This window comes from Vulpes vulpes, chromosome 4 (genome assembly GCF_048418805.1).
Source record: "Vulpes vulpes isolate BD-2025 chromosome 4, VulVul3, whole genome shotgun sequence".
NCBI classification, from domain to species: Eukaryota; Metazoa; Chordata; class Mammalia; order Carnivora; family Canidae; genus Vulpes; species Vulpes vulpes.
The window spans coordinates 106,683,254-106,755,342 of NC_132783.1; the positions used below are offsets into that span (position 1 = coordinate 106,683,254).

Below are 72,089 nucleotides of genomic sequence, written 5' to 3' on the forward strand. Positions count from 1 at the left end.
TTAGGTTTCTCATACTTCCATACTAGTATATTAGAGATTAACAGAAATTAGTGTTTTAGAAAGATTTACAAATAAAAGACCTGAATTTAATTCTGCTAATTATGCATGTGACAATGGCTTGGAACTTTGCCTTTTTGGTCCCTCTCTGTTCTGTAGAATGGCATTGGAAGAGAGCATGGATCTAATATTTTAGTGAAGCATTATTTGTTGCTAGAAACAAACCGTAACTTAAAGGTGAAAGAAATGATCAGAAAGAATCATAAGTAGGCCTGGAAACTAAGGGCGGAATGTGGAATTAATGGTTTCATGAATTTCTAATAACCTGGAACCAGAAAATAGGATCTGAAGAAGGTATTTTTCCCCCTCTTTTCTCATCCTTCTTTCATTCTACATGTGTTCTCTTCTTAAATTTTCTATTTTCTTTTTCTCCAGTACCATAGACTACTTTTTCTTTGTTGGTATACACATGACCAAAGATGGATTCTCTAGCTTCCAGTTTTAACACCAGAGGCTAATTAGCATGTTTGAGGCCTGAGTCCAGTCTGACTTCCCACCTTGGTTCAGGAATACATACTTTATTAGAGAAGAGTCATTAAATACAAACATGGCTGAAATATCCACTCCAGTGTTTGGTGGGAGTTAATTCTCAGAGAAAAGGGAACAAAAGCTGGGCAGGTTCTGTAGTGTCTAGGTTCTATGGTAGCTAGACAGTCTCTATGGCTCTAAAAATGGATGAGCCATTGCCTTTTTAATGTAATCCAGAACTTTTCTGCTAAAGAATGGTCTTGTTTAGGGATTTCAGGAAGTGAATAGCCTTTAATATTGTCTCATACTGACAATCTTACTGATAACTTATGGACTTTTTTCTTATTTTATAAAAAGGCCTATGTAAATATGGCTGTCTTCCAAACCTGACATAAAGCAAGAAAGGAAAGGACTTAAAAAAAGGCATTATAGGGCACCTGGGTAGCTCAATCAGTTAAGCATCTGCCTTTGACTCAGATCATGATTCCAGGGTCCTGGGATTGAGGGGCTTTCTGCTCAGCAGAGAGTCTGCTTCTCCCTCTTCCTCTGCCCTCCCTGCTGCTGGTTCTCTCTCTTTCTCTCTTTTTCTCTCTTGCATGCACATGCACTGTCAAATAAAGAAATAAAAATCTAAAAAAAATTAAAAACGCATTATAACTTTCATTTTTTTTCAATTGAAATAATTAACTGAAGGATAATTGTCATTGTGAGATATGATTCTATCATCAGAAATATAGAAACACTTTAAGCATCTCTCTATAGAGTTTGTATTTACTGTTTTATTTTCATTGAGTGAAACACTTTAATCTTATTAATGGTTCTATTTGCAGTTGGAACACTCTATATGTGTGTGTATATGTGTGTGACTGAGAGAGGGAGACAGAGAAAAGAGGAGGAGAAGGATGGGGAGGAGAGTGGCTAAAGCAAGGGATTTATTGTTGTCTTTCTACCCACAACAATGTTTCCATTAAATACTTGGGAAACACCATTCTCCAGGCTTATTCTTCTCGAATGGTAAATTTCTCATGTTTGAGGCAAGGGGAGAAACCAAAGTTGCTAAATGTCGAGATCAACTGGGACAACTTTTTACTGTGGAAAAAAATAGCCTAAGAGATCCTAGTTTCCCTAGAATAAAAACTAATACTACTTGTATGTATACATTGTACTAGATTCTTTTTATATAGTAGTTCTAATAATCATAACAGTTTGGTAAGTTATTATTATTCCCAATTCATTGATAGAGAAAAATGAGGGATAGAAATGATGGATAATTTGAGCTAGGTTACACAGCTAGTATGCAGTCATGTCAGGATTTGAATGTGCACATGTCTGATTCCAGAACACGAGCTCTAGTTTCAGTGCATGAGTTCTATTTTCAGCACTTGTGAAGTGGCTCTGAGAGCTGAGGCAAGTCCTTTATCATTTCTGTGCTTCATTTCCATCAGGCATAATGTTTATCGAATAGAAATTGCTCAACAAGTATTTGTTGAATTGGATACTCATCTACATACAAGATTATTTTGAGGATTGTTGGGGGTAATATGTGTATACGGTAGAGGGATTAAGAGTTTGGGATTCTGATCCATCTGTATCACTCTGGGTGATAATTTAATTACTTTAAGACTTGGTTTTCTCAATAATAAAAGAGAGGATGATAAGAAAACAGAGTTTTTGGATCATTACAATGATTAGAAACATTTTAAGAATATTTATCAGGAAGGTAAGCATACAGCAATTGCTCTGAAGATTTCAACTATTGATTATTACAAAAGAAATTTTAGTTGGGCAAGGACTTGGACACTTTAGATTTTGAAAAAAACCACAAGTTTGGACTTGGTTTCAGTCCTTGCTCTGGTGGGTGGTGGTGGGATAATCACATTTCAGGGTTTTGGGGACATCCCATTTCCTCGTGGCAACTTCTGCTTCTAGGCTTATAAACAGTCTAAAGGCAAAAATATATGAATTCCAGGCGTCATTAGAAGGCAGGTAGTAGAAAATTTCTAGGGTATAACAAATTTAATTTCCTCGTTTTCCTTACTTAGACTCCATTCAGTAACTCTGGATGTCTATGACTTCCTTTCGCTGAGACTCAGAAATCTGACAATTTGGTTGATCCAAGAAGAAAACAGGGAGAAAATCAGCAACAAATGTACTCTTATAATCAGATTTTGAAAGATTCAGTGTCTGTGTATGTATTTGCTTATCATTGTCATCTACTGATTTTTTTAATGCAGAAACATGACTAATTCCCTCCTATCTGCCACAATTTGCAAAGAATTGGATATTTTGTTACTTTTCTTTAATAGATCACCACAAAATATGTGATAGAAAAAAGTTTAGTCCACTCTGTATATAATTATATAAACTGCTTTTGAACTCAATTTAGATTTGGGAGTTACATCCTGTGGAAAATTATCTTTTGGTCGTTTGCTTTTTATTTTTGCTTTTATAAACTAATATTACCACTTCCCATTGGTCAACCTCAGTCTTGAAGGCCCAACCAGTGCCCCTTCATAGAGTTGAATTTTACTTCCCTTGTCCAGATGAATTTCCCTCCAAAAAATTGTATTGTATTTAGTGGGATGTTAAAAAAAATTCTGGTAATTTAAGAATAGTCCTGCTGGGCAAGAATTAAACTTTTTCCTTTATTAATAAGACTATAAACCTAATGGAGTGAAACCATAGGAGAATTAGAATGGACGAGCTTATCAGACTCTGCTGTAACTATAAGGAATATGACATTAAGACATGCATCCGGAAGAATGTAAAGAAAATGTAATACATTTTTTATCTTGTCTGTTTAATATCAGCATAACTCACCTTGAGACTCTTACCTTTTATTTTGCCTATGTACAGTGGTAAGTATTCTGGACTGAAATATTTAAAAGTGAAAGGTTGTGTGGTTTAAATTTTGTGAGAAGAGATTAGATTTCAGATGTGCTTTCTGAGGACTTGGAAGCATTTTTGAAAAAGTCCTCCTCAGTCTGAGAGCTGAAGGTGGAGCCCTTGTGCTGTGTCCAAGAGGCATTCTCAGTGTTAGCTCTTTCAAATTTATTTAGGCAGTTCTAGAAAGGACACAGTCTAGAAAAAAAAAAAAAAAAAAAAAAAAGAAGAAGAAGAAGAAGAAGCGTATTTTTTTTTTTTTTTTTTAACTCCTGGACTCCTACCTTGGATAGTTTGTGGAGGAGACTGGATTGCTGGGATTTCGTGGGACATGGAAAAACCAGCCAACAGCCTTATTGAAATTCGGAGTTTGAGGTTTTTGCAGTGACTGTGGTTTTGACAATTTCTGGAGAATAGGAGGAAATTGTCATCGTTCACCTACATCTTTGTAGGATTCCTCTGGAAACATCCCTAAGGGCCTCCGTTTTACCATTTGTAAGATGAATGGGCTCTCTTAGCTATTTTCTCTACTCTTTTCCCCTTCGAACATTGTAGGAGGCTAGGCTGTTTTTAAAATGCTTCCCAATGAGATCAGTTTGCCCTTTGAAGAAAGGTAGTTGCCCCATGTGTGAGGGCAAGGAAAGGAGCGAGTTAAAAAAGGTACCACCTGTCAAATCCCTACTGTGTTCTCAGAACTTCACAGTTTTCTCATTTTCTTTCTAACAAAAACCCCGTGAAGTAGGTATACTAGCACTTGTTCACAGATGGAGATGCTAATGGTTGATAACATGAAGTAAATTATAAGGAGACCTACATTGCAGAAGTAGCAGAGCAGCATTTTGGACCCAGCTCAGTTTGTTTTAAAATTTTTTTTTAAGATTTTATTTATTTTTTTCATGAGAGACACAGAGAGAGAGAGAGAGAGAGGCAGAGACACAGGCAGAGGGAGAAGCAGGCTCCATGCAGGGAGCCCGACGTGGTACTTGATCCTGGAACTCCTGAATCAGGCCCTGAGCCCAAGGCAGGAGCTAAACTGCTGAGCCACCCAGGTGTCCCTGACCTAGCTCAGTTTGACTCCAATTTGGGGTGTGTGTGTGGGGGAATACTGCCAATGTAATCAAAGCTTTATATCCACGTGAAATGGAAAATAGTCTTTTTTTTTCTTTCTTGAAGTGAATACAGAGAGTTTAAATTAAAAATGCATTATGTGTAAATATTATTTTTCATCTATTAATGTGGCAAAGATAATTAGCACATTGTTTTGACAAAGGTGTTAAAGAGGAGAAACTTGTATTATGGCTGGACTTTCCCTCTATTTCACATATTTGAAACATTACTTATAATATTAATTGTAAGTATTTTTGCTTAGTTTGTCTTCTATCAAGCTTTTCTTTTAGATAGGTCACTGTTTGCCATATCTTCCCCGATTTGAGGTCCTGAACGGATTTGCAGATGGTTTCTTCTAACACTTTGATGTTTCATAAAATCTTTCATCTTTTTTGGAATTTGTTTAGGGATAAGATGGATCCAGTGTTCCAAATCGCTCTCTGGTTGTCATTGCAGAAGCCATCTTCCCTTACTGATTTGAGTTCTCCTTAACATATACTGTATGCATTTGGGTCCATTTTGATACTTTTTCTTCTAATGCATTGATTAACTCTTCATGTGCTGCTACCATGCTAGTAATTGTGGCTTTCTATTGTTTTAATGCCTCTTTGGTCCAGTCCCTTTTAACACTCTGATTTTTTTCTTGGCTGTTCTTGCTTTTCTGTTGTTCCCTATAAATTCTGGAGTTAAGATTGCCCTACATTTATAGATTAATGTAAGGAGAAATGACATTTCTATGATCTTTAATCTTCCTATCAGAACATGATATGCTTTTATTCATCTTTTAGGTCCCTCAAGAGCATTTAGAACTTCTTTATTTATATCTTGTGACTTTCTTAAGATGTTTATTCTTATTTTATATTTTTATTGCTATTGATTTTATAGTATGTATCCCATTATTATACATAGTTATTATTTGCAAATGTGAAAGGCATCGATTTTTTGTATATTAAGTTTATTCTATCCTACTTATTTGTATTTTCTTTATTGGGTAGCAGTTATTCAGTTGAAACCTAGTTTTTTTTTTTTTCTGATACACAATTATACCATATCATCTCCAAATATTAAATAGCCTCACATTTTATTTGTACTAAAATACCCAGAACAATGTTAAATAATTGAAGTGAGAATGAACATCCATCTGTTTTTTTCTTTTAATATAAATACTTTTCTGATGTCCACCCACCTCTGCATTTCTGGATCCATCCCAATTGGTTATTATTTTAAGTTATTTTAATATATTGCTGGATTCATTTTGCTAATGATTTTTTATCCTCCCAGTGAAACTGGTTTATAATTTTCTTTTTATTACTCTTTTATTGGGTTTTATATCAAAATGATCATTGCTTCATAAAATGTGAAATTTTAAATTTTTTTCTGTGCCCTGAAACTGTTTATAATAAGGGAATTATCTGTTCCTTGAAGGTTTGGGAAAACGTGTCCCAAAAACATGGGTATTTCATCAATTGCCTTTTCAATTTCTGGTATTCTAATTAGTCTATTAAAGTTTCTTACTGACTCAAGACACAAGTTCCATAATGTGTTCCAGGAATACAGTCTATTTTGTTGAGAGTTGTTGATTTGTCATGAGGGTGCTCAGAATATTTTCTGACAAATTTTTTTGTTGGTAGAATATCACCATTTTTCATCCTTAATTAATTAATTAATTCAGGCAATGATTATCAATGGCTGTTATGTCACAAAAACAGAGAATCAGATCTTGGTGGAAGTACATGATGCCACCTATGAACTAAGTTGTCTTATCAAATAATGGAACCTGAATCTTACAAAGCTGTGGATCTGACTGCTAATTTTCAGCCATTGAAGACTATGGAGGAACATATTAAATGATGCTGCAGGATATAATCAACAAGATCTAGAGTGTGGGCAAACCACAGGACAAAATATACCATTTCAACAAAGAATTATAGGGAGGAAGGGAAAAGGGAGAGATAAAGAGAGAAGGGAAACTATTAAAAGAAACAGACATTTCAATCAATAGCAATGTATGGATCTCATTTGGATTCAAATAAACCAACTAAAAAAAATTATATGATGACTGGGAAATATGAAAACTGAAATATAAAAACTGAGAGTATGATGATGATGATATAGTGGCTGTCTTTAAAAATAGATGCTCCCTTTTAGTGATACATACTGAATATTTACAGATGAAATAATTTGATGTCTGAGATTTGCTTCAAAATTATCTAGGCTGGGGGGAGTGGATGGAGGATAGAGATGAAACAAAATTAGCCATGAGTTAGTAATTACTGAAGCTGGTTGATGGGTACATTCAGATTCATTATTCTATTTTTTCTACTTTTGTACATATTTGAAATTTTCCAAAATAAAAATTAAAAATATCTTTGTATTCTAGTTATGTTCCCTGTTTCATGACTAATACTGGTTATTTGAAAATTTTTCTTTATTTTTTTTGATAAAACTTTCTAAAAGTTTGTCTATTTTAAATTAGTCTTTCCAAGAATGTGTTTTTTTTTGTTTTATGTCAACATCTTTGAAATTTGTTTTATTTTCAAATAATTTCAGATTTTTTTCTAATTAATGCTATCCTATCCTTCCTTCAGTTTTATCCTAGCCATACTATAAGATGCTGCCTGAGAGAGGAGTGAGGTTTGAATTTTTTTCCTGAGGCACTTCAGTCCGTAGCATTAGACCTCATCACTCTGTTTTCCCTGAGATAGGATTAGTCTCATCATGCCAAACATTCTTGTTTACCTCAGTCACCTCTAGAAGATAAAGTCTTTCTGCACATTCGTCATCCCCATTTTGTCATTTATATACTGCCCTATATATCGCCAACCCCTTATTCTTGGACTCCAGAGTCTCTGCTGTGTCCTATGGGACTTGAATTATTGATCTGTAAACCATCCTGTCCTCCTCTCTTTGAATCATGTTCTGCTCTGTTACTGAAACATTGGTGTCTTCTTTGGATTTACCTCTCTTGAAAAGCTGTACTGTTTTCTTCCCTCATGCTCCTTGCACCTCAAGAGCAGATGCTAGAGTCCGTATCCTCCTTGCTGTCTTGCAAGACTTCTAGACCAAGACTCTTTCCTTTTTGGAAAAACTCTGCTTCATAATCCTTTACCAAATCACATTGTTCTTGAGAAATCAATGACTATTATCATTCTTGGCAAATCCAGTTGTCATCCTTCAATATCTAGCTTCTTCATTCTTTGAAATTATTATTTATGATCTTTCCCTTTACTTCACCAACTTTTCAGTTTCATGAACGCACCTAGAACCATTTAAAAAGTTGCACCTCATCTGTAACCTCAAATGTCAACAAATGTGTGACCTTGAACATAATCTGCTGTCTCAGTCTACTTCCACCAGTACAGCTGTTCTCCAGTACTTTTTCCAGTATAGCAGTCATCTGACTACATAATTGCTGGAAACTATTATTACTATAAATGTAACTTTTCCTATAGTTTTTGATAGCATAATTTAATAAATTTCCCTAATTTTTTCTAATATTTTACTATGAACATTCAGCAACTTTGAAATAATTGTAGAGTGAAGATCTGTATACCTACTACCTAGATTCTATGATCACCCTTTTATTCTGCTGCTTGCCATATACTTATTCATCTACCTATTGCTCTGTCTATGCATTAAGCCACTGTATACTTGTGGTTACATTTCAGAGTAAATTGCAGATTTCTGCATATTTCCCCCTACATGTGTCATCATGCATATCTTTAACTAGAGTTCAGTTTTCATTTACAGCTTATTATGTTGGCTTTAAAAATTGCATACAATGAAATGCATAGATCTTAAGTGCATATTGGCAGAATTTTCACAAATGCATATCCCTGTGTAATCCGAACCACTATCAAGATACAGATCATTACCATGAACTTAGAAAATTCCCTTATGTCCTGTTCCACTTCATCTCTGCCCCACAATTCCAGAGGCAACTTCTGTTTTTTTTTTTTCTCTGTTCTGCATTTTCTGGAATTTCATATAAATCAAATGAAATAGGTGTTCCTATGTGTAAGATTTTTTTTTTTCCACACAGCATAATGTTTCTGACCTTCAGCCATGTTTTTTCATGTTTTGGTAATTTATTCATTTTTATTGTTGAATATTATTCTATTGTATGACTATGCTGCAATTTGTTTATCTGGTCTCCTATTGAGGGAACCTGGGCTATTTCCTGTTTGTACTATTATCTTCTCATGTGTTAATTGGCCATTTATATATCTTCCTTGTGAAGTTTCTGCTCAAAACTTTTGCCCAGTTTCTAATTGGGTTATTTGTCTTTTTATTATTGTGTTGGAAGTATTCTTTATATCATCTGGATGACACTTTTGTCAGATGTGTTTTGCAAATTCTGCCTTTCCTACTCATTTTCTTTTTTTTTTTTTAATTTATTTTATTTATTTATTTTTATTTTATTTTATTTTTTTTAATTAACTTTTATTGGTGTTCAATTTACCAACATACAGAAAAACACCCAGTGCTCATCCCGTCAAGTGTCCACCTCAGTGCCCGTCACCCATTCCCCTCCAACACCCGCCCTCCTCCCCTTCCACCACCCCTAGTTCATTTCCCCGAGTTAGGAGTCTTTATGTTCTGTCTCCCTTCCTGATATTTCCCAACATTACTTTTCCCTTCCTTTATATTCCCTTTCACTATTATTCATATTCCCCAAATGAATGAGAACATACACTGTTTGTCCTTCTCCGATTGATTTATTTCACTCAGCATAATACCCTCCAGTTCCATCCACGTTGAAGCAAATGGTGGGTATTTGTCGTTTCTAATTGCTGTCCTACTCATTTTCTAAGTAGTATCTTTGGATGAACAAAAGTTTAAAATTTTGATGAAATTTATCAAATTGTAATGCTTATTATTTTTTGTGACTTGTCCAAGAAACATTTCCCTATCCAAAGTCATGAAGATATTCTCCTATGTTTCCCCTTCATGGTTTTAGCCTTTAACTGTAGGTCTATCTATAATTCATCTTAAATTAATTTTCGAATGGTGCTAGGTAGGGATCATAGTTTATTTTTCCCAGTCAATTGTTCACCACCATTTGTTGAAAGGATTTTCAATTCTCCATTAGATTACTTTGGTGCTTTTGTTAAATATCAGCCATGTCAGTTATGCCAGTACCATCCAACTTGATTACTTAGCTTTGTAGTAAATTTTGAAAGTAGTCAAAGTCCTCTAACTTTGTTTTCTTTATTTTAAAATTGCTAGTAATTGCATTTCTATATAAATTGTATTGGCTTATCAATTACAAAACAACGAAATTTTAACAGAACTTGCTTTATACCTATAGCAATGTGACATCTTAACCATATTGAATCTTCCAATTAATAAAATATATATCTATATTTTGTGTTAAAAAAATTCCCTTAGCAATGCTTTGCAAGTTTTAGCCTGCAGATTTTGATGTTCTTTTGCTAAAAGTATTCATAATTATTTTCTAATTTCTAATTCTTAATTTATTTCTAATGCTATTATAAATAGAATTTAAAAATAATTTCTTAAATCACTGACTGCCAAGTATATACAAATGAAAATTAGTTTTGTATATTACCCTTGAACCCTGCAGATTTTCCAAATTTAATTTTTAGTTTAGAAGCTATTTTTTAGATTCCTTAGAAATTTTCTATATAAACAATTATTTTATCTGCAAGCACAGTTTTACTTCTTCCTTTTTGATCAGTATGCTTTTTTTTCTTTTACTTACCTTATTGTAGTAGCTAGGATCACCACTTGGATAGAAGTAGTGAGAACTGACATCTTGGTCTTATTCTTTATTTAATGAGAAAGTGCTCAATATTTTCCAATTAAGAATGATGTCAGTTATTGGTTTTTCATAGGCTCCCTTTATTAGATGAAGGGAGTTCTTTCCTGTCCTAGCTGACTGGAAGTTTTAGTTATGATTGAGTGTAATGTTGCTTCAAATGCTTATTCTATATCTCTTGAGATTATCATGTGAATTTTGATTTTTAGTCTAAACATGGTAAATTATGTATTTAAGTTTTCAAATGTTAAATCAACCTTGCATACCCTGATAACCCTGCTTACTAATGATGTGTTATTTTTATGTATTGCTGGAAGCAGTTTGACATTTTTTTAAAGTTGTATTTGTATATGTGTTTTTAGGGGATGCTTTTCTTTTTTGTCATATCTTTATCAAGTTTTGCTATGAATATTATGTTGGCTTCATTCAACAACTTGAGAAGTGCTTTCCTCTTTTTAATTTTATGGCAGAGTTAGTGTGAGATTTATGTTACTTTTTCCTTAAATGTGTGACAGACTGTATCAGTGAAACTATCTGGACCTATAGTTTGGGATGATGTTTAATAATGAATTCAATTATTTAATAGGACTATTCATAAGCATGATGAAAAAGAAAATACGAATAGTCCTATTAAATAATTGAATATTGCTTATATTGTTCTTTTATTATCTTTTTAATTTCAGGTTTTTAAAAATTAAGCTCTATATCCAACATGGAGCTTGAACACATGACCCTGAGATCAAAAGTCATATAGTTTACTGACTCAGCCAGCCAGGTGCCCTTTTAATTGGGTTTTAATGTTCATTTTTATCCAGTATTAAAAACATTCTAGCCAGACATATTTTTGCTGTGTTTTTAAATTTTTTTTTTGTTTAAATAAACTTTTAGAGTAGTTTTAGATTTACAGGAAAGTTACAAAGCTATTACAGACTTTCTATACCTCTCACTCAGTTTTTCCTGTTATTTATCTTACATTGCTATGGTACTTTTGTCACCACTAAGGAACCAATATCAGTACATTACTGCTAACTAATCTTCATACTTTATTCAAATTTTAGTAGTTTTTTTATACTATTCTTTTTCTGTTCCAAGATCCCAGTCAGGATACCACATTACATGTCTCCTTAGCTTCCTCTGGTCTATGACATTTTCTTAGACTTTTTTTGTGTGTGTGACTTTAACAATTTTGAGATCAAGGTTTTTCGTTTTTGTTTTGTTTTTAATAAGATGCCTCTCAGTTTGGATTTGTTTGAAGTTTTTTCTCATGATTAACATACAGTTGTGGAAGGAAAATCACAGAGGTGAAATGCCATTCTCATTATATCACACCAAGAGAATATACTATCAACATAATTTATGACTGATGATGTTAACCTTGGTTTTCTGGCCGAGGCAGCACTTACCAGTGTAAGTTCTCTAGTGTAAAGTTACTTTTTCCTCTTTTCATATTCCTAGTTTTTGGAAGCCAGTCACTAAGCACAGCTCACACTCAGGGGTGGAGAGTTAAGATCCACCTCCAGGAGGGGCAGTATCTATAAAGATTATTCAGAATTCTGTAGGGGAGATCAGTCTCTTATGGAAATTTTTTTCTTTACTCTAAAAAATTTTAATTTCTAATTATATTATATTGTTATCAAGTAATGTGGCCAAATGGTCTCCACTTCTTTTTTTCTCTTTCTCTCCCAATTCGGATTAGAGGTTCAGTTACACTGGTGAGCAAACTTTCTTTAATCAGTTTTGTCAGCTGATATAAACGTGGTATTCCTGAGAACTTGTGCCATGTTGTTTCTTCATGTAAGGCTACTAGTTGCTAAAATAATGGACGTGTCTCTGGAGGGACATCAATACTTCTAAATTCCAATATGAACGTTATGAGGATGCGTAGTGGACAATATTATAAAGCCTCTTACTCATAAAACATTCTGAAATGGGGATATCCAGTGTTCATGATGTTTCAAACATTTATTGAGTTTTCAGAGTGTCGTGATCATACTGTTTTTGGTGTGGGTGGAAGAGAGTAATTCTACTTTTGAATCCTAGTATAACAATGAAGGCTTTTAAAGAGAAGGAATGAGAATAGTAGGTGCTATTTTGGTTCTTAACAAAAATATACAGTGAACTCTGTCTGCTGCCATCATAAAGTCACCTGGTGAGAAGCACCTGCTGCTTCTCTTTTCTATCATTAAAGAACTTGATGTCAGGAAATAAAACTCTTTCAGTGACACATTCTGAAAAGAAAGGATACAAAATCTTATGTACTTAGGGAGCTTATATAAATTTTGAGATGATGATTAATTTTAACTGTGTTCTTCCTCAGGATGGTGAGAGGTAATGGTTTAGATATTTTAATGACATTGGTTATGAAGTATACTTTTTATTTCTAAAGAGTGTCAGAGAGTTCCTAGGAAAAATTCTATTAAAAATATTTTCCATGCCTACATACAGTTATATGTATATTTTTACAATGCTGTAAAACATATTATTATTAAACATATTATCATAGGACATATAAATATCATGAATATTTCTTTATGGTTTTAAATATTCTTCTCCAACATCATTTTTAATGGTTACATTGTTCCCATGAATGAGTTATGAGTTTCATATTATTAAACAGTCACAAGCGGACAGTGCAGTGATGAACACTCTAGATAGTCATCTTTGACATATCAATGATTATTCCCCAGAGCAAAGTTCTTCAAACTTGGCACTACAGACATTTTGGGAAAGATAATTATTTTTGTTATAGGGGACTGTCTTGTGGACTTTAGGTTTTTTTTTTTTTTAAGCAAATGAACTTTTTATTTCCACAGCACAACCCCTCTTCCCTTTTCCCCAGGAACATAATAAATTGACCTCTGCCATCACCATTAGAGGACAAAAGCTGACAAGTGACAGAAGGCAAGGGGTTACTAGAAAAATATATTATACCCAAGGCTCTTCTGAGGATCCAAACCCCTGTCCCCAGGCTCCTGGTCAAGGCTCACCAAATAGAGAGAACTAAAGACATGAGGCTGAAAATTGACACAAGGAACTCCACTGAACAAAGGGGAAAGGAGCCTGGCAGTGAATAAGACCTAAAGGAGTTGGGTGGGGTGAGCTTTATTCCTAGTTTGAGTGCTGGAAAAAAGGAAGGGGGAGAAAATAATTTATTGGGTAGTACAATGGTATCTAGTTTCAATCATGTCAGCCAATCTAGATCTCAAGCTAAAATCTGGCCAGTCTATGGAGGTAGAAATTGGGGATGGAAGGAGTTTTGAATCCCTCCTACTTCCCCTAGAGTAGACATTTATTACCCAGCTCTACCCTTTTGCCCAACCTGCCTCCCCCCAAAAAGCTTCCAAATCCCTTAGCTAAAATTTGCATCAGAAAATGGAATTGGAATGGGGACAGACCTGAATCATGCCCAAGTGCCCCAGCCTGGGAACTAAGGTTGAAGAGCAGGGAAAGGGAAGTTAAGTAATGGAGTTAAATCTCCCTTCATCCCCTACTCAAAACTCAGACCCCTGGGTGGACAGAGGGAAGGAAAACCAAGCAGCTGTTCTCATCAGGGACCCATGCAGACCTGTTGGACAGACATTGCAGGTGAGAGAAGGCCAAGCTGCAGGCCGGGAGGGTTCTTTAGGCTCCTAGAGGGAGAAGCGGGCCTGGGTCAAAGGAGCAGGAAGCAACAAAAATTGGAAGGAGCCTTTGAGCCCCCAAACTTATGGGCCACCCTCCACCACCACCTACCCCCCAAGTGCTAATCAGAGGGGCCCCTGCGGGTGGGAGGCTAATCAAGGCAGAGCTTGATGGGGGTGCCCTTGGAGAGCACCCGAAAGAAAGGGAAGACAGGCTTGCCCAGGAAGGCAGCTGAGAAGGTACGCACGTGGGCTAAAGTCTCCGCATTGCAGAAGCCCAGGCGCCCAGCCTCATAGTCCGGGTGTGCGCCCGAGCGCCGTGGTTTCTCACTTGGGATCGGCAGTGTCTGCTCCGTCGAGCTCTGTGCCTCGTAGCGTTTGCCGTCGGTGCCCACACATCACACTTGCCTCTGGAGCAGGGGCTGTTGGGGTAGGTGGAGGCGGCGGTGGCGATGGTGATGGCGCGAGGAGCTGGCGTCCCCACTGCCCACGGAGGACCCCCAGAGCCCACCTGCTCCTTCTGATGGGTCGATTCTCGGGCAGCGCCCACCGCCAGCCCTGCCGCCCGCCCACCTCTGCCTCCCAGGGGCGCAGCCAGAACGGAAGCCCCGGGCCCCCAGGACACAGCGGTCGGCTGAGAAGCGTTTGGGATGGTCAGGAACCTCCTGCCGCCGCTCTGCCAGGCGAGCCCCGGCGGGCAGGGGGCAGCATCAGGGCTGGGTGAGGCTGCCAGGTCCAGCGTCAGGTCCCCTTGGGCAGCCTGACAGAACACAGGGCTCATTTTCCTCACGATGGCATCTGTCAAGAAGTCATGGCTATGGGGTTGACACGGGTCAGGGGGCCAGACCTCCGGAGGCTGCAGCCGGACCTCGTCTCCAGGATGCCCTGGAGCAGCCATAGACCCCACCCCCTGCTGGCTCCGCTCCGCCTCGGCCTGGGCCTGCTGCTCCTGCACGCCCTTGCGCGCTTCCTGCACCTCCTGGAGGCGCCGCTCCAACCCCGCCTGTGCTTGAGCCAGAAACCGTGTCAGCCGTGGAAGTCCGAGGCCACGCGGCCAGCTCTGACTTCATCTGGCTCTTCAGCTCCACCAGCCGCCTCCCCTCCTCGGCCTTCGTCTTCTGCACGGCCTCTAGGTGCTTCCTCGGTGGTTCCACGTGCCCCTGCAGTCTGGCCGTGTGCTCCTGCACCGCCTCCTCCGATGGCACCACGCGGTGCTGTTTGTGGCTCCTGGATTCTCCGCACACCACACAGATGGCCTCTTCATCCACCTTGCAGAAGGGCTTCAGGGCTTCCTGGCGTTTTGGACAAATGCCCTGCTTGCTCCCTCGACCAGGAGTTGGGTGCATCTGCCGAATCCCTCGGACCATGTCGGCCAGCTGCAGGTTGGCGCGGGAGCTCTCCTGGGAGGGCTCCTTCGGCACTGGGGGCGGGTGAAGCACCTCCGCGGGGCTGGAGGCGGGGGCAGTGGTAGCTCCTCTTCCTCGTCCTCCTCCAGTACTTCCTCCTCGTCCTCCTCATCCTCCCCTCTCAGGTCCTCCTCCATGTCCCCCAAGTAGTAGTCCAAATCTTCCTCCTCGTCCTCCTCCTCCCACATGTAGTCCATGTTGTCCCGGTTGCTTATTTTTTTAAAGATTTTATTTATTTATGAGAGACACACACAGAGAGAGAGGCAGAGACATATGCAGAGGAAGAAGCAGGCTCCATGCAGGGAGCCCAATGTGGGACTCGATCCCAGGTCTCCGGGATCACAGCCTGAGCCAAAGGCAGATGCTCAACCTCTGAGCCACCCAGGCGTCCCTACGTTGTTTAACAGAATCCTGGCCCTTACCCACTAGATGCCCATAGTATGCCCACTCTCATTAGTGTAACTAAAACTGTCTCCAGACATTGCCAAATGTTTGCTGAGAGCCAAATTTCTCTCCCTTTGAGACTACTGCCACAGACCACCTTTCTTTGAAGAAGGATTTGTCACATATTCTGTATGCATTATTTAAAGTTTTTAAAAAAATATGTGGTGTTTTGCTTTTAATTTGAAAGAAGTAATATGAGGCTATAAGGAGACAACTCGAAAGTGTGTGGAAAAATTTTCTCATAAACCTTTCTTTTTTTTTTTTGATTTTTATTTACTTCTGATAGTCACAGAGAGAGAGAGAGAGAGGCAGAGACACAGGCAGAGGGAGAAGCAGGCTCCATGCACCGGGAGCCCGATGTGGGATTCGATCCCGGGTCTCCAGGATCGCGCCCTGGGCCAAGGGCAGGCGCCAAACCGCTGCGCCACCCAGGGATCCCCTCATAAACCTTTCTTACTGAAGTTCTTAGAGTTTAACGTGCCTGGTGATAAATATAGTGGGGTCCAGTTTCATCTCCAGGTACAGAAAATCTTTCTGTGTAGCAGTAGAGTGATAAGCTCAGAGACAATAGGAAGAAAAGACCTAACTCTCAGATTGCTTCTCATCTTTTTGACTATGTAATGTTTTATGATTTCACATTCTATAACTACAGTTATACATTTTTGACTTCTAATATTTTCCTTTTCTAAGCAGTAAATAGGACCAATTAAAGGTTTAGATTTTGGAATGAGCCAAACTAGATTCTGATAATATATCTTATCAATTTCTAGTTGGCTGATCTAGGGCCTTTAATCTTTAGTTTCTGATGTGTAAAACGGGACGAGTAAGATCATCTACCACACAGAGTTTTGGGAACATTATGTTTCAGGACTGTTAGCAGTGCTTGATACCTAGAAGGCACTCAGTAAATATTATCTATCTTTCCCCTTCCCTACCAACTGAAAGAAGCATAATCTATCTTCTCAATTTAATTCTATATCCTCAGCCATCAAAGGAGGCATTTCAGTAGCAAGGGTTGTCCTGAAACCTTTCATTGGAAAAATAACTTAAGTTGTAATATTTTAGGGATGTAGATTTTATAATTGTGTATGAGACACTGTCATAGTTACTATTTAATATTTTGGAACAATATCTCATTGGGTGAGTGTGGAAAGAAAATCCTAGAAACTTGATTTTCTATATATTTAAAATTTCCTTCATTTTAATTTCAATTTTTCTATTTGCTAATTAAATATTAACATTACATATACTAATAATATTAATACAGTGTTATGACATATATATATATAATTTATAAATAGATAAAAATCTATGGAGGATGCTTGCTTGAAATTTCTTTACTGCTAGGACGTGAGATCATTTCTTTTAGAGGTCATTCACCTGGAAGGTAGTATTTTTACTGTTTCTCTGATTTGGGATGGAGGAAAGGAGTCATAAATCTCACTGCTTGTCAGAACCCACAATTCCCTGAATGTTATTTCAACATTATTTTACACAAGGTTTCATCATTCTTGTGATTTTCAATAGTAGTATTGGTATATTTGAGTGTTCCCATCCCGATCTTTTTTTCAAGATTGATTGAAATAGGTTGCAAGATGGAGCATTTCTGTATGTCACTGATAGTACCTGGGAAGATTTTTTTTATTCACTGTTTTGGAAACGGAAAATAAAATACAAGATTCTGACTTTCTCTTTTGAAAAACTTAAGCTAAATATCTGGGAACAGCAATGTCCAAATGAACTCTTCTCTCTGTCCCTTCCTTCAATCCTTCCTTAAAATAAGGATATCTAGGAGATAATGGAGATGTCCTGGAAAGTTGGTGGCATGTAAAATGGTATTAGTATTTAGAAGGCATTAGACGGAAGTGGTGATGGTAGTGGTGGTGGTGGTAGTGGTAGTGTGTGTGTGTGTGTGTGTGTGTGTGCTCATGCACACATACATGCTTATGTTTGAATAGGAGAACCAATTTTCATGGGTTCCTGGTGCCTGACATGGTCTTTACAGTGGACATTTATATCATCTATTTTTACTTTCATACAAGCAAGATAAGGGAGAAGAGAATTTCTTGCTCCTCCCATGGTACAAAAATTTTAATAAGAAGATAAAGGGGAAAGTTAAGGTCCTTTGATCCTTCCCCCTCCCCATATATATATATTCTTTTCACAAACTGGAGTCATAATGTGCAAAATAGGAATCATACTATGGATATTATTATCCAAAATGCTTTTCCTCACTTCACAATATAATTAGGATATTTTCCATACTCATGTATATAGATTTACCCAATTCTTTCTATAGTCATCAGAGATTCTATTGCCTGGATTTACTGTAATAAATTTAGATACTTCCTTATTCAACACTGTAATATCTTCTGTATGTATCTTTGAACACTTTTCTAGAGATATATTTATAGAAATGGAATTACTGGTTCAAAATGTATGCATGTTTAAAATTTAGATCCAACAAGAGTGCATCAATTTATCCTCCCACAAGTGAGAAATTTTCCTTTTTTTAAAAAATTCACATTGTTTAAATTTTATGGACAAAAAGGCATTTAATTTTTCTCTTCATTGTGATATTGAGCATCTCCAAGAGGTTGTTTTATAAACAATTACTGAGGTTAGGGCTCTTTATATTGTCTTGGTTTCATCCTAAAATGTTTCTATACTTAGGGTCGCCAAGGAAGCCAGAGTGGAGGCTGTCGGAAGGGTGGGTTTGAATGAACTTTGGCTGCTCCATCAAGCAGGCTGATTACTGAGGAAACATCAAAAGCTTCACCCGAGTGACTCATCACCCAGATCCAACAGAGGTAATAGAATAACTTACAGTGCACAGCCTTTTGGCTATTTAGTCCGCTGTGTGAGATCAATGGTGCCTACATTCTCTGCTGGATTTTGCTTTGGGAAAGAGATTTATTGGTTAAACCTCACATTACAATGCAGTCAGGGACTTTGGGACTGATTGCCAATACTCAGAAGCATAGAGAAAAATTATTTAACATCTTGGCCTCAGGTAACAATATCTACTTCATGGAGTTGGATCAGGCATCAAATTCTATGGGGATATACTACTGTCCACTGCGTTAACTATCTATCCTTCATGTTGTTTCATTATTTTCAGAGGCTTTACTCTGTTTTGTGTGGTGAAAAGCTTGTGGCTAGAGATAAACCAAAGTGGCAGTTTTAAGACGCATGTGAAATAAAAATGTGACTGGTCATGCATGTGGATTATTAAATATAAAATGTACGATATAGCTTTATATATGTAGTGTTAACTGGATTGTGCTCATGTGCTATATTATGATTTTAAAATTTATTACTGTCTTTTCATGAAGTTCAGATGGTCTGACTAATTTATATTCTCTAAACATTTCTTGTTTTACTCTTTCATCAGATTCCACTCTTAAAATTCACTGCATAGTCTCTACAGACAAGAAGCAAAGGTTCTGCACGGCTACAGCCTTTCAGTTAAAAGACAAGGAATCCATATTTTCCTTCATTTTACTTTTAGACAGCCAGTATGTTTTATAGTCTCTCACATGCTTTTCTTCTCTCAAAGACATTTTCAAGTTTAATAATATATTTTTAAAAAGATAATTTTCAGGTAATTCAATTTTGAAATCCTATAGACTTTAAAATAAATGCAAGGAATCAAGAAAAGTCTCACATACAAAGTCATTTACCATATCTATCTAAAAAGTACAGCTACACATTTGCTAGTTGTATTATTATGGAATTGCTAATATTACCTGCTTTTCAGAAGCATTAAAATAAACTTGTTTGGAAATGATGTTATTTACTAAAAAAAAAAATAAGGCAGTGTAAGGTATTATTTCTCTTTATGTTGGTTTAAAATTCAAGTGTATTTTATGGAAAATGGGACATTTTAAAGGTTAATCTTACCAGGGAAGTCTTTTCCTATATAAATATATTATAACTTCACACTGTAATTTTGGAGTTTTTCCTGATAATTTATGGTTTTGAGAACTATAGGTCTTAGTAAAAAATATACTGATTTGAAGATTTTTTAGCTTTCATTGTAAGGGTACACAGACCAAAAACATCATGTGTCTCCTTGTATGTTTTGCAGTGCATCTAGTCTGGTCAAATGGGATCATTTATTTCAAAAGTTATTGTGAAGGAAAATTTGAAAAAGGATAAATTGCATATAATTGTGGTAAAGAATGAACTTTTACTGATCAGTTAGAAAATACCAAAGACACTCTCTGTGCCTGTGTAATCAATGGTGGGTTGGTAATATTATTTTGTATAAGAAAGAACATTATTAAAGTGTATTAAATTGTTCTGTACTGAAGGGCATAAGAGCATAGTGTAATCTCTAATTTCTGCCAGAGAGAGAGACTTTGTCACCGGGTAGAACCATTTTTATAGTCTATTCATGTATTCAACCAGCATTTATTGAAGCTATATTTTTATGTACCCTACCAGGTACAGAATTTGGGGTGGGCCATGCTAGTGGCAAAAAAAATCAATAAAGCACACTGCCTTAAGGATTTTACAAGCTCAAGGACAGGACAGCATAAAGAAGCAATCATGAAAACAATAAATGACAATACAAAAAGAATGAGAAGTAATGATCTAAAGGTAAAAATGGCATAATAATGCTAATATTAGTATAATGTTACTAATTGCCTATTGTTAGCTAAGGACTTGACTCCCCTTCATGGGTGTTAGGTTATCTCTCCAGTATCCATTCTCCTCTTCTCCCCCAGGTCGTACTTACTGTGTAATTTGTGAGTAGAAAGATATTTTCTGGGGTTTATAATTCCCCTCTCCTATGGTACAGTGATTGGTCTATTTGAACAGATTGGTTCACGTGAACCAATTCAGGAAATCCTCTGCTCTGAGCAGTATTAAGGATGGGCTTGTTAGTCATTTCTGGACAATGGGCCATGAGAGGCTTTTTGAGCATGTCTGAAAAAGTTCTCCTTCACTATTCTGGGAGAGCTTTTTGATGTCATCATTTTGTTCACTCCTTTGTTTTGGATGAGGAAGCCTGTGATGTAATGATTGCCTCTCATAACTATAAGGGCAAATAAAGCTTAGGACAAATCTGACACCTTAGAATGAAGAGGAGAGGGAGAGATAAAGAAATTAGATCCTTGATCCTATGATTGAAGCACTAAGTCAAACCGAGCTTGAAGCCTACCTTTCTTCTGGACTTTTTTTATGCCAGTCTGAGTTGGCTTTTCTTTTACTTGAACTGGTCTAAATTATACCCAGCAGTTATCTTTTTCCATCTTCATAACAACCCTCTGAAATAAGTGATATTTTTCATCATTTTGTGGATGAGGGAACTAAGGTCTGGAATGGTTAAATATCTTGCTCTGAATCACAGAAGCAGTACATGGTAAAGCCAGGACCTTCCCTGTGTAGTTTAATCCAGAGACCACATCACCAAGCACTACATCCTGCTGCCCCCATGCTTTGGGGATGCAGAGAGAATGGCAGTCAAGTTGTAGGAAAGTTATCACAATGCTGGAAACATTGGATCTGGGCCTGGAAGTGGAGCTAAAATCAACAAAAGATGGAAGTGAAGCAAGACTTTTGGAATGCAGTAGATTAAGTAACTTCAGGGAGACTTCAGGTGAGGGGTCTAGTTCATGTTTAATCTCTCAGGGGGATAAGAGAGGACAGGACCAACAGGCAAGGTGAGGGGTTTCTAACCTTCTCCAGAGGTTAGAAGACAGTGAGATCAGAACGAGATGGCATAACTAGACAGGGGAAGTTAAAAGGAGGGAGGAGACCTTGAGAAAAATAGTGAAACAGTAGAGGAAGCAGAAATATTGAGACTGATAGTCACCTACGTCTAGTTCTAACATATTGGGATGATGGGAGTAGGGGTGTGATAAGGGAAAGAAAAAAGCTGATGTCACCAGGATCTCTGCACACTTGAGTTCAGTATCATCATTATTAGGGAAAATCTAGGTTTTGGTTTAGAAGAGAACATAAAGGAAGTGTTGCCAGAAGGGTTGAATGAGAATGTGTTTCCAAGGGTTCAAAAGAGCCCAATGAAGGGGAACTAAGGGAGTCAGGGGAGCTGGGGAAGATGATTGTGCTGGAGAGAACACAAGTGAGAGAGGGCTAGTGGGCTGGAAGCAGGTGCATTTTGTTCAATGTATCAAAAATGAGCAAGGCAGGGAATTGTGGGAAGGGAAGAGTCTGTTTCGACTCAACTGCTTCCAGGTTGTAGTTACGTATGTGGGCTCTTTCATAATTCTCGCTCCCAGCACATCACATCTTGCTGGTGGAAGGGCACTGAGGTGACTATGGCAACCTGACAGACCTCAAACCATATTACTCTTCACAAACACATGGAGGCTACAATTCTTTAAAAACAACAATAACACCAGCCGTGGCAGTGGGACAACAACCGTAGTAATTTGTAACTCTCCCCTCCGGAGAACCACAGAGCTGCATATGTTATTTTTTAATAATCAGTGACAAATTAACTAATTGCTACCATCCTTAAACCTGTTTTTCCCTGTAGCTTGTCATTATCTGCAGATGTCAAAACAAGTAAAATAAATGGACTAGATTTCCTTCAGATGTTTGTTGATAATAACTGTTCCCCTAAAGAAAATTAAGAATTGCGTGAGGCTGATAAGCAGAAGCTCCTTCCTGGGTTGTTATTTTAGAATGCTTTTTTTCATCATGAGTTTCTGGTAGAGATTGTTAGACTCTGCCTTGCTCCCTTTCTGAAACATCAACTCCAATGGTACACCTGGAGAACTGTCAAAAGTCACTGTGAGAGTACAAGTAAAATTGCACATTGCCAGTCCCTACCTGAGAGATGTGGGTTCCTTAGACCTGGAGTAGGACCCAGGAATCTGCATTTTAAATGATCTCCCCAGGTGATTCTGATGCAGGGGTACTAGGTCAGGCTGTGAGAACAGCTCAAGTCTTCTTGATGGGCTGGGGGCTGGAGCTCAAGATAGGGAGGTATGCGTCTCTTCTCTGAGAGTTGTTTCAATTCTTTCTTCTAACCATCATTACTTTCCTCTTTACTGCAAACCTTTTGTTTTTGAGATACAGTGTTATGAGAAACACTCAGGCACTGGAATAAGATCTGGATTTGAATCCTGGTTGTGGCATTTACTAAAGGTGAACTCTTGACAGAAGCAGGTAAATTCATTCTGTCTCATTTTTTCGATCTGTGAGATTTTTTTTTTTTCAGGATTCTAGAGATGATGTTCAGAATGTGCCTTATTTAATATGTAGTACCTAAGAAGTGCTTACACATTACTGTTATGACCTTGATTTCTACTTTGCACTAACTTATCGCATCTGCCTGCAGGGTTGCCCACTTATGTTAGCTTATGGAGGATCATATGGGATTGTGCACACACTAGGACAGTTTTTCTGTTCTTTTACTACCCCTTTCCTTTTGGCTCTGAATTAAGGCCCACCAGTGAGTTGCTGAGCCCAGACATGGGTGAGAAAACAGCAGTGCTACTAGACAGACAGCTGAGCAAAGACCATGCACACAGTGAGATTCTCAGAAACTCTCACCTTATGCAGGGTGCTAAATAGGAAAAGCACAAGGCAGGATAAAGGTATGGTGTCTGTCTACATTTGTATTGTCTGTTGGAGGCATTGAGCAAAGAAAGTAGACCCAGTTATCTGTTTTATCACTACCTTTCCTTCTTGAAAGGTGACAAGGTGGGGTTGGGTGAGGACAGAGGTTAGAAAAGGATTTTCTTGGGACGCCTGGGTGGTTCAGTAGTTGAGTGTCTGCCTTTGGTTCAGGGTATGATCCTGGGATCCTGGGACTGAATCCCACCTCAGGCTTCTTACAGGGAACCTGCTTCTCCCTCTGCCTATGTCTTTGCCTCTCTCTGTGTGTCTGTCATGAATAAATAAACTCTTAAAAAAAGAAGAAAGAAAAGGATTTTTTTTTATTAGCATTGTCCCTGCTGTGTCCCCTTTGTATACTATAGGCACAGAGACTTGATGGAATGTTGGAGTGAGGGCATGCTTTAATTTCTGTGTGTACTGCTGTGCATTCCACAAAACCTGTTACCCATCTCTTGTTTTGGCATGATAGGGCTATCTAGTTTCACAGTTATCACTGGACAAGAATCCATGGATAGGAATAGATGTTTTAACTCTTTGCTCGTGTTGTAGGAGATCATTAAGAGGTGGTAACCTCTAGTTGACCTGAAAGCTACATCTGGGCAATCAGAGCATCTTCAACCCCTCCCGTCTTTGGAATGTACATCCTGCTCACACTGTTTCCTACACTGGAGCTGTTTTTTGAGAACCTGACCTTGAGAGAGCAACGTGTTGTTGATGCCATCAGTGGTGTATGTGACTGAACCTAGTGAAGGCCTCTATATAAACTTTTAAGATTCTGGTAGGCGAGTGCCCAGCTCTACTCTTCTGGCAGCACCCAAGATGAGCCTCATATGTAAATTCCCTTGCTTATTCAAAAGCCACTCTCTAATCTGGAGGGCTCTGCTTCTTTCTCTGGTTTCTCCTTGCCCTTAGTGTACAGGGGCCAGTTTGTGAACCAACAACTTGGATCATAGATCCCCAAAAGAGAGTTTCTTGGAAATTCTTAATGTATTTCTCAATGCACCAGTGCCAAGGGGCTTTAATGTTTTGTCATAGATTGCAAACTGGCAGCTGTGGGCAAACCATTTTAATAGGTGTGCCCCTATTTTATTTATCTATTTAGAATTTTTTTTGACATACATATTTTTGTTTTTATGACATTGCCTTTTGAAGGGTCCAAGAAAGTTATTTTAACAGTCTGTGTTCAGGAGTTTTGAAAGCATTTTTAAGGACACTACATTGGGCCCTTTTATTTCCCAGCCTATGGTGAGCAATCACTTGTTAATCTGTGGTAATTAACTCCAGGTGAGAGTGAATGTAAGGCATGAGGCATTTGCCCATGGCATGGTATTGGGGATTTGTCTCCAGAATATTTATTTTGGGAAAAATCAGTATTGAATCCTCTTTTGTTCTGATCCTATAGGAAAGTTCAAACTTTGTCCAGCTTTGGACTTTAATATAGAAGGAGAATCTCTTGACCATCATGCCAACTTTGCTTGAACTGTATTTTTATATGATAACCCTTAAGCTAATATACTGGCAATTAATTGATGAAGCAGAAATAGTTATTTTTGTCTTAAGACTTTTCTTTCCAAAGAAAATTAACAAAACAGAAAGATATTTAAAAGGGCCTGAATTTTATTTGCTTAATTCCTTACATTTTGGGTCCTGATTAGGAGGAGAAAGTGGACTGTGAAATGTTTGATTTCATGAACATGCCTTCCTTTTGACTAGTTCATCCACCAAGGACAACCAACTGTCTGGCATGAGTGCACTTTACAAATATTGTCTCATGTTGTAAACTATTTGGGATTATATTCTCTCCATTTTACAAATGTACTTTGGAATTATAAAAGAAACACCTATCAGAAAACTCAGAAACCATGAACATGAATAAGAACTTCTCAATTTGTTTATTTTTTGCTTTTTTTTTAACATAATAAACTCTGTAGTTAAAATGAATCCTTGAAGCAAATTAATATATATTTAAGATTGGATATTTATCACCTACTTCCCGGTCTCTTTAAGCTACTTAATGTAAAATTTACCCTAGTTTTATTCTAGGCTATGAAGAGCAAGAAATCAGGAAAAGCTTTTTTGCTTATTAGTATGGAATTTTTTTTTAAAGATTTCATTTATTCATGAGAGACAGAGAGAGAGAGAGAGGGAGAGGCAGAGACACAGGCAGAGGGAGAAGCAGGCTCCATGCAGGGAGCCCGATGTGGGACTCAATCCCTGCTCTCCAGGATAACACTCTGGGCCAAAGGCAGGTGCTAAACTGCTGAGCCACCAGGGCCGCCCCTGTATGGAATTTTTTAAATAAGCCAGTGATCTTCATTGATAACTCACATGGATAACCTTAAAAACTGAAAACTGTCATTCTTTTTGGGATACAGGTATTTACATCAAAGTCTTAAACTAAAAGAATGGTCATATTACAGTAGGAAGAACCCCTTTCTATTGTAGGATGAATCAAATTTTTAAAATGGTAATAGATTATAATATTCTAGAGCTAGAATGGGTATCAGATATTATAATAATAAAATAGCTAACAAGATTGAGTACTTTCCCCTGCATCAGGAATGATTTTGCCTTTTTAATTTAATTTCATTCTCTCAGTAGCCCTGCCCCATTGACTATCATTTCCCCCATTTTAATGAGGAACCAAAAAGCTAGATAGGTTAAGGAACTTGATCAAGGTCATATACCTCATTTATTTAAAAATATTATCTTGGGTTGATTAGGTATCTCTCAAGGTCATGTATAAGTAGCAATTTATTAGAAATTATTTCTGGACATTGTATTTAAAAAGCTTAAAATTTCTTGTTGCATAACCTTGTTGCATAAATTGTTGCTTTTCAGACTTTTCATGATTTAATCTGCCTGCTGAGAAATCATTTTTCCTATTGCAAAGGTTCATAATATGTGTAGTTGTTGGAGCTTGGCTTGACTGCCCTGTAAGATGCCTATTGACTGAACATAGAAAATTCTGTGTTATTAAAGACAAATTAAGTGAGGTCTTATGTGATTAAGTCTCATGTTAGTTGCTGAGGTAGAGGCTAATAATCGTTAGTAGTTTTTAACTCTCTGTATAGATCGTATCTATTTTCTGGCAGCTGGAAAGAGAAGGGATAAAGAGAGAATGTATGCACAGGACAGATAATTTGTCAAACAACTTCCTCTAAGCATAAAAAAGTAATTAATTAAGTTATATCAAGTATCCTGCATGTAATATGAGAACTTCGTTAAAGGTAGTTATTCTTTGATTAGCTTTCCCTCTAAAGAGAATGTTCTGTAGACAAAATGCAGGATGTTTCCTGGCCTTAGTTCATGTTGTTTTTAGAGCCTATTAGTGGGTATTAATCCATTCTTTTTTATTAATCCATTCTTAATATAAAAATCCCTTAGGCTATGAGAGTTGTGAGCACCCATGGATATGCTTAGGATTGAAGAAGCTTCCAAAAGTAGCAATATCACAAAAGGATTTCTGGTAAGAGAATAACAATAATAATAATTCATGTAAAGTTTACTCTGTTTCACTTTGGGGGGTTACTGCAACTCTGTAATAACTTCATTGGTTATAAAGCAAATGGAGATGCTTCTTTGACAGGTGAGGAACTTGGCAAGCAACTCTACCACTATATGCAGAGACTGAGATTAAACCTCAGAGCTACCTAACCCTCCAGTCCCTTTCTCTGAATAATTATGCCACATTGTGCCTTAAATAAAATATAAATGGTATATTGACTTGAATAGTTCTTCTTTTAACAATAGTTTTAGTTTTCTAAATCATAATTTGTCATAAATTACAAGTTCATGAGAAATTATAGGTACAAACAAATGAGAATTAAAGATACATATTTTGCATTAGTGAGGATCTCAGCAGGATGGAGATGGCAACTCATAGTAGGTAATTTGAGAAGTGTTTAATAAAGGGATTCTTAGGGCAGCCCAGGTGGCTCAGTGGTTTAGTGCTGCCTTCAGCCCAGGGCCTGGTCCTGGAGACCCAGGATCAAGTCCCATGTCAGGCTCTCTGCATCGAGCCTGCTTCTCCCTCTGCCCCATGAAAAAATAAATAAAATCTTTTTTAAAAAAATAAAGGGACTCTTATAAATGTATAGCCTAGTGTGTATGGCCCAGGCTGCCATAACAAAGTACCATAGATGGGGTGGTTTAGACAACAGAAATTTATTTTCTTACAGTGTTGGTGGCTGGAAGTCTTAAGTTGGATTGCCAGCATGGATGAGTTGTGGTAAGGGCTCTCTTCCTGACTTGTGCAGGGCTGCCTTCTCACTGGGTCCTGACATATCAATTTGGGTGAACACAATTCAGTCCATAGCAGTTAGGGAAGCACTGGGTAGCACAGTACCCTGGGACTAGAAACTTCAGGGAGTTACCATTTTCAGGTTTGAGGAACTGGGGACAGTTTGGCCACTACTCTAGACAGAGAGAGAACACACATGACAGGAGTCATAACCATAGCTGGGGATGGCACCCAGCCACCCTTCACTTCCCACCCAAAAGGAGTGAAGACTTCATTCTTCTTTTCCCTGATTTCACCCTTATGCTTCTCAGCAGTGGAAACTAACTGCAGGCCAGACTGAAAGGAAGCCCATTGATGGAGTCTGTATATGTATAGAGGAAGAAAAATATTTTTTTTTCTCAACTTTTTTAGGTTCTTGGCTGACATTTCTGTAATGAAAGACAGATTAATAGGAGGAAAACAAACAAGTTTATTAACACATATATTTCATTTATACACAGGAAATACCCAAGGGAAAATGAGTAACTCCCTGAGGTGGCTTAGGATTCAGACTTACACACTATCTTCATTGGCAAACAGGAGGTTGGGGATGTGGGCCTCTTAGGGGAGAGTCAGTGATTTTTAGGAAAGATGAATGGGCCCTTAGAGAGAGGAGGTATGATAGTTTATGACAAAGTTGTTCTAGTTTCCCCTCCTGTGTTAAAAAGTCAGTCTTCTCTCATTTTGAATTTGAAGGCCAGCAAGAACTATGTCCTAGCTCAAAGTAGTCAGGTAGGAGCAGTTCCCTCTTATTTGTAAAATGGGCAGCCTTTTTGTTTTATTTAGGCCTTCACCTGATTGGATGGGACCCACTTAGACCGCCTTTATTCCGTCAGATTCTAATCTTATTCAGAAACACTGTTACAGACATACCCAGAATAGTATTTGACCAAATGTCTAAGCTCTGAGGCCCAGTTAGTTTGACACATAAAATTAACCACCTTCCCAGTCTACTATCTGCCTAAGGCTAGTCATATGAGGTTTCCTGTCTGAGAATCTGTTTCTTCTCTAGGGAACTGAAACTAGCAGGGTGTTTACCTAAGGTTACCACTCTGTAATTTCTGAAGGCAAGGCCTTATCCTAGCACAGATTTTCTGAGTAGCTAACCCTTAAGGAGCAGCCCTTCTTTGCATCCTTCTATTCTCACTTATCCAGACTCACATCTCTCTTTCCTTCCCGCTTGCAGCCCCTGATCTATCACTTCTTGATCCCTATCTTCTGATCCTGTGTGCCTTGAATTAGGGACCAATTCTCTACCAAGGATCTAATAACTCAATTATATGCTCATCCTAAACATTTGTATTTAAAGTTTGGCCTTCCTTATCTTATCACAAAGACACTTTTATCCCAACACTTTTCTATTCAGATCACAGCTCTCTCTGTGTCCCCACAGCAATGGACTTGTCTCAGGTCCTCCTTTCCAAAATTGTTATTTCAACACCAAAAAAGAGGTCAATCTTTCCTGCTTGATAAAACTCCTGAAGAGGAGATTTATGACAATGGAGTTCTTTTTGAAGGATCTGTCTTTAGACAGATAAGGGGAGTTCAGAGAATGTCCCTCAATTTGCTATTTTTCAAGTGACTGCAGCTCAAACTAATATACCAATGTGGCATACTTTGCCATCTTTTGCATGTCAACCTCTCAAAGCACAGAGCAGAGTGGAAAAGGAAGAGTGGACCTGGAAGAGCAAAGGGAAGATATCAGATGTACTTACTGTTTACTTTATCTTATAGTTAACCACATTATCTAAAATGGACCTTCTTGGGGCACATGGGTAGCTTAGTCAGTTGAGTGGCTGACTCTTGATTTCAGCTCAGGTCATGATGATCGTGAGCCCAACATGATCATGTTGGGCTCTGTGCTCAATAGGCAGTTTGCTTGAGGATTCTCTCCCCCACTTTTTGTTCCTCTCCTATTATATTTTCTCTCTTTCTAAAATAAATAAGATAATCTTAAAAAATGGGAAAAAAAGAAAATGCACCTTCTTATTCATCTCTCTCCCTTCCCCTCTACCACATCTGTGTGTGTGTGGGGGGGAGGGGGCAGGGTTGATGACTCTTTCCTCTGTATTTCTCTTTATTTTTTTTTTCCAAATTTTTAATTTAAATTCTAGTGAGTTAACATAGAATGTAATACTGGTTTAAGGAGTAGAAGTGAGTGATTCATCACTTACATATTTCACCCAGTGCTTATCATAACAAGTGTTCTCCTTAATACCCATCACCCATTTTAGCCTATCTCCAATCCACCTTCCTCCATCAACCCTCAGTTTGTTCTCCATTGTTGGGAGTCTCTTACACCTCTTTCACATATGAGTGAAATCATATGGTATTTCCTTTTCTGACTTATTTTACTTAGCATAATATACTTTAGCTCCACCCACATTGTTGCAAATGGCAAGATTTCATTCTCTTTGGTGACTCTTCTATATATATATATATATATATATATATATATATATCACTTTTTCTTTATCCATTCATCAGTTGATGGATACTTGGGCCCTTTCTATAGTTTGGCTATTGTTGACGATGCTGTTATAAACACTAGGGTGCATGTATCCTTTGAATCTGTATTTTTGCCTTTGGGTAAATAACCTAGTAGTGCAATTGCTGGATCATAGAGTAGTTCTATTTTTAAGTTTAAAAAAAACCTCCACACTTTTTTCCAGAGTGGCCGCACCAGTTTGCATTCCCACCAACAGTGTGAAATGGTTCCCCTTTCTATACATCCTTGCCAACATCTGTTGTTTCATGTGTTCATTTTAGCCATTCTGACAGGTGTGAGGTGGTATCTCATCATGTCTACCACATCTTTGGTTATCTCTTCCATATAACTTACTACAATGGGAAGTTATCACCTCTATTTATTTATGTATTTTGTATCTGTGTGGCTCCCTTCACTAGTCTAAGTTTCTAAGGACAGGGACTTTTGTTGTTGTTAAAAATTTTACTTCCCTTCCCCATTATGGTTGGGTGCAGTCATATGATTTGTTTCAGCCAATAAGTTGTAAGACATGTGAGAGACACTTCTAAGCAGAAATGGTTAATCGCTGTGCAACACAGTCTCAACTTTTTTTTTTTTCCTTTTGTCAAAGTGACCAGCAACCTTTGAGATGGTTGCTGCTCTATCACTTGGCACCAGGAATGAAAAGATCTGAAAGGACAGCTATGTAGTATGAGGAAGAAATATACTTTGTTTTTATAAATCAGTGATATTTTGCGATAGTTTGCTAGCAGAATATAACATAACCCTATTCTGACAAATCCTTAATTGTGAAAAGAAGGAACAAACTTGTCTCTTTTAATTTGAGCTGATTTGTAGAGTCTGTGATTATCTAAGTAGCTAATTTACATAGTTTGAAACTTTAGCTTGTCAATATGTCCTTGTTATGACCTTGAAATTCACAAGTTTAATATTATATTCTATTTCCCAATAGAAGGATTTCTAAATATAACTCTCATTAATGCCAACACTCCTTTGCATATTAGAATAACACTCTAGCCCTTGAAATTGTAAGTTTGAGTGAGAACGACACATGAAAGACAGATCAGAATCATGCAGGCTGTCTCTCCTGGGAGGACAGGAACTAATTTGAGTTTTGAATTTATCCTTTTGATGTTCTAATATTCCCAACAATAGTAAGTCATTTTAAAATGGAGAATTGAAACTGTCTATGCCTAATCTATTCTCTCATGTCTAGTCCACTCTGGTTATTCAAATGTGACTCGCGTTCATTCCTCTTATTTCTTGACAAATAGGTCTGTAGACATGTACATGCTTTGTCCTGAATGTTGAACGGGAAAAAGAAAAGGTCTCAGCACAGCAAATTTACAAAAAGTGTAAAGGATTTGAAGTTGAACACCTCTTAAGCCATGACCATGATTTAATTGCCTATTTTACTTTCGTTGCTTTGGGCAAAAATATTCTTTATTTTGAAGATTTTAAGTTAAACCAAACTAATAAAAATATTAACCAAACATAACTCTTAACCAATGTTTTTTGGAGAGATGATACTTTGGGGATATAGTAAAGGTATAACCTTCACCTGCCCATCTAATTGTTTTTTTAATTTTTATTTTTTTATTTTTTAGATTTATTTTTTATTGGTGTTCAATTTGCCAACATATAGCATATTACCCAATGCTCATTGCATCAGGTGCCCCCCTCAGTGCCCATTACCCAGTCACCTCCACCCCCTGCCCACCTCCCTTTCTACCACCCCTTGCTCATTTCCCAGAGTTAGGAGTCTCTCATGTTCTGTCTCCATCTCTGATATTTCCCACTCATTTTTTCTCCTTTCCCCTTTATTCCCTTTCACTATTTTTTATATTCCCTAAAGGAATGAGTCCATATAATGTTTGTCCTTCTCCAATTGACTTACTTCACTCAGCATAATACCCTCCAGTTCCACCCATGTCGAAGCAAATGGTGGGTATTTGTTGTTTCTAATGGCTGAGTAATATTCCATTGTATACATAGACCACATCTTCTTTATCCATTCATCTTTCGATGGACACTGAGGCTCCTTCCACAGTTTGTCTATTGTGGACATTGCTGCTATAAACATCGGGGTGCAGGTGTCCCGGCATTTCATTGCATCTGTATCTTTGGTATAAATCTCCAGCAGTGCAATTGCTGGGTCATAGGGCAGTTCTATGTTTAACTCTTTGAGGAACCTCCACACAGTTTTCCAGAGTGGCTGCACCAGTTCACATTCCTACCAACAGTGCAAGAGGGTTCCCCTTTTTCCACATCCTCTCCAACATTTGTTGTTTCCTGCCTTGTTAATTTTCCCCATTCTCACTGGTGTGAGGTGGTATCTCATGGTGGTTTTGATTTGTATTTCCCTGATCTGCCCATCTAATTGAAAAACTTGCAACTCCACTGCTTATTCCAGGGTCGAAAAAAAATGAGATCAGACATTAATGTGGACTGATAATTTCTCTATTTTGTCCAGTTATCCAAGGACCATCATTTAAGTACTCAGCTCAAGAATCTTATGTGCAGTGTCCAGAGATTTCAGAATAGATTCTAGGATACATGAAATATAAAGATTTCTCTCAGTGGAGTTACTGCTGAAAGTAATGAATATATGCTCCTAAAAATTAGAAGTAATTAGTCATATAAATTCCTGGGAATAAGTTATTTAAATGAAATTAGGATGAGGAGTTAATCATGTAGGGAGAAATCTGGATGCTAAATAAAAGCTGGGTTTGCAGCCTGATAAAGAGAAAGACTTCATACTTGTTTTGTTTGGTGGAGTTAAGGGAAGAGCCTTTTGGAAGATGTTCTTGAAGGCTTTATATGTAGGAAACCAAGTTAAGTAGATTCCTGTGAATTAACTTCCATTATATTCAAACCTGACTGATTAGATTTTATTCTTAATCCTGCTTCATAAAAATTCACACTGTTTACTATTCTACCTCAGTCCCAGCCATACTTACAGAATACTCTGCTAGGAAAATGGAGCCAGTTGTTAGATTAACAGAGGTGATTGGGTCAGGGAATAGCAACTGTAGATGGAATGAATATGAAGGGAATCTGTTACTTTCCAGGTAGCTCTGGATCGGAAGTGAGTAAATAGGTGAGAACCTTTTCTTATTGAATGTCATCAATCAAATCCTCACTTTGGGAAAGTATAAATGCTAGGCAAAGAAATATAATTTAGGTTTTTAAGTTTGAATTTGTTATATCTTTCAAGTCTGGACAATTATTATTGCTAAAGCCTAGTGAATATTTTGTACTTGGGAGGACCAAAGCCAAGATGACTATACTATTGATATTGTAAATATTTGTGATAAGCTTCTGTTATCCTAGGTTAACATAAAGGTATTTCTTTTGGTGACCCTGAAACACTTGATTGGTTGGACTTATACATGTTCTTTATTGATATGTATTATATACATTTAATGGAGGACTCTAAATTATTTCCCATCTCCTTTTTAGAAGATGAAAAATACACAAATCTACTCTGATATGCACAGGACAGACTAATGTTGACCATCTGCATTTATAGGATAATATATATCCTATATATTATCCTATTTCTATATTATATCCTATATATATAATATATCCTATATATATATCCTATATATATATGACATATATATATGTCCTATTTCTTTTTTTTAAAGATTTATTTATTTGTTTGAGAGTGAGACAGAGAGAACGTGCAGTAAAGGAGGCATAGAGGGAGAAGGAGAAAGAATTGTAAGCAGATTCTGTGCTAAGCATATAGCCCAACACGGGGCTCAATCTCATGACCCTGAGATCATGACCTGAGCCAAAACCAAGAGTCATATACTTCACCAACTGTGCCACCCAGGTGTCCCTATAGTATAATATTACTGTTTCTGATTAAAGTCTTCTTAAAGCCTTGTAAGATGCTGAGGCATCAAGACAGATTAACATATATATTTATTTAACTATATAGTTATAGGTAGATATAGTGTGTATATATATATTTAGAACTTACTGAATTAAAGGATCTCTTGCCTTAATATTTAGATAACCAGGCAATTAAATTAACCAGTTTCTCAATGCTTGAACTTTCTGTATAATGTGAAATGTTTAGATTAGCTGATAAAATAGCTAAAGTACAAAATGAAATTTAAGACCACAGCACAATAAGTGTTTAAGCAGTTAATCATTAAAATTATGTTTAAAAATAATTGTTAAAATATACTTTTGTGACCAATTTTAGTTCTTGTATAATAAGGTAACCAGTATAGGCAGACATTTCTTTAATGTACTGAAGACAGCCTTGAAATATTGAATTTTGAATCTCTCAGTGTGTTAGTGCTATAGACTGATTATGTTCCCCCAAAATTTATATGTTGAAGTTCTAAGCCCCCATGGGTTGGTATTTGGAGGTGGGGCTTTTGTGAAGTAATTAGGTGTAGATGCGGTCATGAAGGTAGGGCCCCCATTGTGGAATTGGTGTCCATATAAAAAAGAAGAAGAGAGACCAAAGCTCTCTCTATGCCATGTGAGGACACAGCAAGAAGATAGCTATCTGCAAACCAGGAAGAAGGTCCTCACTAGGAATTGAATTGCCTGGCAGCCTTGATCTTAGACTTCTCAGCCTCCAGAACTGTGAGTGATAAAGTTTTGTTGTTAAAGCCACTCAGTCCATGGTATTTTGTTATGGCATCTTGAGCAGACTTATGCAGTTATTTACCCTGGTTTTAGTAACCGAAGTATCAGGGTTCTGTGGTGATTTTTTTGGAATATAAAAGCAGGTGTCATTTCATTTCTGAAGCTCTTTGAAAATTTGGTAGTCCTATGATATGAGTTTCATGGCATGTACTTTGTGAAAGCTTACTTCGGAGGGGTAGTTGGAATATATGATGGTTTCTTGTGGCTTTTGTTAAATAGGGGCTGAGCTCTTGGTGACTTGTATTTGAAATAGAATTTAGAATAAAATTGCTTTTAGTTAGGAAAATGAAACTGATACATTTGGTTTTTGAGCAGTTCTTTACTTTTGGTTAGGTGTGTTTCATATTAACTCTAAAAGAGAAGAGCTTCCGTATGAAAGGACTAGAGTTAAATGGAAGCAGAAAGAAGTTGTGATCCAGGAATACTTATTTCACATGATGATTATTTGAAAAAATTCCAACAGACAGATTTTTGTCTACATGTTAAAAAAATGATTGAAACAGAATTATTATTGTATTGAGTAGACCAATCCTCCCATATGAGTCCTTTCAGAATGAAGTAGAAGCATTGAGCTCATATTGACAACTATAATAAATTAGCACTTGGGAAATAGTTTTGTTTGATTTGAAAATGAGTATTAGCAAGATTCTTTGTTTCCCTTTTATCCCTGATGGACTGATAATGTCCATCTATCAACTTGAGGTAAAAGAACTGTGCATCTATAATAACTACATAACTATTTGACAGCTGTTGAATATAGGGGATCTATTCCTTCAGATTCTTTTGGAAAAAGATGGCAAAAATATTTGCTCATTATCAGCTTCCTGTCCCCCCCCCCCCCCAAGAAGTGAGGCAGCAGAGGTACTTTTGTTTTATTTTGTTTTGTTTTGTTATGTAGCTCACGAATCCCTCAGAATAGAAACAAAATTATTATTTTTTCTCTTTACTCCATATTTCTTTGTGGTAGCTCTATAGTGTGCTACTTATATTCCCTATCTATCCACTTCTTTTTCTACAGCATCTTCTACCATTAGCATCAAGGCACCCAATTCACTCAGCTGTTATTTGATAAGTTGAGTTAAGGTTTATACTACACATGTTTAATTTGTCACAGTCTACCTTACTGACAGCTGAATACCTACCTTACCTTCAGCAAAGGAGGGTCTTTTTGCTCAAGATTATGACCTATCTTCAGGAATAGCTCATATGCAAAGATTGACCAATAAAGGTCATAAGAGCTTATCTTTTGCTTCTGATTGGGAGATACAACTTCAGAGTTCTCTATGGGATAAGCTGAGGCCTCTTTTGGAACTGCATAGCAGTTTTACCTTAAATACATTCTCTAAGCAACTACTTGAATACAAATATCTATCTTAGAGTCTGTTTCCTGGGCATCCTGACTTAAGACAGTTAGATCCAGCAGATTAAAGGAGAAGTAGACTCTATAATGGGATTTTGGAGTTGATTACTTCCTGGTCACCTGGCAATGAGGACCTCAATCCTGATGGTAGGTGGAATGTAAATAGCCTGTGGTATCATGTGTCAGTGAAATTACTCAAACGTCTAAATAGTTGTGAACCAAGATCAGATGCTGGTAGAAGGGAATACACTAGAAGATTCAATAGGTTAGGTATTTTGAAAGGTGTAGGGGAAGTAGTAATCATAAAATCTATGAAACTTGTTATCTCTGAGTGCCATGGATGCGCTGCCAAAACATAATGAAAGGCTGTGGATGACTGATCACTGATTTAAACGTGAAAGTCAAAGAACCTCAATAGTAAGATATAAAGAAACTCTTATCTCTCAAAGGCAGGAAATGGGAACACTGGGTATCAGGATCAGAATCAGGCTCCATCAGTGCAGAGTTATAGAGAATTTGAATTCTCAGGACACCTGGGTGGTCAGATGGCTAAGTGTCTGCCTTCAGCTCAGGTCATGATCCCAACATCCTGGGATTGAGCCCCACTTTGGGATCCTTGCTAAGTGAAGAGTCTGCTTCTCCCCCTGCCTCTCCCCCCTGCTCATGCTCTCTCTATCTCTCAAGTAAATAAATAAAATCTTAAAAAAAAGAATTTGAATTCCCATAGCCATCAATTCTGCTATACAAAGTAAAGATCTTGGTTGGAGGGAATGGAATACCGAATCTTGGGCTGGGGATGTTTAAGTTAAAATACTTGAGGAACTTAGAACTTTTTATTTTCTTGAATCCTCTGGGCCTGCAGAAATGGCCCATTCCATCCTATTAAAAGCTAGTACAGTCCATTTGCTTGAAGATGATGCCTAAATTCATATACTCAACACAGCTTTCTTTTGACTAGTGTTATCAGAGTATATCTTTTTTCCATCCATTTAATTTTAATCTATTTGTGTTTATATATTTAAAGTTTATTTCTTATAAGCAGCATGCAGTTGGATCTTACTTCCCCCCTCCAATCTCTGTCTTTTAGCAAGTTTAGACCATTTACATTTAATGTGATTATTGATACGGTTAAGTTTAAGTTTGTCCTCTTGATGTTCATCTTCTATATGCCCATCTTTTATTTGCTTTCTTTTCCTCTTTTTATGCTTTCATTTGGATTAATTGTACCTTTTTTGGGCTTCATTTTATCACTTCTATTGGCTTATTGGCTATAATTTTTTGTTATTTAAGTGGTTGATTTAGGGTTTAAAGTACACATGTTTAATTTATCACAATCTACATTCAAGTATTAGTATACCACTTATCTATAGTGTGAATCATATAAAAACCTTCCATTTTTCTCCTTCCAACTTTAGGCTATTGTTTCACACTTTTACATATGTTATAATCCTGCAGTATATCGATACTCGTTTTGCTCAGTCACTAGTTTTAGTGATATTTAAATAAGAAAAAAACATCACAAATACTTACCCATGTAGTTACCATTTCTGCTGTTCTTAATTTCTTTGTATAGTTCCATGTTTCCATATGGTTTTAAATATTGCCTCAAAGACTTCCTTTACCACTTTTTGTAGGGTAGGTCTTCTGTTGATTAATTCTCTCAGTTGTTATATGTTTGAAAGAGCCTTTATTTCATCTTCAGTTTTAAAAGATAATGTCACTAGATGTATAATTTGGGTTGACAGTTTCTTTCTTTCCATACTTTAAATATGGACTCTCAGCTGGATCTCTTTAACTTGTTGCAACATTGTTATTTTTTGCCTAATGTCTAGCGTGTTGAAACTTTGGTTTCATGTATTTTATCTTTTTTAAAATTATTGCTTCAGGTGGGAGTATAAATTCAGTCTCTAACTTCATCTTGTCTGAAAGCTTTTGTACTATATATTAATATTTACCAGAGAGCATTCATACAGAAGTGACACTAAACAACTAAGTAGACAACAATGATTTGGCCAGGAGATGTCAACCAGCTTCTGTCATTACTACTTTAGTTCTGGGAGAAGCCATAGTAGCAAGGATGAAGGCTATCATAAGTGCCAGCCTGGGCTTTAACTCACCTAGCTTAGTCTCACTCTATTGCTCTTTATGTCTAAGCTGCCAGCAACAGAGATAATAATGCTGAGCCTTGATATGGCACTGTTCCTTCAGGAGACAAATTAGCCATTTGGTAATCATTACCATAAGTTGATTATATTGAACCCCTTCAATGAGAATGAAAAGAGATTAATGTTGACTAGAACTGGAACATATTTTGGGTATGTTATTGACTTCCCTGCCTATAAGACTTTAGCTAGCTCTACTATTCAAAAGGTTGGTACTGTTTGATTCATAGACATAGGATTTCACATAACATTGTATCAGATCAAGGGGCCTACTTGGTAACAAAGGAGATGCACATAAGCACATGACCGTGTTACTCATTGTTCTATCCTCTCTTACACCACTGAGAAAATGTGGCCTGCCAGAATAATGAGGTGATGAATGAGAAGCTCTTTTAAGGGCATAGAACACCATATTCGTTCTTAATCATAATTCTTATATGATGTTGTATCCCCAGTAAGTGAACTATATAGGTCTAGGAAGCAAGGAGTGGTTGTAGGAAATGACCTGCTTCTCATCACTCCCAGTGACCCACTTGTGGAATTTGTCTTTCTTACTCCTACAACTCTGGGCTCTGCAGGTTTAGAGGTTATGGTTCTCAGAGAGAGAATCCTTCCATCAGGGGATACAGCAAGAGTCCCATTAAAATTCTAATCTATGGCTGGTCAGGCAGTTTGAATGAGACAAGGATGGAACCGAAGCCAGGCACAGGCAGTGGATGAAGATGGCAGTGAACATATACTCAATGTCTGTCACCAGTGATAACCTAAGTCAACATGACATGCTGGCCTGGATCAATCAGTCTCTGCAGCTGAATCTGACAAAGATCGAACAGTTGTGCTCAGGGGCTGCCTATTGTCAGTTTATGGACATGCTGTTCCCTGGCTCCATTGCCTTGAAGAAAGTGAAATTCTAGGCTAAACTAGAGCATGAATACATCCAGAATTTCAAAATACTACAAGCAGGTTTTAAGAGAATTGGTGTTGACAAAATAATTCCTGTGGACAAATTAGTAAAAGGAAACTTTCAGGACAATTTTGAATTTGTTCAGTGGCTTCAAGAAGTTTTTTGATGCAAACTATGATGGAAAAGACTATGACCCTGTATTTGCCAGACCCTGTAGCTGCCAGGTCAAGAAACTGCAGTGGCTCCCCTCCCTTGTTGCTCCAGCTCTGAACAAACTGAAGAAACCTCCCAGCTCTAGCAGTGCAGTTGTTAGTCTTCTTTACCTCAGCAGAAAAAAAGACCTCATGGAGGGGGGGGTGGGGGAGGACGTCTTTCCAGCACAAAAGATGGTGGCTAAAATTGCTCGCAGAGGCCCATTGCAACACACAGAACTATTACAACCCCTAAGGCTGGCCTGGGTGTGGTGCAGAAGAATCCTGATGTGGGCAACAGGGATGATGAAGCAGCTGAATTGATACAGCAGGTTAATGTATTGAAACTTACTGTCAAAGACTTGGAGAAAGAGAGAGATTTCTACTTTGGAAAGCTAAGAAACATTGAATTGATTTGCCAGGAGAACAAAGGGGAAAACAACCCTGTATTGCAGAGGATCATGGACATTCTATATGCCACAGATGAAGGCTTTGTGATACCAGATGAAGGCTTTGTGATACCTGATGAAGGGGGCCCACAGGAGGAATGAGAAGAGTATTAACAGCCTGGACCAGCAGAGCAACATCTGAATTCTTCGCTCCAAATCATATGCTTAACTGTAAAATCCTCCCTTTTATTATTCTTAGAGGACTCACTGGTTTCCTTTCATGAGCAAACAGTACCTCTTCTTAAAGTATACTTTGCAGAAATTTCACCCCTTTTCCAATGAGTTTGAATTAGGAGCTTTTACCCTGTTAGTATTAACATCTAGTTCGGTCACCTGGGGAACAGAAAGGCTGACTGTGGGCCTCACTATATGGACGCTGGTACCATGCACTGCTGGAAAAGGTCCTTTTATGTCATACACTGAGGTGGAGTCCTCAGTAGAGAAATGTAAAGACTGATTTGAATTTTAAGGTAGTGTGAAATCTTGGCAGAGAACATTTTAATAAATAAATGCCTTAAGAATATTTAAAATATACTTATATATTTCAAAATATAAAATGTAGCATGACAGGAGATTTTATGTGTTTGACATGGTGTCTGGGAAGGAAGGGCCAGACCTCTGGACCTTTGGAATCTGTTGTTCATAGGCCCTGCAGGGCTTCTTGAATCCTCAAAGACCTAGATCTTGGCTCAAAAGGGAAGTTTAAAAAGTTGCTCTGTAAAGCCATTTGGTGCCCTTGACCAGTTGTATCCCTGCTCTAAGAAGCAAGAGGCATTGTTGCCTGAATGAATAGAAGGCGCGTTTCAGCCCTGAGATGTTTGAGTCGAAGAGCTTGAATTTCATTGAATATTCCTCTGATGATTTTTCCAGTTATCCCAGAAATTTCTATGTATTGTGTTTTTTGGGAAATAAGGTGTGTCCAGTTTTTAAATCTAACAACTACTTTTGGGGACTTGCCCACATCTCTGGGTTTTGAGTGGGGTCATGTCCCATTTTACTGTCTTTTAAGTTTACATTGAACATGCTTCTTTTCTCTGCTCCCCTTGCCCACTGGGGACTCCTCTTTGTCTCCTTAAAGTTTGCTGCTTAGAGAGTAAATTCAGCAGGCAGGTGGTCATGCTGCAAGTTCTTTCTGGACCTCTGGCAAAGGGAGTGACCAGTGAAGGCCATCACTACCTTGGGATCTGCAAGGCTGGGTTTTCTCGGTACCTGATGTCCACTGCCCTCTACTGTTTTCAGAATACTTTGCCAGTAAACTAATCTCTTTGGAGATAAAATTCGTTAGTGTGTTACTAAATGTTAATTTTCTTTTGCAGAAGATAAAGTACCGTGTCTGAATTAATTATTAATATTTAAAATATTTCATTCATTAATTTTTCCTCATTTGCTTTGCCCCTAGCCTATTCAGTTCCTTTGTTTGGCAGAGTTCTGCAAAATGTGTGTCACCCACTACTGAGATTGTTCAGCCCCTGATGTATTTGTATTGATTTGTTCCTGATGGTAGCTTGTCCTAAAATGTGTGTAGAAAGCAGATATTTTATGATAAAATTGTTGTGTAGTGCATGCTCTGTGTGCAATTCAGAGGAAAACCCAGATTCAGTGATTAACAATGCCCAAAAATGCAAGTAACTAGCCATTGTTCAAATAACAGAGAGGCTATTTCTCTTTTGTGGCCTTTTAGACTTTGGTTGCCCTAAAACTCCATTTTATTGGGAACCCATTTTCCACCTGGTCTTTCTTGACAGTTTTTTTTTCTACTTTAAACAGTTTCTAAATAAAATTCTGTATTTCAAGAGAAAAAAAATTCTAATCTATGGCTAAATGTCCAGTTACTTTGGTAATCTGGTGCCAAGAAGCTAGAAGGCAGGGAAAGGAGGCACCATTCTGGCATGGATAATTGACCATCATCATCAGGAGAAGGTAGGATTGCTGTTATACAATGAACACACTCAGATGATACACTGGATGTCTTTTTTGGTATACCCATGCCTGATTTTTAACACACACAGGCAAATGCAGTAACTAGTCTGAGAAAGGTTTGGTGAACAGGGGCTTTAATCTTGGGGCTTAGACTGGCAGAGGTGTTAGCTGATGGGGAGAGGAATCTAGATTTGGTAGCAGAGGAAGGAGCTGATAAATATCTTTTGAAGCCCTGAGAACAATTGCATTGGTAGAGAGGTTGTAGTTTATCCCTCTAACTTTCCACTTTCAAATTCTCCCAGGAAAAGAGACCAATCAGAATCCTGGAGAAAGTGTTTCCAAATGAAGTGAACTAATTTACTACCAATAGATCTTGGGTAGTACAAGGGGTAAACCCATGAATGTTCTGGTGTTCTGTTTAGATGATGTACATCGATATTGTGGCCCTCATTCCCCAGCTTTTGGTAGGATTATCTGTGGAGAGCATATAGCTGAGGCTTTCCCAGCAACTGCCTTCAGTAGAAGGCCATTTTGCCCAAGGTTATGTCCTCAGGAGCAACCTATATCCAATCATTGGACAATGTGTGAGAAAAAAGTCCTGGTTCCCTTGTCTCAATTCAGAATAATTCTGAAGACCATATTAGCTTCATAGTTCCCTCTGGGATTGGCTGAGACCAATTTTTGCTAAATTTAACTTTCTCCACCATTCAATACTGTTTCCTTTATCCACTAATGAATACATATCCTATGGACTTCATGTATGCAATCTTCATTTCAGAGTCTGCTTCCCAAGAATCTGATCTGAATTGCACTTTTCTTTGTTTTCAGATACCCATATGCTATAAAACCAACTCTCAGTCTTCAGTTAATATAATTGAGTGCACAGTTTAATATAAGATCTATATGGAACTGTCATGAATGACTATTGTTTGTGCTATTCAGATTCTATTAAGCTTTCTTCTGGCAACTGTATTTTGGTTTTCCTGTGGGGATATACTTTGTTTTCCTTTTCATTTTGTATGTTTTGCATGACATTGACTCATGTCTAGGTTAAGGGATTGACTTGAGATTTATATCTAATGATTCGCTTTTTCTCTAAGTGTCACTTTTCTCTGGCCAAAGTTCAGGAATAGGTATATCACTCAATAAGAGCAAATGAGGCAAAACAAAACAAATAAGAGCTGCTAAGGAAAAGGTATATGCACTTTACCTAATGTACTTGAGCTTAGAAGCTTGTGCTCTGGAACTACTGGTAATTATTTTCCTCCCTGAGATTGAAGCCAACACTGAGGAGAGCAGAACCAGTAGAAGAAAAGGGTCTGGGTCCTTCTTTCATTATTTGAGCCCTGGATCAAGACATACCTGACAAAAAAAGACATACCTGACACACACGTATTCTTGGAATTTATGTTATGTGATTCCAATGCTTTTCTATTTATTTATTTATTCATTTATTTAGTTATTTATTTATTATTTATTATTTATTTATTTATTTATTTATTTTTCCTTTTTAGAATAAACTCTTTTGTGTTGAATTTTCTGAAAGTCTCATGGTTGATGTAGTATCTTTCTGAACTAAGTTGTGGAAATGGAAAATTACATTACTAAAAGCTCTTTCTATGGAGGGAACAGTTTGCATGGAGGAAACTTCAATCTGAAAAGAATATGGTGCCATTTTGAGCATTTCAAATGCTCAAAGTTCTAAGTTACTAGGAGTTCTAAGGAAAATTTTGGCTGATGTTTCCCCCTTTTCTTACCGTATATTCTATTCTTGTTACCATGATAATTACTGTAATCACATCAGCATGGTATAAAAAGGTCCTGCTGTTAATTATGGAGAAAACAGGAATGCTTTGTTATATTTTCTCTAATTGTTAGATTTTATATTGCAAATCCAACATCTTCCTCCAGATGAAGAATAACGCCCCAATTTTGCAGAACGTCATCTGACTAAGGACAGTCTATCATAACCTCTCTAAACCTCCATTCACTAATATGTGCAATGGGAAAAATTCTTCCCACCTAAGAAAAAAAATTGTAAGGATGAAATAAAATGATGTACATGTAGGTGCTTCTAAACTACAAATGACTGAATTATTGCCCATGGTTTTTATTGATGGGAACTATTCAACAATAAATAAATGATGTAACCTTTAATCTTTTAATTTGTTTATAGTAAGCTAAAATATAACATGGTGTTGACACAGATATTGACTTTTCTACTTCTTAGTAAAATAAGGCCTTTTTAGTTTTTTTTTAAATTTTATCTATTTATTCATTTATTCATGAGAGACACACAGAGAGAGAGGCAGAGACACAGGCATACAGCAGGCTCTGTGCAGGGAGTCCAACGTGGGACTCGATCCTGTCTCCAGGATCAGCCCTGGACTGAAGGCAGCGCTAAACTGCTGAGCCACCCTGGCTGCTTTGTTTGTTTGTTTGTTTGTTTTTCTTTAAATTGGGTTTATTCATCGTCAAATGGATGAATCTTTGTTCCTAGAGATCAATACCCTGGAGTCTAGGAGCAAATATCATCAGATTTCCTTTCTAGAACTCCTGTTCACTGCTCTTACACTGTCTTCATGTTTCAATTACTGTATTTATCTCAGGATATTGAAGCAATTAATATGTCAAGTACTTCTACTAAACTGAAAACCCCTTGAGACCAGGGCTTATATCTGTTTTAGGAATCTCTCAATGCCAAGCAACTCACAGTGATTGCCTCATTGTTAGCACTAAATGAATGTTTGTTGAATTAAAATTGAGGCTATTCATTGCTTGGTCTTTATATTTATTCTAACAAAATTTTTGTTCTTTCCTTTATTTTTGAAAGTTTGCAGTGATTTTTCTACATGACTAATTTATATTGATGGAAGAAGTCTTAATTCTTAGATCAACTGCCAGGACTGTATCTGGACCAAACAGGAAGATAGATATCAAATATATTGGTAATGATTCAAAATACTTTTAGTTTCAAAGTAATATATACAGGCATGATGGGGATTTTTAAAAATAATTTAAGGGCTAGATGGGTGTTGGGTATTACGGACAGCACTCGTGATGAGCATGAGTGTGGTATGTAAGTGATGAACCACTGAATTCTTTCCTTCCTTCCTTCCTTCCTTCCTTCCTTCCTTCCTTCCTTCCTTCTTTCTTCCTTCCTTTCTTCTTTCTTTCTTTCTTTTTCTTTCTTTCTTTCTTTCTTTCTTTCTTTCTTTCTTTCTTTCTTTTTCTTTCTTTCTTTCTTTCTTTCTTTCTCTTTCTTTCTTTCTTTCTTTCTTTTCTTCTTTCTTCTTTCTTTCTTTTCTTTCTTTCTTTCTTTCTTTCTTTCTTTCTTTCTTTCTTTCTTTCTAAATATTTATTTACTTAGGGGAGAGGGGTTGGAGAGGCAGAGGGAGAAGGAGAAGCAAATTCCCCACTGAGTGGGGAGCCTGATTCAGGATTCGATTCCAGCACCCTGAGATCATGACTGGAGGTGAAGGCAGACACTTAACTCACTGAACCACCCAGGCACCCCTAACTAGCTAGAATTTAAATAAAAATTTGAAAAAAAGCAATGTGTGAATAAAAAATATAAACAACTAGATGACTTAGGAAAAAAATTATTTAAAAATAATTAGTGAGTAGGGTATAAAAACTAATTTTCCTCTTATTCACATTCCCCCAATTTCATCTCTTTTCCCAGAAAGAACCTCTGTAATTTCTTTGGTATATATCTTTCCATATGTTTTTCTTTGCATTTGGAATCACATGTGTGTATGTATAAATGCACCCTATCTACATGAAGAATATTTACATAAACAAAATCATACTATGAATATTTTCTGGAATTTTCTCCCCTTTTCAATTAGTATACCTGAACCACTTTGCAAATCAGCATATAGAAATTCTTTCATGATTTAAAGGGTGCCTGGGTGGTTCAGTTGGTTAAGCATCTGCCTTCAGCTGAGGTCATGAACCCAGGATTCTGGGATCAAGTCCCACATCAGGCTCCTTGCTCATTGGGAAACCTGCTTCTCCCTCCCCTGCTCCCCCTTTTTATGCCCCCTCTCTTTGTCAAATAAACAAAATCTTTTAAAAAAAGAAGTTATTTCATGATTCAAAATGGTTATATCTCGTCTATAGCACAGTATAATCTTAATTAGTGTGTGCTTTTCTGTGTTGATAAAATTTTTATTTGTTTTTAATTGCAAAAAAGAAGACAGTAATATTTTTGAACATGTTATTTTGAACATGTCAGCATTCTGTAGCATGAATTCATAGAAGTGGAATCACTAAGTGAAAAGATATGCACATAAAATAGATGCCAAATTACCTTCTAAAAGGGTTGCACTAATTTATGCATCTACCAGTGCAAGAATATTTCTCTTCATGCCACTGGCAACAATGGATATTTATTATTTATATTTATATATATATATTACCAGCAAATGTGTGAAAAATGTTATCTCCTTGTTATTTTGTTTACATTTCCCTAATTACCAGTGACATTTTCTTGAAGGATGGAAATTCTTCTAACTTTCTCAACAAAATCTGTAGGCTGTGATATTTCTGTTAACATTTGCATCATTATTTAAAAATCCAGACATTATGAAAAAGAATGAAATCTTGCCATTTATAATGATGTAGATGGAGCTAGAGAGTATTATGCTAAGCGAAGTAAGTCAGAGAAAGACAAATACCATATGATTTTACTCATATGTGGAATTTAAGAAACAAAACAGATGAACATTGAGGAGAAAAAGTGAGGCAAATCAAGAAACAGACTCTTAAGTATAGTGAACAATTGGAGGGGTGGTGGGTGGGAGGATGGGTTAAATGGGTTATGGGTATTAAGGAAGGTACTTGTGATGAGCACTGGGTGTTATATGTAAGCGAAGAATCACTAAATTCTACATGTAAAATTATTATTACACTATATGTTAACTAACTGGAGTTTAAATAAAAACTTGAAGAAAAAAATCCAGGCATTACAAAATTGCATTATTTTTCTAGTAATGGATGTAGGAATAGCTGTTTAAATAGTGGTTTAAATCATTGAATTACTTGACTATAACTTACATGAAAATCTAAAAGATATTTCTCCATTTTCAAGTCAAATTCCATCTTTTGGACGTTCTGCTCACTCAGTCTCTGCTCATTCTGCCTACTGGTTGATATGGTGCATTTAAAACCAGGGGGTTCTTTCTGCTAGAAAATTTTGAGAATTTGGTGTAATAGTAATAATCATTAAAAATTAATAGCATTATCCTTTACTGAGCCCCTATTAAATTGAAAGCACTTAGCAAGCATTATTACATTTAGTTTCCCCAAGCCTCACAATTAGTAGATGTCTGACTCCAGAGCTATGATGATCCCATGGCTTTTTAAATAATCTCTTAACCTAGTTTGCTTGTCTCTAATTTATATCCCAAAGACATTTCATGATGGTCAAAGCTCAGGACAGAGAGTAGGGCTTTTATAGGTCCTGTCAGGAAAATGTGACTAAGTCATAGTCCCTTGATCCTTTATTTAACAGCTTTTGTCTACTAGGGTTCTATAAGAAAATTAAGGTATATAGAAAATTATTGAGCTATTCATTCCTCAGTTTTCCTAAGAACAGTATGCTTGTACCTTTCTAGATGCAAAGGAGATAAGTTAATTCATTATATATAACATATGTCTTGGGTCATTAGGGCTTAATGCTCTCATGGAAAGAATCCTGGTTGAGAAACATTGGTAGACTGCCATCTTCCATGAGTTTCTGTCACTTGAACAGTCTTGTTTAAGTTTTAAAAACACACAGGTCTTAGTGCCCATGACATAACATTTCTGTGACATTTTGGTATCTAGTTGTCATCCAAGTAACAAGTCTATTTAGGGATAAATTTGTACTTTGACAAATTACTAGTGTGTTGATAATTTCAGTTGGCAAATATGTTAAGAAAGCTTTATTTTATTTCAGCCAGCACAACCTGCATCAAAATGTAGGTTTTCTTAGAAATTAAAAAAAAAAAAAACACAGTAGAACAGATCAATGAAACTAGGAGTTGGTTCTTGAAAGAATTAATAGGATCAATAAACCCCTAGCCAGACTTATCAAAAGGAAAAGAGAAAGGACTCAAATAAATCATAAATGAAAGAGGAGTGATCACAACCAACATCAAAGAAATACAAACAATTATAAGAACATATTATGAACAATTATATGCCAACAAATTAGGCAATCTGGAAGAAATGGTTGCATTCCTAGAAACATAAAACCTATCAAAACTGAAACAGGAATAGAAAATTTGAACAGAAAAGAAAAGAAAGAAAATTTGAACAGACCCATAACCAGCAAAGAAATTGAATCAGTGTTCAAGACTTTCCCAACAAACAAGAGTCCAGGGCTGGATGGCTTCCCGGAGGAATTCTATCAAGCACTTAATGAAAAATTACTACCTATTCTTCTGAGACTATCCCACAAAATAAAAATGGAAGGAAAACTTCCAAACTCATTCTATAAGGCCATCATTACTTTGATTCCCAAACCAGACAACGACCCCACTAAAAAGGAGAATGACAGGCTAATATACCTGGTAAACATGGATGCAAAAATTCTCTCCAAGATACTAGCTAATCAAATCCTACAGTACATTAAAAGATTGTTTACCATGATCAAGTGGGATTTATTCCTGGGCTACAAGGGTTATTCAGCGCCTGTATATCAATCAATGTATTACACCACAATAATAAAAGAAAGGAAAAGAGCTGAATGATCCTCTCAATAGATGCAGAAAAAGTATTTGACAAAATACAGCATCTTTTCTTGATTAAACTCTCTGCAGTGTAGGATAGAGGGAACTTACCTCAATATCATAAAAGCCATATATGGAAAACCCAAAGCAAATTTCATCCTCAAACTGAGAGCTTTCCCCCTGAGGTCAGGAACACAGCAGGAATGTCCACTCTCACCAGTGTTGTTCAATATATAGTACTGGAAGTCCTAGACTGAGCAATCAGAAAACAAAAAGAAATAAAAGGCTTCCAAAATTGGCAAAGAAGGAGTCAAACTTTCACTTTTCACAGATAACATGACACTTTATGTTGAAAACTTAAAAGATTCCACCCAAAAATTGCTAGAACTCATACAGGAATTCAGCAAAGTGGCAAGATATAAAAATCAAAGAACAGAAATCAGATACATTTCTATACACTAGCAATGAGATGGAAAGAAGAATATTAAGGAATCAATTGCATTTACAATTGCACCAAAACCCATAAGATACCTAGTAATAAACTTAACCAAAGAGGTAAAGGATCTTTACTCTGAAAACTATAGGTTACTTATGAAAGAAATTGAGGAATAAACAAAGAAATGGAATAATGTTCCATGATCATGGATTGGAAGAACAAATATTGTTAAAATGTTTATGCTACCCAAAGCAGTCTACACATTCAGTATAATCCCTATCAAAATATCATCAACATTTTTCATAGAGCTGGAACAAATAATCCTAAAATTTATATGGAACCAGAAAGGACTCCAAATAGCCAAAGGAGTATTCAGAAAGAAAATCAAAACTAGTGGCATCAGAATTCTGAACTTCAAGCTGAATTACAAATCATCTTGTAATCATCAAGACATTATGGTATTAGTACAAAAACAGGCACGTAGGTCAATGAAACAGAACAGAGAATCCAGAAATGGACCCTCAACTTTATGGTCAACTAATTCTCAACAAAGCAGGAAAGGATATCCAGTGGAAAAAGGTCTCTTCAACCAATGGTGTTGGAAAAATTGGACAGCCACATGCAGAAGAATGAATCTGAACTCTTTTCTTACACTATATATGAAAATAAAGTAAAAATGGATGAAAGACCTAAATGTGAGACAGGAGTCCATCAAAATCCTGGAGGAGAACATAGGCAGCGACCTCTTTGACCTCAGACACAGCAACTTCTTGATAGAAACATCTTCAAAGGTAAGGGAAACAGAAGCAAAAATGAACTATTGGGATTTCATCAAGATAAAAAGCTTCTGCACAGCAAAGGAAACAGCCAACAAAACTGAAAAACAACCTACAGAATGGGAGAAGATATTTGCAAATGCCTTATTAGATAAAGGGCTAATATCCAAAATCTATAAAGAACTTAATCAAACTCAACACGCAAAAGACAAAAAATCCAGTAAAGAATGGGCAGAAGGGGATGCCTGGGTGACTCAGAGGTTGAATGTCTGCCTTCACACTCAGGGTGTGATCCCGGGGGGTGGGGGTGGGAGTCCTGGGATCGAGTCCTGCATTGGGTTCTTTGCATGGAGCCTGCTTCTCCCTCTGCCTGTGTCTCTGCCTCTCTGTCTGTCATGAATAAATAAAAATAAAATCTTTAGAAAAAAAATAATGGGCAGAAGATATGAACAGACATTTCTCTGAAGAAGACATACAAATGGCCAACAGACATGAAGAACTGCTCAACATCACTTGCAATCAGGGAAATACAAATCTAAACCACAGTGAGATACTACCTCACACCAGTCAAAATGGCTAAAATTAACAGGTCAGGAAACAATACATGTTGGCAGGGATGCGGAGAAAAGGGAACTCTTTTTCAGTCTTGATGGGAATACAAGCTGGTGTAGCCACTCTGACAAAGGGTATGGAGGTTCCTCAAAAAGTTGAAAATAGAGCTACCCTATGATCCAGCAACTGCACTGCTAAGTATTTACCCCAAATTTACAAATGTAGTGATCTGAAGGGGCACCTTCACCCCAATGTTTATAGTAGCAATGTCCACAATAGCCGAACTAAGGAAAGAGGCCAGATATCCATTGAAAGATGAATGGATAAAGAAGGTGTTGTGTGTGTATATATATATATATATATATATATTTTTTTTTTTTGCTTTTTATCAAAGAAATTTATTTGCATGTAAATAAACAGATTCTTTTGTAATGTTTTGGGGGAAAAATCCCAGATTTTGTCTACTTTCAAAAAATGAAAAATCCCAAAGTATTTACAGAACGGCCATACACACAGAAAATCAAATTTGAAAGTTTTTTAGAAAAGACCCTCCCCAACTGCTCCTGATGTACACTTCTAAAACAAAATTTATAAAGCCCAGCTTTTACAGCTGAGCAGTTTTCCCAACCTAGGTTGAGATGGTAGGTGGTTCCTACCCCTCAGAAATCTAAGTCAAGGGTAGAAATAAGGGGGCAGAGGGATTGAAAAGAAAAAAAAAGGAAAAAGAATAGGAGATTGCCCAGGGATTGTGAAAGGTAAATAATTTATATATATACACAGAATGGAATACTACTCAACCATCAAAAAAATGAAATCTTGCCATTTGCAGCAATGTGAATGGAACTAGAGGGTATTATGCTAAGCAAAATCAGTCAGACAGAGATCTCACTCATACATGAAGTTTAAGAAACAAAGCAGAGGATCATAGGGGAAGGGAGGGAAAATAAAAAAGGTAAAATCAGAGAGGGAGGCAAACCATAAGAGACTTTATAGGAAACAAACTGAGGGTTGCTGGAGGAGAGATGGGTGGGGGGATGGGATAAGTGGGTGATGGGTATTAAAGAGAGTACTTGATATAATGAGCACTGGGTATTATATGCATTTGATGAGTCACTAAACTCTACCTCTGACACTAATAATACACTCTATGTTAATTAATTTTAATTAATTGATTTTAAATAATAATTAAAAAAAACCCAAAACCAAAAAAACAAAATGTAGAATTTCTAAGAAATGCCACTGGACCATATATCTGACATATCTTTTTGGAATTGTTGTCAGAGACTGGGTAGTTAACAGCCATAGTTTATTTATTTGTTTTTTTCCCCCTACTCATAATTTTTTCTCATAGTAGGTTAAGTTTGAATGCTTAAGCTTGAAATGATCTACAAAACTATATGGGCTCTGATACTGATTTTGCTGTATAAGCCTGTCTAGTGCTCTCTACTATCAGAAGTAGATAAACTTTTTCTGTAAATAGCCAGATAGTGAAGATTTTTGGCTTTACAGGCCATAAATTTCTGTCACGCTTACTTAACTTGGCCTTTGCAGTGCAAAAGCAGTCATTGTATGTCAACGACCAAACGTGCTGTGTTCTAATAAGATTTTATTTGCAGAAACAGGTGGTAGATTGGGTTTTCCCCTTGAAGACAGTTTTCTCAGCCCTGCCTATAGAAGAGACATTAAGAAGTGGAAAATTCTTAATGTAATGCAATTTTCTACAATTTTAACTTTTTCAGAGCACATTGAATTAGAAATAGAGGAGCTGGGCAATTCCCAAGATCAAACACTCAGATTTGATTTTGAAAATATCCCCTTAGTTGTCTTACTGAATGTACCCTCGCAGTCAGGCTCTATCATACACAGTTTATATATGCTATATCTTGAAATCATCTCTTTAGCCCTCTAGATAGGCATTATCATCACTATCCTCCAGGGGCTCAGAGAGATTAAGGAAATTTCACCCGTGTTCATAGCTGGCTAGTGATAAAATATAAAATTCTACTTAAGTCTGTTCACCTTAAAGCTCTTTGCATTAGAATATTATTTTTCAAGTTAGCATTGAGAAAGATTGAAATACATGCAGATACCTTATTGTCTTCTTGATGATGCTGGCTTCATGATTTGAGAAAAACTACTCTCAAAAGCAATGGTAATATCAACATCAAAATCTAAAAAGGAAGTAAATGAAAACACCAGCCTATAATCTGCTATAATGAAAAAATAATTAAATTATTTCTGAATGTTCATGAAAACATGAACTGGATTTTATCTAGGAGAGTACTCAGTGAACAGACAGGTTTGCCTCTCTCTTTGCTTGTGAAAAGGGGAAATACTTTCATTAAGAAATACGAGGTCTTTATGAGAGGTGCTCTATGGACATTTACTCTCTGCTTCTGGCTGCTTCTAACATTGATGATGCAGCTCTGAGCTGCCTTCGAGATGTAGAATAGCAAACCAGGAGTGCTGCTTTTATTCCTGATGGAGAGCTATTTTAAAAGTTTAGTCTGTGCCAACAGCCCCATTCCTGTCTTAAATTGAACGTGACTGAGAATTTCTCTTTTAAAATTTTTCACTGCTTTTTAGTTTAATTCTGGAAAAACAGGATAATGCCACCTTTTCTTTACAAAAGTCAGAAATCAAACTCTAGTGTTAAAGATCTTTGTAATCTCTCAGACCTGTTAAATACAGTTCTTTTTTTTAACTAAATACCGTGATGCTCCCTTTCCCCCTGTAACTGAGGTTCTATAAGAACCCCAGGTAAACAAAGGCAAAAACAAAGATCAGACTGGCTTTCAGAACTGTGGGAGACTTATTCTGAACTTGATATCACAGGAGATCAGACTGGTTTTAGGTACAACTCAAAGAAGAAGGGTTTCATGTAGTGTGTAGATGAGCTCCTGTCCATTCTGACAATATTTCTCAGTCCCCAAATTTTTGTCATCCTTACTCTAATTTCCATAACAACTCATATCCCATGAGCAACTGGAGTTACTTATAAGGAAGCAGTTTCCACTGGTCTCTGATGTTTGCTTTTCAGGGAATCTTTGCTGGTGTTGACTGACAGTTAAATTTTAGCATCCAAGAATTCCAGACTCCCAATGCCTTAAATATAATAATAGTTTGTTTTGTGGTTGTAATCCAGTATCAGTAAATATCAATAAATAGAAACATCCTTGTTTTCTTCGAATGTATATAGGGGATAGGAGAGAAATGCTTTCTTTAGTTTTATCTAGTCCTTAGAAGAAAAATTCTTATTTGTCTTTTTGAGGTAAGAAGTTATTGCAAATGTGGGAAAAGGATTTCTGTAGTACTTTATCTGGGAAAACAATGGTTTTAAAAACCTCACAGTTGATCAATTTATTGGCTAGGACAGAGAGAAAGATGCAAAGTGTGAATATTTAAGTTTTCTGACTTTTTTTAAAAAAGGATTTTATTTATTTATTCATGAGAGACATAGAGAGGCAGAGACACAGGCAGAGGGAGAAGCAGGTTCCATGCAGGGAGCCCGATGTGGGACTTGATCTTGGGACTCTAGGATCATGCCCTGAGCCTAAGGCAGATGCTTAACCACTGAGCCATCTAGGTGTCCCAGTTTTCTGATTTTTCTCCTAAGAATTTCAGTCATTCACTCAGATTCTTTTTTTGATATTAACATTAGGACTCATGATATCAGCATTCATGGTTTCATCCATTTATCATCTACTTTGCATATTATTTATGTGGAGTGACATGAAATTTAGTGTTCAGGACCTACATGTGATCTTGATCTTATTATGTCATATGCTGTAGTTTTTTACTCTTTAAAACGTCTTGCTCATTTGTCTCCTTTATTCAGTTCAGTTGCCAAACCTCCTCCCAGATCATGATTTGAAATTGACAGAGGACTGATCGAACCATCCCTATTGTAAGGGATATCAAGAAATGGTAGAAGTTGCCTTATATTCCTATATGTAATTTTAATGCATATTATTTGGAACTGGCATGGATTATATTTCTAGTCACTTCTATCTATCTATCATCTATCTATCTATCTATCATCTATCACGTATCATCTTATCTATTCACTTATTTATTTCAGTAGCTTTATTGAAGAAAAATTTACATACCATAAAATTCACTTGTTTAAATGTAAAATTTAATGATTTTAGTCTATTTATAGAGTTGTGCCATCATCATTATAATTCAGTTTTTGAACATTTCTGTCAACTCAGAAAGGTCCCTTGTGCCTGTTGACAGTTTCTGCTCCCACTTGCAACATCAGGTGATCCTTGATCTGCTATTTCTATAATTTTCTGTTCTGGACATTTCATGTAAGTGACTTCTATAATACATGATCTTTCACATCTTTTGTATAATGTTTTTAAACATATTGTAGCATGAGCTAGTAGTTTGTTTCTTTTTATTTCAAAGTAGCATTCCATTGAGTGGAATTATAGGCTATACTACAGTTTTTTCATCCATTCTCTACTTAATAGGCATTTTTTTTCTAGTTTTTGACTATTATTAATAATACTGCCATGAACATTTGTGCATAAATCTTTATACAGGTATGTTTTCATTTTTCTTAGGTAGAAATACAACTGTTGGGTCATATAGTGAGTTTATTGTTTAACTTTTTAAGAAACTGTCAAATGTTTTCCAAAGTGTCTGTACTATTTTACATTCCATGCAATACATGACAATTCCAATTTCTCCACATACTTGTCAACACTTGTGATTGTCTGCTTTGGAATACACCCGTTTTAGTGGGTCTAGAGTGGTATCGTATTATGTTTTTAATTTGCATTTCCCTAATGACTAATAATATTGAACATATTTTCATGTGATTATTAACAATCTGCATGTTTTTAAAAATAAAAAACATTTTATGTATTTATTTGAGAGAGACAGAGGGAGAGAGAGTATGAGCAGAGAATGGGAGAAGCAGACTCCCTGCTAGGCAGGGGCCCAATACAGGGCTCAATCCCAGGACCCTGAGATCATGACCTGAGCCGAAGGTAGACACTTAACCTACTGAACCACCCAGGTGCCCCACTATTTGTATGTCTTTAGTGAAATATCTATTCAGATCTTTAGCTCACTTTTAAATTGGTTGTTTGCATTTGCAATTTTGAGTTGTTAAAGTTTCTCTTTTTTTACTCTTTTAGATACAAGAGTTTTATCAGATACATAGATATTTTCTCCCAATTGGTGGCTTAATTTTTTTTAAAGATTTATTTATTTATTCATGAGAAGGAGAGAGGCAGAAACATAGGCAGAGAGAGAAGCAGGCTCCTCACAGGAAGCCTGATGTGGGACTTGATCCCAGGACATGGGCTCACGCCCTGAGCCAAAGGCAGACACTCAAGTGCTGAGCCACCCGGGCATCCTGAAGTTTTTTTTCTTAATAGTGTCTTTTAAGATGAAAAGTTTTACATTTTATGAAATTAAATTAACCAATTTTTCTTTAATCAATCATGCTTTGGTGTTGTATTTAAGAGTACTTGACTGAGACTGATGTTATGATGATTTTCCCTATGCTTTTATATTCATGTTTTAGAATTTTAGGTCTTACATTTAATTAGTTAATTAATTTTTGAGAAAGAGTAAGGCAGCATGAGAGGATTGAGGGACAGGGATAGAGAGAGAATTCTAAACTAAGCATGGATTACCACGCCAGGCCCAATCTCACAACCCTGAGATCATGATTAGGTCTTACATTTAAATCTATAATCCACTTTGAATTAATTTTTGTGTATGATGTACAGAAGGGGGTCTCAATTCATGATTTTACTTACTGGTATGAAATTGTCCCACTATTATCCTTTCCTACTCTTGACACCTTACTGAAACCAGCTGTCCATAAATGTAAGGATTTGTCTATTGATCTGTATGTCTCCCCTTATGCCTGTATCATACAGTCTTAATTGCTGCAGTTTTATTGTATGCTTTGAAATTAGAATTAGTAAGTCCTCCCACTTCCTTTTTTTCCAAATTGTCTTGGTTATTCTGGATCCCTTGTTTATCTATATAAATTTTAGTCAATTTGCTAAGTTCTGCAAAAAATCCTGCTGAAATATTGATAGAGATTGCATTAAAATGAAAGATAAGGAGGCACCTTGGTGGCTCAGTCAATTGAGCATCCAACTCTTTTGATTTTGGTTTAGGGTATGATCTCAGGGTCCTGAGATCCAACCTGTCACCAGGCTCCCTGCTCAGTGAGAAATCTGCTTGATTCCCCACTTTCTCTATACAATAAATAAATGCATGTAAAAAAAAAAAAAAAAAGAAAAAGCTCTAAAGATAAGTTTGGGAAAAATTGCCATCTCAACACTATTGAACTTTTTAATCCATTAATATAGAATGTCCCTCCATTTATTTAGATAATTTTTCTTAGCTATATTTTGTAGCTTTCAGTAAATTAGTCTTGCACTACTTTTGTTAAGTTTATTCCCAAGAATTTTGATGCTATTATAGATGGATTTTCTTTCTTATTTGCCTTTCTGATTGCTCATTATTGGTGTTTAAAATACAATGAATTATTAAATATTAATCTTGTATTTTGTTAACTTGCTGAGCAGTATTTTTGTTAAGTCCTTAGGATTTTCTATAAGATTTTATTGTATGTAGATGAAAAAGCTTTATAGCTTTATTTCTTCTTTATCTTTTCCTTTCTATTATCATAAATATAATAATAATTATTGTTATTTGCTATATTGCACTGGTTAGAACCTTCAGTACAATGCTCAGTAGAAGTGATGACAGCAGAACAGTGACAGTCTTGCTTTGTTCCCAAACTTAGGGAAAAAGCAAAGTCTAGTTTGATGTTAGCTGTAGATTTTCTTAGATACTCTTTTAAGTTGAAGAAGATTTCCTTCTTTTCCTGCTTGGTTGAGAGTTTAAATAATGAGTATGTTGAATTTTTGTCAGATGCCTTTTCGATGTTTATTAAGATGATCATGTGTTTTTTTTTTTTTTTTTGTCCTTTAGTCTAATAAGCATGTTACAGTAATTGATCTTGAAATGTTAAGCTAACTTTATATTTCTGGGATGACTCCTACTTGATTATGATATATAATCATCAACATCATCATCATTACTGGATTTGGTTTACTAATATTTTGTGGAGGAATTTTTACATCTATATTCATAAGGGATATTGGTCTGCAACTTATTTTTTGTTGTGTCTTGTTTGGCTTTGGTAATACTTGCCCCATGGAATAAATTATATGGAAAAATTTTTGAAAAAATGCTAATTTTCTTTTCTCTAGAGTCAGATTTCATCATTAAGTCAGTTATTATACATTTCAACTCCGAATTTCCAATTAAAAAATTTGTTTTGAAATTCTCTATTTAGTATGTAATTGTCATTATAATTTCCTTTAATTCTTTAAGCTTGGTTCTTTTAGTATTTTGAACAGATTTTGAACATATTTATGATTGTTGTTTTGTAGTCTTTTTCTGCCAAGTCCACTAGCTGGGAACACTCAGAAACAGTTCCAATTGTTTTATTTTTTTTTCTTTCCCCAGTAGGAATCAAACTTTTCTACTTCTTTTCATATCTCATTTTTTTTATTGTTGAAAACTGGACATTTTTGATAAACTGTAGAAATTCTGGATTCTGATTTATTCTCTTCTGTTTTTTGTTTTTGTTTTGTTTTGTTTTTGCTATTTTGTTTCTTTGCTTAGTAAGTTGCCTGCACTAATTCTGTGAAGTCTACCTCTCCTTTGATCTGTAGCCACTGATGTCTCCTCGGTGTTTTTGTTGTTTTTTTCTTAATTCTTGTTGTTATTTTAAAATCTGATTTTCTAGAGGTCATCTTTGAGTCAGCATGACTTGATATTCAGCCAATGATTGGTCAGAGGCTGTATTTGTAGGGGAGGAGGAAAATTTTTTCCTCTTTTCCTCTTAGGTTCTTGGCTGGGATTCTGGAATAAAAGATTATTGAGGCAAAAACAAATAGAAATTTGTAAACCTGCGTATATATGAGGAACTCAGGGAAGAATGACTTAAAGAGGTGGCTTAGAATTCAGGTTTATGTAGCATATTCAACAAAGAACAATAAATTTGTAAAGAAATGACGGGACAAAGGAAAGCCATTGTAGGCTCCCGAGACCAGCAAACTATGGGAAGGTAAAATAGGTGAAAAACTCCTGGTAGATAAAGGCTATCAGGCTGATACAATCTATGGTGGTCCCTAGTGATTAGCTTTTGTTCTTCCTGTGGGAAAGGGGAGCAGGAACACCTTGAAAATGTATGTCCTGCTTTTAGGCAAATAGGGAGAAGGCAGGGAACTTTTCTTGTATCTGCTTCTCAAATGCCTTCAGCTCAAAATAATCCTTGTGCTAAAGTAACATTTTGGTGTGACATATTTCGATGTCCTTCATGTTCAAAGATCACAAGCCAATAACATTTTCACCCTTTGCCAGTGGATATATGTGTGGTTTGGGGAATGCATCCAGTGTTCCATCAGTTTACAAGTCTTCCCTGACTTTACTTACTATTCTGCCCTCTTGTTTCAGCTCTACCTAGATGCATGGCTTCATCATCAGCCAGGGTTATGCAGATTGCTTCCTAGTCTCACTTTGTACTAGTGTGCATCCTCTCACTCTACCAGTGGGAGATGTGATCTCTTATCAAGTCATATGCATATCCTATATGCATATGTATGTCTCATTCTCTGGATCCCCTTGTTAAATTTCTAGTTAGTTACTAGATCCAACCATCATCACCTTAGGCTAGCTGTGACCTTGGTCTTTCCCATTTTTTTAACATCAGGATGGCTACTCTTTCTGACAGTGCCCAGGAGCTTGGGCTCTCTTTGACCTTTCCTCCAAATCAAGACATCCCTTTCAAGAATAAAACTGCTAGTTTTCACAGCTCGCCTCACTACAGTAGAGCTAGGAAACTGATGGTGCTGGTGGGGATTTGGAAGCAGCTCCAGGCTAAAACACCACGACTCCCAATATTATTACTCAAAATTTAGGATTTTTCTCCTCAAATAAGCATTTCTCAATTTGTTGTATACCTTTGGTTCATTTACAGTGAAATTGTATCTTTAGTCCATTTCAAAATTCTGGAATGTTAGTTTTTTTACCATTTTGTTCCATTTTATCATTGCTTTTTGAGAAGATCTGTTGAATTCCTTATTCTAGCTTTTCAAACATCCTGCTCAAGTCACTTTTTAACAGTTGCTCTCAGGGCCATAAAGATAAGGTTACAGGCAGCGTGGGTGGCTCAGCAGTTTAGCGCTGCCTTCAGCCCAGGGCATGCTCCTGGATTCCTGGGATCGAGTCCCACATCAGGCTCCCTGCATGGAGCCTGCTTCTCCCTCTGCCTGGGTCTCTACCTCTCTCTCTCTCTCTCTCTCTCTCTCTCTGTCTCTCATGAATAAATAAATAAATTTTTTTTTTTAAAAAAAGATAAGGTTACAAGGCTGTTTAAGATTTTTTGAAAATTTTTGTTTAAAAATTTTTTAAATAGATTTTATTTATTTATTTATTTGAGAGAGAGAAAGAGAGAGAGAGAGAGAGAGGGAGAGAGAACAAGCAGGGGGAGTGGCAGGCAGAGGGAGAAGGAGAAGCACACTCCTTGCTAAGCAGGGACCCTGATGCTGGACTTGATCTCAGGACCCTGGGATCATGACCTGAGCTGAAGACAGACACTTAACTGACTGAGCCACCCAGGCATCCTTGAATATCTTTATAATTAAACCCAACTGGTTTGTTGATTTTTCTAGGCATATGACACATATTGCCTACTAATAATTATCTTCTCTTTGTTTAGAATTTGCTTATAGTTATTCAATTTAGTTGTAGGGTATGATGACATTTCATTTAATATTTTCCTTATCAACTGCTAATTGAGTAACCTTACATTGGTTAGTAAAGTGAATATTTTCATTGAATTCTAGGATTTAGTTCTCTTTCTGACTTCCATCTTCATGATTCTTTGTAGGTAGTCATGTGCTGTCTTTGTGGAACATGGAGAATTATTAAGTGAAAATTCTCTGAAGCACTCTTTCCTCTTCTGCTCCTCCATTCATCTCTGTGGTTAATGGCTTTCCTGAGTCTCCCTTCTCAAGGACATCTTTTCAACCAGTTTCAGGACCCAATCTAGATTATTTGTGTTCAGTCCTGCCTCTTACATCTTTTTTTTTTTCTTATGTATAATTGACTCTTTGTAGTGGAGAGACCTAATCTTGCCTTAAACAATAACTTTTAAACCTTTAAAAATCTCTCAAGTGGAATGGTAGAGGTTCAGGCCTAAAAATATGATTTGGTTCTGATTCTCCTCACCTGTAAAATGAAGAGGTTGAGCTAGTTCAATTCTAAGCTTGCCTCTGGCCCCATTGCTCTGTGATTCTGTGGATTTGAATTCCCACATCAATTGTGAAATATGCCTATTTAATAAATTTGGTCTTATGCATTAAAACCCAATTAACATATATGTGCAATAATAAGAAAGCTAGGTATGTGTTAATTAATTGCTCATTTAATAAAATTGTCCTGGGATGTGAGGTGAAATTTAAAGATTGAAATAAACTTTCTTTTCATGCCGTGTTCTCAAACACAGACTATCTTTTGGAGGTGATTAGGGCCCAGCAGTTCCCTCCTTTGCAGATGAGGAAAGCATTGAGAAGTTAATAGACTGGCAGGCAAGGTCACAGAGGAGGTTACTGTGAGAGCCAGAAATGAGATTTCAAACTCTAAATAGCCTTCCATTCCTTGCTCATCCATAAGCCTTTACTGATGCCTTCTCCTCCTTCTGTTTTTAGAAACACATTTAGCCCATTTTGAGCTGTGCTAATTATTCAGTGTGTATTAAATATCAATGTGAATATTGAGACTGGAAAATTTGCCACACATTTATTGCATCTACAAACTCTGAGCACATGCTTCGCTTGTAAATGAGTCACTGGATTACTTTACTATGTAACAATACATTGACACTTACATTAAATAGTTGGTATTCTATAAATTAATGCTAATTTTTATTTGAAATATTTCAAAGCAAATATGGCTCTTTGTTACTTCCTGTTAGTGAAAGTACTTTTTTTTTTTTTTATCATCTCTTTTTAACTCTCGACTTCCTTTTGGTTGAGATTTAGAATTAATTTTGGCTCCTTTGCCTCACCCAAATAATAAAAAATACCTTTTACTGAACATCTACTATCTGGCCGGCTCCATGCTATGTGCTTTACACATAGAAGGTATCTAATTCTTGAAACAATCCTGGAAACTAGAACTTGCATTGCAGATGGAAAGACTGGCTTAGAGAGATGGCTTAGGCAGTCACTGCTGGTAGGTGGTAGGAACAGTTTTCACAGACAGAGCTCTGGCTTTAAAAATTACATCCTTTTCATTACTCCACATATATCTTCTCTGCCCACAACTCCTATTGGCTCCTTGAAGGCATATTTGTGGATGTTGGCTATTTTATTTTATTTTATTTGTTTTTTTGGTTGGTTCTGTGTCTGTTTTATGTTTAGGTTTTTTTTTAGAACTTTTTCCCCCATACCCTGCAATCCTGAAAATGTTCTTAATTATTGGCCCTGAGTTTCCTGCCAAAAGCATAGACATATAAACCCAAATAGGGATGGCACAATCAAGAGGCTGACATAGATATTCAGAGGCACTCTTTATGCTGAATTTGTAGGCTCTGAGGACCACATACATTATCTCTACCTTTATACAGAGAGGGTTATCTGGAAGAGCAGAGATTAGGAAAAGAGTGAGAGACCTGATAACACTGTATGAACCCCTCAACCGTCTGTGCCGGCCTGAGACTAGTCCATCCCTCTATAACTTCCAGGTGAAGCATAACAATATATTCCTGCTTTTGCTTAAACCAGCTCCAGTTGATTATTGATACTTGCAAGTAAACAATCCTAGTTGAGGATTACTGTGATAGGACTTGAACAGTATTGTGGAGCTTGTCAGTGATAACTTTATCCCATGTAATACTGACTATTTGGTGGTTACCTGGCTGTTCCAGGTGACCAGCCCAAACTCCTCACCCTGAAATCCCGGTGAAGGCAACCATTTGCCTCTTCACTCAGGTATGTAAAATTCATGCTGACTAGGTGGAGATGCCCACTCATCTTCTACAGTTGGGAAAGGAAGTCTAGGGGGAAAAGATGCAAATGACTTAAAAATGAGAAGTGCTTCCTAAGGTTGCATTTAATTTGGTGTGCTGAAGCTTCTGTTCTTAGTGCTGAATATTCATGTTTAGTGAGGAGTCCCAGAGGCTTCACAACAGTGTCATTTTCTACAATTTTAGAGTGAAGAGAAATGTGCCTGTTGATGATAATGTACCTGAAGAGTGATGAAGGTGAGCTGTGGACTCTTTTTTAACCATTTACGTTCTGACAAGTCATTATAAAAAGCTCACAATTCAGAAAATACTAAGAGCACCATAAGAACTTTTGTTTAATTCTTGGCAAACTTGTTTTTAAAGGAGGATATGTGGTAGGCAAAAAGACATAAGTAACTTATCTTTTAATAAACCGTGGTTAAACTCACTGTGAGATGCGTGCATTATTTCAAAGTTATTAACTCTTGACTCAGTTTAAATTGCCATAAATTACATCTGCACCAATGACCTAGCCACCCTCTCCCCTCAGTAGTGCAAAATGTCATGGGATGATAACAGGGTTAGAAGTAAATTGAAGCCAGAATGAAATCTTTATTCATGCAGGTCGATAGGATTTCTTATCACTACTCTCTGTTAAAATGCAAAGACTTGCTATCTTTTTACTTGCCAGCATTTTCCATCATGCTATAGGGAGATTTCTTAATAAATACTATTCTGAGGCATTTGCCTTCAGGGAAGCAGAGTAACAGAAGACAGTGAAATGTGGTTAGGTTAGAAAAACAGAAGCCGACTTCTTACCTGAAACAATTAGGAACAATTGGTGATAGGTTAATTGAAAAAGTCATTTAGAGAGGGAATCATAAAAATGAAAGATTCATGTACACTTAAATATTTTATTTTAATGTAAAACATTTAAATATATATTCATATACTGATTTCATCAACATAATCTGAGGCCTTTCTTTGAGGGAAGCTCCACTGCTTGGAGTTCTGTATCTGTTTTCTTGGCTAAACTGCACCCATAAAGCTGTATCTCTTATATTCTGTTTTCAGGTTCTGCTTCTTTAGAAAGCATCAGAATTTAAAAATATTTATGAGGCTGCCTATTTCCAAGTTCCATCTGGATTTTTATGATTCCCTCATTTCATTCACACTAATTCAATAGTAATTTTGATAGTGGTCCTATTTAGAATATCTTTTCTATTTTCTGTCCTATTTACAACATTTTACTTAATTTTCATAGTTTTCATTCTACTCATATTTCAGTGGTTTACAATATAGTTCATTGAATATTTTAATTACCTTGATAACTTTAGCTGATATGGGATGGGAACAAATATAACTGACTCCTGATAAAGGTACAGCCCAACTAGTGAACCCATAATTGGGTAAAGGGCTAGGAAGATGCTTGTAAGTCTATCATGCCGTATTAGTGTGGTGAGTTTATCAGAGGGAAGGGCACAGGGCTGTTAATCTAGTGAATAGCTTAAATGAAGGTTAATTAGAGACTTTCTACAGTAAAATGTTTTCAGAGAAGGAACTGGAGGGGACCTTGTACTCAACAGACTTTTTTTTTCTTTTTAGGTTGCTGATTTTTACCTCAGTGAGCAAGGGAAAAAAACCCACATGAAACTTGAGCCTCATTAAAAGTAGACTTTTTTTTCTGTGTATGTGTGTTTTCAGTGAATAACCAATTAGAAGTGAACTCAGGCTTCCAATGTAGCCACTAGGAGTGAGAAGAAAAGGTGATAGGTGGATCCCTGCTGTGGCTGAAAGGAGCTCAGGTAAGACTAACCAGAGTGGGACTGCTGGGATACACACTTATTTAAATTCTGCTTTGAGACCTGACTCAATCCCAAAGATAATCTCCAGTGAACTTGTTATCTCACAAATGTCACTGCCTTATTCCCTGTGGCGTTATAGGGAGGACTGTCAAAGTGATAAACTGGAAAGTACATGCTGCCCTTGACCGGCTGCTGTAAACATATATCTAGCTTTCTCTTTATCAAAATCCCATAGCACTTGTTTGCACTCAAGTTCTATTCTCATATCCTAGTAAGGGAACCTAAAAAATGACAGGATTGCAATTATAAATGTTTGGTAGTTGGGATAGGCTATAGGTCTTTGATCATAAGTGCCATCTTTTTCCAACTAAACTATGTTGCCATTAACATTTATAAAAACCAGTTTGTAATGCGTTACTGATTAATGGGGGAGCAATACATTTATACCTTTTAATGAAAAATATTGCTGCATGTGCTTGGGCCTACAGAATTATTGAATATGTCATCTACTGAATATCTACAGGCTATAACCTTATTGGAGATGTAGAGTAGAAGGCAAGAGGGAAAGGAATTATGTTCACATTTTGGTAGATACTAAGCAGTATCTTGCTCCTACTCTGTGTGCCATGGGTGAGCAATCATCAGGGCTTATTGCAATGGATGTTACAAGCCGCTGTCAGTATTCGTACTACAAATGGACACTCAAAAGCATTTCCATTTATCCTGCTTTCTGAATGTTGCCTTAATAGGAACATGAATCATAAATAATGAAATCTAAGCCATGCAATTCTCAAGAGCTGTGGGACTGAGTTCCTAATGGGGAAGGCAGATTCCAGAATAACAGACTTTGTTCTGATGTGTGATCAATGCTGAGAATTCTGCACCCTCCACCCACTCCCCAACCACAAACAGGACATGAGGAGTGAAGAAAGGGGGTCTGAACTCAAAAGAAATATTTCTAGAATTAATGAAAGGCTTTTTTGACTTATGCTATTAATTTTGCATGTATAGTATTAGATGACATTATGGGGACAGAACTATTTTCTATTAATATGGATAAGAAAATTAGATACTTTTTAGCGCTTTTTTTCCAAAGGCTTCTTGACTTATTTCCCTCCTTGCTTTCTTTTGAATTCTAGCTCTGACTCACCTGTGAAATTTTCAGTTAGGAAAGAAGTGAGAAAAGCTAGATTTGGTCCCATTGGGTAGAAAACTATGGTTAGAAACTTTTATGTGTTTATATTATGATATTTTACATGTGGAATTATGAATCTGGTAATTTTAGTGGGCATAATTATATATCCAGTTATTTCTACTGAAGTTCCATATGACACAGTTATGTAATAATGCTAAAGTGTCCTTTTATGATATCTATGGAGATTAATAAAAATAAATTGGTTAATGTCACAAAATCTACTGCACTGTGCACTTGGACTTAGTATCACAATGTGATTGTGGGCATGTATATAAAACAAGACATATTCTTATTTAGGTAAATGCAAGTGTTATTGTAGCCACTAAAAAGATTATTATAAATCTTTGTATGATGCCTTCAGTGAAAGATAAAAATTGTGTCCTAAATAATTAAAGATATATTAATGATTCATACACGTTAGATCACTTGAAAAGCTCAACTTGTCCTTTAAGACACCATCTCTGCTGATTGCCAGGTGCTTTCATTTCTTTAAGCTATTTCCTGTGCTTTTCCAATGCCATATACCTTGTGCAGATTTGTGTATTTATTAATGACTCATCAAGTAATGTATAAAAGGTAACAATATTGAATATTACATAATGACATTTCTTCTTTTCAGAGCTAAGTAGTTTATATTCTCAGCTGTGGTGAAGGATAGATGACTATATGATAGGTAAAGTTTAGGTTCAATTTAGAAGAGCTTTCAATATTTGGAGATTAAACATTTTAATTTTGTACTGTAAAAATGAAACATTAGTCTGCTTTTAGGGTGACTCTGGGTCTGCTAATTTGGAAAGAGACAGAAGCAATAAAACACTTACATCAGAGGCAGAAAAGTGGCAGATTCCCAACAACCTGTAAAATAATTGTAGGCTTTGGTTCAACCATAACTTTTGGATCCCATATGAAGTATTTGGTTCTATATGTAAATATGAAATATCTTCAAATAGAGCAAAGATGTTTTCGCATTTAGAGGTGCTGTTCTTAAGCTACTGAATATTGAAAATATGCTGGATATACTTGTGGTCTATGGAAAAATCAGCTTAAAGTTTAAGATTGTGTAGTTTCGGTTTTTTTTTTTTTTCTGCTAGCTCATCAGAATGAGAAATGTAAACCTCAGTTGTTCTCAAGGGCTTAGCAGCCAATCTTGTTCAACTTTTCCTATATCGTTGATTTATTTTGGATGTTGATCAAGTCTGACCCTGATCCAAGAAGTGATGCTTCAGCATTCCAGGGGCTTTGGCCTAAAGGGGCATAGCAGGCAAAGCTTTTGAATCTAATCCAGTTAGGAACCATTTCAGTGTATTATATGTTTCTATAGGCTTTTACAATATTGTTTTAATACCAAATTTACCATGACCCAGGGACTCTTCAGTCAAATTATATAAGAAAGTTGAAAAAATATATTATCATTGACTAAGTCAGGCCACAGTTGGTTGCCTCATCCTGTACCTAGGACCAACTGTAGTCAGAATGAAATGATACTTTATTGTTATGTTGTTGTCAGTTGTATGGATTTCATGAAAAATAGTAAGAGTAATATACCCCAGGGGAAGAAGGCTTTTAATCTTGCTCCTTCCTTCATTCATTACTAGGAAACATTTGGAGGCAAGATAGTTTTGATTGACTGAATCTGAATATTACTTTCTTTGTAGTTTCTTTCCAGCTAATTTTTTTTTATTTCTTTCCAGCTAATTGAGTTAGAATACCTCTGTAAAACTATACTCATTCCGAATTTGAATTCAATTAAAATTCTCTAATAAAGGCCATTGGTGGAAAAATAGAATAATGGCTCATATTTCTTTGAGGGATTTTTGAGGTCTGGTATGGGGTACCATTTGATGCTACCACATGGATGAGCCCAAATCACTGATATCCACTTATATTGCCTTCCTTCCTGCTATTATGTAAAACTAGGTGTTTTCCCACTTAACACCAATACTTCCCTGGTCCCCATTTTCCTGTGCCTTTTCAGGAATTCTAGCAGTTCTTGTAACTTCTTGTGATCAATTTTCCCACTATGATTTTTCATTAGTATAATGGTATGATGGAATATTATCCACTATAAAAGAAATCTCGTGCATTTACTTCCTCCTCTAGCTCCTATCCCATTCCTTAACTTTTCTATAACAAAAGTTCCAGAAAAACAATCTATTATCACCTGTAATCAACCTCTCTCCTCCCATTCTTTCTTGGCATTTCTCCTCTCATTCCATTAAAGTTTTGTCAAAATCATCAGTGACTTTGCTTTTGCTCATCTAATGACCAATCCCTAAGTTCCTATCTTTTTTCCCCTTCAGATCATTTGACACAGGCACTTATTTTCTAATTTCTCAATTTAGCTTTAGGGATACTATTCTTCCTTGATTCTTCTTCTATGTCACTGGGTACTTTTTCTGTCTTCAAATAGCTTCTTCTCATCTTCCTAACTTCTTTTGGATGTCTCAGGGCTATATCCATAGACCATGCTTTTTTTTTTTTTCCCCCACAGCCTCTCACTTTGTGATTTTTTTCGGATCTCATGGCTTTAATACCTTCTAGATATTAACAGTTCCAAAATTTCTGTCTCCAACCTTGACCTTCTTCCCTGAACTCCAAACTTGTAGATTCAAATGCCTACTTGTAATTTCCATTTCTTTTTATTGTGAACTTCTCAAACTTAATAGTAGTGTATGTCTGAAAATGCACTCCAATTTCTGCCCTTTGTTCCCCAACATTGCTATTTCAATAAAAGGAAACTCTTTTCTTCCAGTTGTTCAGAAAAAAGTTAAAAAAAAAGAAAAAAGAAGCAAAACTAAAGAACAAAAAGAAAAACCATAGAGTTGTCCATCACTCTATTTTTCCCAAAGCCCATTTCTAATCTTTCAGGAAATCCTGTTGGCTGTACTATCAACAGACATATGGAATTAATCTATTTGTTATTATTTTCACTAAGATCACCTTAGTTCAACCTGCCAGAATAGCCTTTTAAAAGTGAAAAATTTCAGATTTTTTGCTTAATCATGGCAGCATTCAAATAGCTGGTGGAACAATGTTTGCTGCATAGTAAATGCTCAATAATTATTTGTTGAATGAAGGATTGCATAGAGATTCACTACCCACTCTTCAGGGGTGAATTGTATGATTTTATTTCCCTTTTTACTAATGCATTTCTTACTGTGCAACACTTGGTGAAAGGCACCAAAGCACGTAGAAAAATAGGTTGTCTTTCGGGTTTTTTTGTTTGTTTGTTTATTAGTTAATTAAAGTGATGACTGTCATGGTTAATAAATTAAGCCTATTTACTACAGTCTCACAGAACAATATTCCTCAAACTTCAGCCATTTGAGTTATATCTCCACCCTTTTTTACATATTATTTTTGCTCAAATTAACCTCATATATAATGAATAGAAGGTAAATATAAAAATAAATTCTGAGAGATTCTTGGTGTCTTATGGAACAAAATGATTTTCATAGACTTCTTTTTTAAATTTAGTTTTTTGTAGATAATTTTATCCCTGCTACTTAAAGAGTGCTTTGAAATTAGATTTCAGGTCACATCTTTAAGATAAACATACTACATTATTCCATTTCATATAATGCTCTACCTAAAATAGTCTCTAGACCTACCATGGACTTGTTCTATGCTTTGAGTTATAGTGTCTCAGAAGAAAACAGAAAATATACCAGAAAAACTAAAACACATCACTTAAGGCTTATTTCCTGCCCTCTAGAGGCTTACAAATCTGGTTTATGGGGTTAGGTAATGAACATATGAACTAAGAGTCAATGGGATGTGAACTAGTACTTCTTAAATTCAGAGGATTACCACAATTATCCTAGTAGCTCGTTAAAAATGGAAATTTCCAGATTTCTTTTAGGGACTGATTTAGGAAGTCTGAAGTAAAATCTGGGAAGTCAAAGGTTTAACAAGCTAATCAGATGATTCTGATGGGCAATGAGCTGTTGTACCCCTACTTCGGATAATAAAGGAACTACAACTAGAGCAGGGCTATCTTTCCTTGGAATGAGATGGTCAGGTGTTGAAAATTCCATTGGGTTTTGAATAATATAGGTGAAGTTCAAGTGGACAAACAGGTTGGAGTGGGGAAGAGCAAATTCATGTTATGGTATAATCCAATATGTAATAGTTACAGTGCTCTCCTCTCTAAGTAACAATACACAACTAAAATAATCTGAAGTTATAGGATATTTAACAAGGATTCTGGATGTGGGGTGGATTTTAGGCTTAGCTAATTTAGTAGGTCAATGATGCCATCAAAGGTTGACAATTTTCTAGACATTAACGAACCACCTTCTTTTGTGGTTTGACTTTTCACTGTTAGGATTATTACATCATGGTTGCTACATGGCTACTGTAGCTCTAGACATCATGTCCTCCCACAACATCATCCATGAAATATATACATATATAAGAAGAAATATGGGAAGTTTTTCCTTATATATCTTTTGATTAGGAAGGAAAACTGTTCCCAAAGCCTCTTAGCAGAATTCCCCAGATTGTGTCACATGCCCAAGTCTGAACTTCAAAGTGTCTGATAAACTGAGTATCTGATGCTTTGGGCTTTTATAATGCAAGGCAGACTGCCAGGAAATAAGAAAACAGGACTAATTCCTGGTAGATAGGCAACCAGAAGAGCCAGAACAAAAATGGTGAATACCTAGTATAAAAGTAGAGGAGTGTGCATTTTTAATTTAAATTTGTAAACACTGTTTTCCCTTTCAGCCCTTCTTTCCAAGACAAAGGCTTTCTCTGGCTCTCAGGAGTATGGTGGAACATTTTTGTGAGTAAAATAATAAAGATAAGAATGTGTTAACCTTAAATAAGTTTTACTATTCTTTTTTTTCTATACCTATTTGGAAGTGTCATAGAATTAGGATTTTTGATGATATATGTAAGATCTTGTTCATAAGTGATCACTAAAAATAATTTTTTTTTTAAGTAGTCTCCACTCCCAGCATGTAGCCCAGTGTGGGGCTCAAATTCACAATCCTGAGATCAAGACTTGAGCTGAGTGAGATCAAGAGTTGGATGTTTAACTGACTAAGCCACTTTGGCTCCCCTATTATTTTTTGAAATAAGCTTTTAACCTTAGAATAGTTTCAGGTTTACAGCAGATTTGTGAAAACAGTATAGAGAGTTCCCTTATATCCTACACTCAATTTCCTCTGTTATTAATATCTAAGTATCAGACATTTGTCACAATTTATAGATTAATACTGATACATTAATATTAACTAAAGTCTATACTTTATTCAGATTTTCTTCGTCTTAACCTAATGTCTTTTTTTTTTTTTTTGCTATTGTACCAGGGTCCCACCCAGCATACCACATTAATTATTATGTCTCCTTAAGTACTTTTGGCCATTAAAGTTTCTCAGACTTTCCTTGTTTTTAGTGTTTTTCATAGCTTTAAGGAGTGCTAGTCAAGTACATTGTAGAAATCCTTCAGTTGGGATTTGTCTGATGTTTTGCTCAGACAAATGATGGCCTGGAGAAATGTGTTCCTGGGAGAAAGAACACAGAGGTAAAGTTTGATTCTCATCCCATCATATCAAGGGAACACACTACCAATATGAGTTATCACTATTGATATTTACCTTGATCACTTGGCAGAGTCAGTGTTTATCAGGTTTCTCCACTGTAAAATTATCCTTTTTCCCTCTTGTCATACTCTGCTCTTTGGGAAACAGCCACTCCGAATAGCTTACAGAGTGGGGAGTTATTGTTCATCTCCTTAAGGGAGCAATATTCATATAAACTATGTAGAATTCTGAACAGATTTTTCTCTTCTCCCCCATTTGTTTATTTAATCATTTATTAATATCAGTGTGGACTGGTGAATATGCATTTTATACTTTGGGTTATAATCCAATATTACTTTAGTTTGCTCAGATTATTGCATCTTTGGGCACTGGGAGCTCTTTCAGTTGGTCCTGTTTTCTTGGACATGCTTCCATGTGTGTGTATGTGTGTGCATATGTAGCACTTGTTTTCTGGCACTATATGATTCTCTAGGCTCATCTTATATGTTTCCTGCCATATCCCTAGATTCGTGCCATTTCTCTGGTTCCTGTCATTGAGAATGGTGTTAGGAGCCAAGATCTATGCTGGGTACCATGACCTCCAGGCTCTCTTAGCCAACAGACCAAGGAAATATGTGTATATATGTATCTTTAAATATTTCTATATTATTACCATCTGTTCTTAGGCCAAACATGTGTTCATATGATATCTCCAACTCTATTGCTGCATGGATCATGCTAGCTTTTTGTCCTCTTGTCTTTAACCCCATTCTAACAATGAGAAACCTGGCTCCTACCATCCACCTTCCATTTACTTAATTTTTCAATTTCAAGTTTGTTAGCTTCTGCCTCTGAATCTACTTCATCAACTAGAGTACAATGCTTATGTATAGTTCCCTTTACCTTTTGTATTCCAAATTCCATTCATTTTTAAAGTTCCAAAGTCAGCACTTTCCCGCCAATGCTTTCCAATGAAGTCGTTTCATACCTTTGTCATACTGTTGGATTCTTTTGTCACATACTGCTTTCCATCCTGTGATCCTGACCTCCTAAATGATTTTTCTTAAAGTTTGCACACATTGCGGTACACACTTGGTGCTACACAGTTCTGTGGGTTTTGACAAATGCACTGAGTCATGTATCTGCATTACAGTGTCATACAGAATAGTTCTTTCTGCTGCCATAAAAAAATCCCTTGTGTTCCACTTATTCATCTCTTCT

The 72,089-nt window shown here is 36.6% G+C and overlaps 1 pseudogene; it reads right to left on the reverse strand.

Moving 5' to 3' along the window:
* Positions 1–14,069: 14,069 nt before the first annotated feature.
* LOC112928117 (E3 ubiquitin-protein ligase TRIM41-like) lies at positions 14,070–37,752 on the reverse strand (annotated as a pseudogene).
* Between the last annotated feature and the right edge of the window lie 34,337 nt (positions 37,753–72,089).